This window comes from Henckelia pumila, chromosome 1 (genome assembly GCF_033568475.1).
Source record: "Henckelia pumila isolate YLH828 chromosome 1, ASM3356847v2, whole genome shotgun sequence".
Taxonomy (NCBI): domain Eukaryota; kingdom Viridiplantae; phylum Streptophyta; class Magnoliopsida; order Lamiales; family Gesneriaceae; genus Henckelia; species Henckelia pumila.
Window position 1 is genome coordinate 155,303,879 of NC_133120.1, and position 72,089 is coordinate 155,375,967.

The 72,089-nt window shown below is 32.3% G+C and overlaps 3 protein-coding genes across 3 annotated transcripts; 2 read left to right on the top strand and 1 right to left on the bottom strand.

Annotated features, from left to right (window-relative positions):
• Positions 1-12,256: 12,256 nt before the first annotated feature.
• Positions 12,257-16,078, top strand: LOC140874271 (uncharacterized). Its single transcript, XM_073277546.1, has 4 exons — positions 12,257-12,299; positions 12,789-13,193; positions 14,704-14,744; positions 14,833-16,078. The coding sequence occupies exons 1-4, from the start codon at positions 12,257-12,259 to the stop codon at positions 15,703-15,705; spliced, it is 1,362 nt and encodes a 453-aa protein (XP_073133647.1). The 3' UTR covers positions 15,706-16,078.
• A 14,136-nt stretch (positions 16,079-30,214) lies between these two features.
• On the top strand, positions 30,215-31,982 carry LOC140876056 (transcription factor MYB105-like). The gene is made up of 3 exons (XM_073279911.1): positions 30,215-30,888; positions 30,959-31,342; positions 31,529-31,982. The coding sequence occupies exons 1-3, from the start codon at positions 30,609-30,611 to the stop codon at positions 31,744-31,746; spliced, it is 882 nt and encodes a 293-aa protein (XP_073136012.1). The 5' UTR covers positions 30,215-30,608; the 3' UTR covers positions 31,747-31,982.
• Positions 31,983-66,667: 34,685 nt separating this feature from the next.
• LOC140874273 (uncharacterized) lies at positions 66,668-70,870 on the bottom strand. The gene is made up of 8 exons (XM_073277548.1): positions 70,269-70,870; positions 70,037-70,095; positions 69,569-69,922; positions 69,312-69,509; positions 68,757-69,032; positions 68,148-68,654; positions 67,546-67,652; positions 66,668-67,102 (listed from the first exon to the last, which is right to left on the bottom strand). Exons 1-8 carry the CDS (start codon positions 70,868-70,870, stop codon positions 66,668-66,670), a joined length of 2,538 nt encoding a protein of 845 aa, XP_073133649.1.
• Between the last annotated feature and the right edge of the window lie 1,219 nt (positions 70,871-72,089).

The window sequence follows — 72,089 nt, forward strand, 5'->3', positions numbered from 1 at the left end:
TTAAATAAAATAAAATAACTTAAAACTCATTTAAAATTCTTTTAACAAATCATGAATAAATTTATGAATTTTCTGGATATTACAATATATATCAACTACAGTTCAATTTCAATATCTCTATTAAGAATCTACTTGCAGTGATCTATGTAAAACAATGTTCTTCTAAAGGATCTGTTAAAATTATACACTCTCCCGAGTTATATAAATAATTAACAGTATAATTTCTATTGGTCTTATTCAAAATCCTCTCTGTCGAGTTCCAGATTTCAAATATATATTACAATTCAATTAGTGATCAAGTAATTGAAAAGACATTCAATTCTAGAAACATAATTAATCTAGAGAAACTCAATTAAATAAAATCAAAAATTCATAAAAGTGTCTACACCAGGTTCCATCCGACTCTAGACTCTAAAAATTTAGTTCATAATAATATTTAAATAAACACAAAACATGTTTATAAATCCCAACATCAAATCAATAAATATATAATTCAAAGGAAGAAAACTAATCTGTAGTCAGTCTTCTGTGTCCAGTTGATCGACGTCCGTCTTTGTTGATTGATGTTCTTCTCTCCAAAATCACGTTCAAGCTCTCCAAATTATTTCTGATGTGTGTGGTGGCTGATGATCCCTGTTTCTATCAGAAAAATCCCTTTTATATGGCCTCCAAATCGTCCAAGAAAAAGCCCACGAAAATACCCGAGTTTTCTTGTATAATAAAATTCTCGACTTCAGATTTTCCGTCGCGCGGGCGTGCTACTCAACCAGCGCGGGCGCTCCTCTAGATCAAATTTGAGCATTTTTCCCCATTCGTTCAAGTCTTGATTTCCACTTTTTCTCCAATCTTTTGGCTTATTTTCATTTGAACTTATCAACTCCATTATTTCCTGCAAACACAAAAACAACAACAAATTCACGCAATATTTCCCAATAAACCACAAAAGTCAAGTAAACTCATATACAAATTAAGTGCACAAAATGCACTTATCAGTCCCAGAGGGGGTCAATAAAAATTTTGCTTGATTCATATTATGCTTCAGAACTACCTTCCTCAAATAGTTCTTCTGACTCGAATGAATCTCCTGCCTTTTTCTGTTTCTCATTATGTCCATGCCCAAGATTCTCTTTGTTTCTCTTAAATCTTTCATCTCAAACTCTGAGTTGATCTGTTGTTCAAGGATAATATCTCTGCTCTACTTTTACTTGCAATTAAAATATCATCCACGTAAATCAGTAGGTGCAAGATAACCTTCTCTTCAGCCTTCTTCAGATAGACACATCTGTCATATTGGCTTCTCACAAAACCAATATCAATCATGAACTCATCAAACCTCTTGTTCCACTGTCTCGGACTCTGCTTAAGCCCATACAATGATTTCCTCAGTAAGAAGATCTTATTCTGTGTTTTCTAATGTATGTAGCCCTTTGGTTGTTCCATATAGATAGTTTCTTCAAGGTCACCATGTAGGAAAACAGTTTTCACATCAAGCTGCTCAAGCTCCAAATCGAGCTGGTTCACCAGTGCTAACATAATCCGGATGGAACAATGCTTCACTACTGAAGAATAGACTTCATTAAAATCTATCCCTTCTACCTAACCAAAACCCTTTGCAACCAATCTGGCTTTATAATTGATCTGGTCTGTACCAGGAGTTTTTTTCCTTCTTTTTATAGATCCACTTGCATCTCAATGTCTTCTGATGCTTCGGTCTGTCTACTAACGTCCATTTTTTTTTTTTCAAGTGAGTTCATCTCTTCATTCATAGCTTATATCCACTTGTCTTTGTGTTTACTTGCCATAGCTTAAGCATATGTATTCGGCTCTGAGTACTCCGCCTCTTGAGCTACTGTAAGTGCATTCCAAGCCAGATCGGCTTCACCAAACCTCTTTGGAGCTCTGATCTCTCTTCTGGTTCTGTCTCTTACAAGATTATAGGTACTCTTTGGATCACTTTCTTTCACATTCTCATCTTGCATATCTTCTGACTCAATATCTGGCCCAGAAGACTCCACCTCAACCGATAATTTGAGATTTTCACTGATCTGACTGTCCTTTCCATATGTATTCATTTTATATCCCAGTTTGGTTTCATCAAACTTTACATATTTAGCGTTGAAACACTTTGAACCTCTTGATTCCAGGTTCCAAACCTTGTACCCTTTCACACCATTCGGATACCCAATGAATATGCATCTAACTATCCTTGTTTCCAACTTGTTCTGTTTCAGATGAGCATATGCAAGACATCCAAATACTCTCAAGTTTGAGTAGTCTGCAAGTGTCCCACTCCACTTTTCCATTGAAGTATTGAATCCAATTGTACTGGATGAGCACCTATTGACCAAATAGCATGCAATAGATAATGCTTCTCCCCAAAAGGACTTAGGAAGAGAAGCATTGATCAACATACATCTGACCCTTTCTAGAAGATTTCTATTCATTCTCTCTGCTAGGCCATTTTGATGTGGTGTTCCTGCCTCTGTTCTGTGTTTGGTAATATCTTTATCCTTACATAGCTTAATAAACTTATCTGATAAGTATTCTAGCCCATTATCTGTTCTCAGGTGTTTAACTTTTCGATCACTCTTGTTCTCAATTGCAAGCAGTCATTCTCTGAATTTGTCATAAGCTTCATCCTTAGTCTTTAAGATGAATATCCATACTCTCCTTGAGTAATCATCTATCAAAGACATGAAGTATCTGCCTCTATCATGAGTTTCTATCCGAGAAGGACCCCATAGATCTGAATGAATGTAGGCTAATGGTTGTTCAGTTGTGTGACTTCTTTGACCAAATGATACTTTTTTTGATTTCCCAAGAGCACAACTATCACACAACTCCAGTGATTCGATCTTGTCTCCACCCAACAGACCCTGTTTAGACAGCTTATATAATCCCTTCTCACTTACATGTCCAAGCCTCAGATGTCATAGCTTGGTTCTGTCTTGCTGTTCCTGAATACTTGATGTACTTCCTGTGACTATCTCACCTTGTAGTACATATAGAAGGTTCTTTTTTACTGCCTTCATAATAACCAGAGACCCTTTAGACACTGAGAGACTTCCTGCTCCTGATTTAAATGAGTATCCCTGAGCATCGGGTGTTTTCAATTATATCAAGTTTCTCTTCAATTCGGGCACATATCTCACATTAGTGAGTACTCTATCAATCCCATCATGAATCCTTATTTCTGATGTTCCCTTAGCCCTTTATCCTACATGATTGATTGTTTCCCAACAGTACCATGCCCTGATCAGATTCTTCCAACTTTTCAAACCAGTACCTTATAGGAAACATGTGAAAGGAGAACCCTGAATCCAATATTCATTCGTGGTTTAAATCACCTTTACAAACCACCAATACTTCTGCTGAGTCATATCCATCTGAAGTTATGGCCACAGTACCACCATCTTTGGGTTTTTCTTGCTGCTTCCCTTTCCTTTCTGGACAATCTCTCCTAAGATGTCCAACCTTATGACATGCAAAGCAATTTAGATTCCCCAAATTTATGTTCTAGTATCTTCCTTGACTCTTCGATCTGGATTTTGGCCTAAATTTCCCATTGGATGTCCTCTTATCACTTCTGCCCCTTACCATAAGACCCTCTCCATGTGATTTAGTGTTTGTGTTAGACTTTCTCTGAAGTTTTTTGGATTGAATAGCAGACATAACTTCTTCCAACGTTATCGTCTGTTCTCTTCCATAGAGAAATGAATACCTAAAGTTTTCATAGGTTTTAGGGAATGCATTCAGAAGTATCAAAGCCCGATCTTCATTATCAAACTTTACTTCTATATTCTTCAAGTCATCCAATATCTTGGTGAATTCTTCGATCTGGTCTTCGAGATTCATATCATCCTTTATCACAAAGTAATACAACCTCTGTTTCATGTACAGACGGTTAGCCAGGGATTTCGTCATGTATAAATTCTCAAGCTTAAGCCACACAGCCGCTGCAGATTCTTCTTTTGCCACCTCTCGAAGAGGTCTATCACCCAGACAGAGAATTATCGCGCTGTGTGCTTTCTCGAATAATTCATCTTTGTTCTTGATATCATCAGACATATCCTCCTTCTTCTTGAGGGCTTCCACCAATCCTTGTTGTATCAGGATCGCTCGCATCTTGATTCTCCAGAGCGAAAAATCGTTCTTGCCAGTAAAATTCTCAATATCAAATTTCATTGATCACACCATCTTTGCTTAGTTTCCCACAGACGACGCCACTTGTTAGGAATCAATAAGAACAAATTCGATATTGTCCAGAGATTTACCAGAAAAACACACACACAGCAACTCAAGAACACAATCCCAGATAAAACACACAACACAGATAAAAAACACCAACTCACACAAAAACGATTAAACGACACAAGTATTTACGTGGTTCGGCAAGGAATTGCCTACATCCACGGGAGAGCAAAACAACTACTTTTATTAATCACGAACAAGAGAAAAAACCAAGCTCAAACCAGAGCTTATTACAATATAGACCAGAAAACTCTAACGTTAGATACAGACTCAATTCAAGCTTTAAATCCTTGAATCTTCACGTCACAATCTACGCCCCAGTTCTCTCTATCTCTCTCTCTCTGAATTCTCTCTTCTCTTTTCTCTCGAATATTTTATGGAGATTGAAAAATCTGTTATGTTCGTTATTCCATCACGGCTGGCTTTCATCTGCGTATATAAGAAAATACACCGAATTTCTTCTTGGGTTTTAGGTCAACAACTTACTACGGCCCAATATTAAAGTCAACATGGTCCAACCCGATAAGTCCCCCCACATCAGTCTAATCTGATCTCATACATTGATCTGCCTTCAAGCTTCACTCCAGTTTTACGGACAATTCATCTGACTTCTAACCAAGTCCCAGTACTCGAGCAATTGATCCGCCTGAACTCATACGAAGAACTCATTTGCCCATAGACTTTGATCTGATCCTAGTATTCGATCTGACCATGAACTCATCTGATCACTAAGCTCATCTGATCTCTACTCTTTGATCCGATCTTTCCCAGTCAAGCTGATAGAAGCACACTTCAACAAATGTGAAATTTTTGAAACGCATCAATTTGTATACTCATACTCTAGTACAGAGCGTTTTCTTTGTCATGTCCTCGGATTTTTTTAAAAAAACTTAGACACCGTATTCCACGGAACATGACTCAGGTTGGATATATTTGGCGAGATCGGTCGTTGAGCTGGTCGATGTGGCAGTTTCAGGGGTGACTTGTGTCTCGCATGTGTTTATTCAGGTTGTTATCCGAGATTCGATTTGGTTGTATAATATTTGGTATTTACAGGTTTCTTTCAATTGTGTTGTATTAACTATGTTTTAGTTTCCGCTATTGATATGTTTCTGTTCTATTAACTTAATTGCATGCTATTAAAAATTGTTCAATAGGTGATTCGAATCGGGTCCCTACAAGTTGTGAGGCTGAGGATTTTTTTTTGGTAGTTTATGAGAATGAGGAATTGCAATAACCACAACAATGTAAAAATTAAACATACAAAAACAAAATTGTTGAAAAATATATTATTATTATGTAGAATATTGAATATTGAATGTTGAATGTTGAATATTGAGTTGTAAAATGTGGAAAATTAGTGTGTGATGATGTAGATGATGATGTATTAATTTTTGGACTAATCTCAAACGTGGATCTATAAATAGGTCTTCATTTGTGATGAAAACACAATTGAGTTGAGAGAAAAATATTATAAAGTGTAGAGTTTGATATATTTTGAGTTTTGAAGTTTTTAATTTTTACCATATATTTTTATTTTTTCACAACACGTTATCAGCACGAAGCTCTAAAAGTCCTCCATATTTTTCCAAGCTTCAAAACACAAGAAAAAGGTAACAAAATATTTATTTTATTGTTTATTTATTTGTTGTGTATATATTTAATATATAATATCATGTTATTATCATAAATGATCAAAAAAAAATTAGTTTTTAAAAAAACTTGTTATAAATCCTGGGAGGATGTTAAGACGACATCCAACACTCCCAGTAAGGGATACGATAAGTATAAAAGCCTCTAAGGTTTTTAAACAATAACGTGATATGATATATATTTATTATGTGTGTATACTAACTATATCAATATATAATTTCATGTTATTATATAAGAGGTTGTCTAGGACACTGACCTTATAATAACATGATATGATATATATTTTATTGTGTATATTTAATTATGATTATCATTATATGCATCACATGATTATCACAAATTTTTATTCAACACATACTCGATTTTTTCTTACCCCAACGGTAACAAACGGCTAGTTTTTGCCCTATAAATATGTTCACTCAAACTCATTTTCAATCACACCAAATTCATTCTTTCTCTCAAAATAATTTCTCCTCGATTTTTCGAAGATGAAGATGATGGCATTTCTAAGGCTATTTTTCATAACGATTATGATCATCATGCTCACGAGTCTTGTACTCACCGGCGATTTTTCACCACATACTTTTTCTCTATTTGTACACGCACTTGTAATCTTCGTTCTTTCATTATTTTGTATTGTCATATTAATGGAAATTAACTAATAAAATGCATTGTTATTTTTCTAGTACTACCATGTCAAATTTGGCAAAGATTGAATTCGTTGCGCTCGATATCACTGGAAAGAATTATATGCCATGGACTCTCGATGTAGAGATGCATCTTGAGTCATTGGATCTAAGTGATACCATCAAAGAAAATAATATATCATCCTCACAAGAAAAGGCAAAGTCTATGATTTTCTTACGTAGACATCTTGATGAAGGATTGAAATGTGAATATCTCACAGAAAAAGACCCAATGATTTTATGAAAAGGGTTGAAAGAAATATTTGAGCATATAAGGGAAGTGATACTTTCGACTGCCCATGATGAATGGAATACGTTGAGATTCCAAGACTTTAAAAAAGTCAGTGATTATAATTCTGCGATGTATCGAATAGTCTCGCAATTAAAATTCTGTGGACTTGAAGTCACAGAGATGGAAATGCTTGAGAAAATATTTTCCACTTTTCACGGATCGAATATAACTCTACAACAACAGTATCGAGTGCGTAGATTTTCGAGATATTCTGAACTCATCACATGTCTTATTGTAGCGGAAAAGAACAACGAATTGTTAGTAAGAAATCATCAATCCCGACCCACTGGTTCAACAACATTTCCATAAGCAAATGTCGTAATTAAAAATAAAAACCAAAATCAAAGGCATAGACAAGATTTTGGTCGTAGACGGGGTCGAAGAAGTGGGCGTGGACGTGGACGTAAAAATTATCGCGGTCGTGGTCGTGGCCGTGGATATGAAAATAATCGAGATAGTTATTTCAATAACTCATCTCAAAAGAACGTCACGAACCACCCACCAAAAAGGCAGCATGAAAATACGAGTGAAAATGAAAATCACTCAAAAAGATCTGAGAGTGTTTGTTATAGATGTGGCACTCCAAGACATTGGTCACATATTTGTCGAACCCCTGAGCACCTATGTAAGCTTTATAAAGAATCGACAAAGGGAAAAGGAAAAAAGACCAATTTTGTTGAAAATAGTGACCATTTAATTGGTTCAACTAGTTTCAATGCTGCAGATTTTTTGAATGATTTCGAAGACATTGATTAAAAGATTGGTGGGACTAGATTGTAAGAAATTTGTATTTTTCATGCATTCTTGTATTATAAAGCATGTTATATTTTGCATTTGTACTTAATTTTTCTTTATTGAATTTTTGTGAAGTTTGATATGGAAAATGCTATGAGCAAACATGGAAATAATATCATGGAAATTTGCATACCGGATAGTGGTACAACGCACACTATTCTACGAGATGAAAGATATTTCTTGGAAATAAAACCAACAAAAACAATGGTGAATACCATATCAAGTCTTGTAGACTTGATTGAAGGTTGTGGTAAAGCACAATTTTTGTTACCAAATGGTACAAAATTTCTCATAAATGATGCTTTATATTCAGCACAATCGAAAAGAAACGTTTTGAGTTTTAATGACATATATTCTCATGGATATGATACTGAGACGATAACTGATGAAAATCAGAAATATATGTGTCTTATCACATATAAATCAGGAAAGAAATATGTGGTTGAAAAATTATCAATGCTCCCTACTGGATTGCATTATACACATATAAGGTCAATCGAATCAAATATGGTGGTTAATAGTTCTTCAATATTAACCAATTGGCATGATCGATTGGGATATCCTGGTTCAATAATGATGCGAAGAATTATGGAAAATACACATGGTCATCCATTGAAAGACCAGAAGATCTTTCAGAATAATAAGTTTCAATGTAAAGCATGTTCTCTTGGAAAACTTATTATAAGACCATCGCCAGCTAAAATCCAAACATAATCACCCATATTTCTTGAACGTATTCAGGGTGATATTTGTGGGCCAATTCATCCACCATGTGGACCATTTCGATATTTTATGGTATTGATCGATGCCTCCAGCAGATGGTCACATGTATGCTTATTGTCAACTCGGAATGTGGCATTTGCAAGATTAATGGCTCAAATAATAAAATTGCGGAATCAATTTCCCGATTGTACAATCAAGAAAATAAGACTTGATAATGCTGGAGAATTTACTTCCCAAACTTTTAATGATTATTGTATGTCAATGGAAATTACTGTTGAACATCATGTTGCTCATGTTCATACACAGAATGGATTAGCTGAATCATTGATTAAATGTCTACAACTGATTGCTAGACCAATGATTATGAGAACAAAACTCCCTATTTCTATATGGGGACATGCAATTTTACATGTTGCGGCATTAATTCACATCAGACCAAATGCATATCATAAATTCTTCCCATTGCAGCTTGAATTTGGTAAAGAACCAAATATTTCTCATTTTTGGATGTATGGTGTATGTGCCTATTGCACCACCTCAACGATCAAAAAATAGGTCATCAAAGAAAAATCGATATTTATATCGGTTATGATAGCCCATCAATCATTCGATATCTTGAGTCTCAGACAGGCGATGTGTTTACAGCACGCTTTGCTGATTGTCATTTTAATGAAGAAATCTTTCCAATGTTAAGGGAAGAAAAGAAACACATCGAAAAAGAAATCACATTGTATGTACCATCATTGTTATATTTGGATCCAAGGACCAAACAATGTGAGAAAGATGTACAGCAAATTGTGCACTTGCAAAGAATTGAAAATCAAATGCGAGATGCATTTGCAGATACAAAAGGGGTAAAAAATCATATATACATGTTGTAAATGCCCCTGCTCGAATTGAAATTCCAAAGAAACAAATTGAAGGCACTCATGATGTCATAAAACGATTGAAGCGTGGAAGGTCAGTCGGTTCCAAGGATAAAAATCCTCGGAAAAGAAAAGGCATAGAGAAACATGATGATCATAAAATAGAAAATGGTGTTCCAGAAGAAACACCTGATGATGAAAATGTTCTGTCAGAACCACAAACTGACGAGAATCGTGAAATCTCTATCAATTATATTAATACTTAAAAAATATGGAACCGAAAAGACAAAAGATATTGATGAGATATTTTCTTATAATGTGGCTTGTGACATCATAAATGAAAATGAGGATCATGAACCAAAATCTTTTGGTGAATGTAAAACTCGTCATGATTGGGCCAAATAGAAAGATGTCATCCAGGTTGAATTGGATTCGCTAAATAAACGTAATGTTTTTGGACTTATAGTCCTCACACCTGAAGGTGTAAACCCTGTTGGATACAAATGAGTTTTTATTCGAAAGTGAAATGAGAAAAATGAAATAGTCAGATATAAAGCTAGACTTGTTGCACAAGGTTTTTTTCAAAGGCCTGGAATTGATTATGAAGAAACGTATTCTCCTGTTATGGATGCAATTACGTTTCGATATTTGATTAGTTTGGCAGTGTCTGAAAATTTGGAAATGTGTCTTATAGATGTTGTTACAGCTTACTTATACGGATCACTTGATAGTGATATATACATGAAAATCCCTGAAGGATTTAAGATGTCTGAAGCACAAAGTTCAAAACCCAGATAATTTTATTCTGTAAAATTGCAAAGATCATTATATGGGTTAAAGCAATCCGGCCGAATGTGGTATAATCGGCTAAGTGAGCACTTGATGAAAAAGGGATATGTAAATGATCCAATATGCCCTTGTGTTTTCATCAAGAAAACAACATCCGAATGTGTAATTATTGCTGTATATGTTGATGATTTAAACATCATTGGAACGAATAAAGAAATTCAAGAAGTTATGATGTACTTGAAGGAAGAATTCGAAATGAAGGATCTTGGAAAAACCAAATATTGTCTGGGTTTGCAAATCGAACAAAAAGAATGTGGAATTTTTTTTCATCAGGCAAATTATACAGAAAAGATCCTTAAAAGTTTTAATATGGATAAATCAAATCCATTAAGTACTCCAATGGTTGTAAGATCATTAAACATAGAAAATGATCCATTCCGCCCATGTGAAGATGATGAAGTTATTCTTGGTCCAGAAGCACCATATCTAAGTGTCATTGGCGCCCTTATGTATCTTGCAAATTGCACTAGACCTGATATATATTTTGCTGTAAATTTATTGGCAAGATTCAGTTCATATCCAACAAAGAGGCACTGGAACGGAATTAAACATATATTCCGTTATCTACGAGGAACGACAGATTTGGAACTTTTGTACTCAAAAGACACCAATCAAAGTATCATTGGTTATGCTGATGCTGGATATTTATCTGATCCACATAAGGCACGTTCCCAAACCGGATATGTATTTACTCGTGGAGGCACCGCAATTTCTTGGCGTTCACAGAAACAAACACTCGTAACAACTTCATCAAATCACGCCGAGATTATTGCATTACATGAAGCAAGTCGTGAATGTGTATGGTTAAAGTCAATGATCAAACATATTCAAATATCGTGTGGATTGACAGTAGACAAGAAGCTTGTGACACTATATGAAGATAATGCTGCATGTATTGCTCAAATGAAAGAAGGATACATCAAAAGTGACAGAACCAAACATATCCCCCCAAAATTCTTTGTCTACACTCAAGAGCTTGAGAAGAATAAAGATATTGATATCTGTTACATTCAATCAAGTGAGAACTCATCAGATCTCTTCACAAAGACTTCCCACGACGATATTCAGAAAGCATATATACAACATTGTGATGCGCAATCTACGGAATATGTGAAGAATCACTTATGTTAACATGAGGGGGAGTTTACATGGCTGCACTCTTTTTTCCTTACTATGGTTTTTATCCACTGGATTTTTCCTAGTAAGGTATTTAACGAGGCAGTATAAAACACGTAATGAAGACAGTCATCATATCACGATCATCATCACAAGGGGGAGTGTTGAAAAATATATTATTATTATTATGTTGAATATTGAATATTGAATGTTGAATATTGAGTTGTAAAATGTTGAAAATTAGTGTGTGATGATGTAGATGATGATGTATTAATTTTTGGACTAATCTCAAATGTGGATCTATAAATAGGTTTTCATTTGTGATGAAAAACACAATTGAGTTGAGAGAAAAATATTATAAAATGTAAAGTTTGATATATTTTGAGTTTTGAAATTTTTACTTTTTACCATATATTTTTACTTTTTCACAACAAAAAAGACATTGTTTACATGAAATATTTTCAAATTATTAAAGGAGAGGATCTAAAAGTAAAATAATAGAAAGAAAAGGGGCACAAATATAAACTATAATAAAGTCAGGGGCAGATTGCAATAGTGGCTGTGGCGCCTCTCCCCGTTAAATTAGGGTTCTTATACTTCGTTCTCACACGCAGAAATCAGAATGACTCTCTTCGGACATACTTTTTGTCTTTACATAAATTGTAAGTTCACTGAAACGCATATACTTCAAACAAATATTGTTGGTTGTGTAAAGTTCAGTTCTTTGTCTGGGTGCTACTTTTTTTTTTTTTTTTTTCATTTTAATAGTTAATTTCTATTTATGGTTGCAGTTGTTTTGTGATTGGGTTATTTAGTTATTTTAGAAAGTTGGAATTGTTGAGGGTCTGTTTCAGTTACGAGCTCCAATGATTGGAAATTATTAAGTGCTCTTTATTTTTTTTGAAGTAAAAGAATATTGTTGTTGGTGATTATCTTTTGTTTTAGGATTTTTATTCTTTATATGAAGTCCCTCGCACCTAACTCATGTGCTTCTTTCAAGTTTTATTCTTTTCGATTTGTTTATCATGGTGGTGTTTCTTGGTGTTATATTTACAGAGGAAATGCGAGGTATGAGTTTGAAATATGCATCTTTAGCAGAAATTTTTGAAGGGCTTCTGGTTTAAATTATCGAGTGCAAAATTTTCAGTGCAGCGGATGATTTAATGTTCTTAGTTTTTTTTTTTTTTTTTATGTTTTTGGTCAAAATGGGTTGATGGATTTCATCTGTGCATCTAATTTTTGTGTTGCAGAAGGTTGATACTAGCATCATACTTTTGAAAGAGCTTGAAACCTTCAGTTTGTCTCCTTTGTCATTGCTATCTAGCTGCTGCATCTTTATATATATCTAAGCTCTATCCAGAGGTCAAAAGTCGTTAAGACTGGGGGGCTACCAGTGGTAATTTTTGCAGAATTTGGTGTGACCACTTGATGCAGTTTTTAATATTGGGTGACCTTCTTCCAGAAGAAGTAAATCATACCCCTCATGTCCTTTGAACTTTGGAAAGTTTTGGGATCAGTGGTAGGAAGTGTTGCTGGTTCTTGAATATTTCTAGTGAGTGTTGTCAAAGATAGCTAAAACGGGGTCGCTTTGTTGTGTGGCTGCAAGGCCACATGGATCCAATGCAACAAGCAGAGACTGGTCTGTTGGGCCCCATGAGCCGTACTGGAGAACTAACACAAGCTTTTCACCACCACCGTCCAGATGGGATTTTAGATTTCAGGCCGAAGCTCATTCATTTGGTTCCCACGATGGTATTCAGTTGTATGGGTCTTCTGCATCGTCAAACAGCCGAGGTAGTCGAAGCTGGGTGAGAGGGAACAATCTAGCAAATCATCAGTTTTTGGTATCTGATGGAATTGGTCCATTTTATAGTAGTCCATCTGACATTTCTCCTGCGCAGCAATGGACTCCTCCAGCAATACAAGAAATCAGCACGGATGATTATGGTACTTCGAGAGGAGGTATGTATACAAGTCAATTTTTTCATCTTGACCCACCTGCAGTTTATGTTCTCTTCTCCTAAAAGAATTGATTAAGAGCTCAATACATGATGGTGAAGTATTATGCTGCAAGACTAAAACCAGTGCAAGTGGTTTTTTAAGCAGGCTCAGAAAACATTTTGGCCATTGTACAAATTATTTGGTGTATGGAATGGGATGGGGTCACATTTTCCTTCGTCTAATTTATACGACACACCCATCTTCACTCAACTCCCACCACAACTTACATGCACCCTCTTTTCTCTTAATCAGAGAACAAAGACGTCTATCTATCTATTCATAATTTCAGTCAATCAGCCTGTTCGGGAAATGCTTTTCCTGAGCTTGTGAATTTGCCTTGCTTTCCAGATTGGAAAGTCTGACACTAGCAATCAAGAAGAATTTCAGCAACCTTCAGTTTGGGTAGCCTTGTGTCTCATTGAAAACTCAATAGCTCCCCTGTTATGTCTTGTTTTGAGCTTGTGTTACAGCCACCATCTATCAAAACCACAAACTAATAGTCATTTTAAAACTTGTGTGTTTCACTGGTAGTATGTATTGTTTCCAGTCATCACAAGTAAGCACTGATGCTCTGTTGCGACCCTGTAATGATTCAACAGAGAAGTAACGAAGGAGACAAGCAAACAAAAAGGAAATCAACATAATAGAGTTTCTAATATATTGATATGCTATAATTTTTCCAGAGTTGCCTCTGTACAAGGAATTTCAATTCCTTCAATTTCCTAGCAAAAGCTAGTTAAACAAGATAAAACAGAATAATCGACCCTTCAACTCTAGCCTACTCGTGTCTTTTATAATCCCTCTTTGCCCTTCCCCAGGTCACTATTTCTAGAACCAACTTATGGACTAAAAAATCACTGGGACCCAATTTATTTAGGCCCATTACAATACTTATTCTTGAATCTTGACTAATCAAATCGCTAAACTTGGGCTCCTAACATGCTCTTTCCATCAGGAGGAGAAAAGGAGAAGCAAATGTTCCCGAAGTGTAGTTTTGCAGTGCATTCTCTCTCTAGAACAACTCGTTGACATATACATTTTTTTGTTTCGGAAATTGTTGCCATGACACTAAAATCAAGTTTGGATGCTTAGTTAAAATTATTCTCGATATTGCTTTTATGCATTGTTTTGCTTTACGCTCCCTTGACAGGGGTGCTTAAATTTCCATTTCAAGGCAATTTTCTTTAGCTTGTCTCTATTTTAGTATTGCTGAGAGCTTACATCCTTTAACTGCAATAGGAGCTTTGCCGTCCAGTGACTTTTTTAATTTTTTTAATTAGATGGAATGAGAGCCTCGCTTTTTATGGTTATATGTGATGTAGGATAATTGCTCTTGGCTACTCTTAAAACCCATAATAGTGCTTTATTATGCTCTGATTGAGATTACGCTGAATCTCATTCACATTACAGGCTTTTTACTTCTTAACGATTACAGGATGATAATAGTTTGTATTTTGTCTTACTTTGCCAGATGTAGTTCTGAGGCCGTTGTCCTTTTCACCAACCATGGAGGTATACCTAGTTGTGCCTATGTTCAAACTTCTCTTGTTATTTATGCCAGATGTGACCTTTTGATGAAAAGATAAAATTACATTTACAGGGAACATCGGTAGCTAGGGATAGTGGAGGTTCGACTTCATCTCGATCGGACAGTAGTTGTGATTATGAGTCCATGGTCAAGTCACATTCCTCTCATCGGAACTTTGCCAATCGCCGGTGCTTTACACCAAAAGCAATTCACCCTTTGTCGTTTCCATCAGAAACAATACCAACTCGACAAATTTCTAATATAGCCCCTACTGGCATTTCAGAACCCGGTGCTGTCACTCCGCGAAGAGGCAGACAACATTTGAGCAGTGCTAGTGGTAGTGTCGACCTCTCTGAAATATCTGAGCCATTTGAATATGACCCTTCCAACACTTCTCGTAGCCCTGCAGATCGTTTCAAATGTGGATTGTGCGAGAGGTTCCTTTCACAAAGATCACCTTGGGGTTCCGGAAGGATAGTCAAAAGTGGAGACATGCCAGTTGCTGGAATCCTTTCTTGTCGTCACGTGTTCCACGCCGAGTGTTTGGAGCAAACAACACCAAAAGGACATAAAAACGACCCCCCATGTCCCATATGTGCGAAAATTGAAGAAGAAAATTTAACCGACCAGCCAATCTTTTCCAAATTGAGAGGTAGTTTCCCTCGGCTCAAACCTTTCAGCGAAGATGGTCCATCAAGGCCGTGGGGCTGTGCTCAAGCTGGAGATTGTGTCGAAGGGGCGTTGCACAACCCTACTCGGAACACATTGCTGTCTCTTAATCGGAACCGGTTTAAGAAGAATTACTCCTTAAAGATCAATCCTGACCGAGAATTCCCAGGGAAAGCAAGGAAAACTGGCTCTTTTTCTTCACAGTTATTTATCGGATCTGTCGAACGAGGATCCATTGATGCCTCGAATACGACAGGTAAATCGAGTTTGAACTGATGCCAAGGTTCTGTCGGATGATGTTTCGAGGATGAGGATCTTGCCTGGTGTTTAGTAAACTTCGTATCGCGTACGAGCTAGAAAATTTGATTGTGTTTTGCACTTATCCATTGTTGTTTGGGCTTCATTGTAAAGTTCTTATGTCGTCTCAGGATTGATCCTCTTGTCCATCTGCATCTGAATTCTCATCAATGTAACCCTGTGATACTAATATTTTATGCATCCAACTCCCCGAGCTTGCGGGTTTTACTTATATATAAGTATGTCTCATTTGAGGCGGTCTCACGATTCATATTTACAATAAAAAGTTTTCATAGGTCTAATCGAATGAGAGATATCTCACAAGAACTTGACTTGTTAGACTGTTTCATAGGAATTTTTGTATAAGTTCGTCGTATCAAATGTGTTGCTTGTATGATTTACTTTATAAATAATTAATTCAAGTTTTTAAACTATTTCACAAATGGATATTTACCATATTTGGCATGTCTGTATTTCTGTTCCATAAATTCAATTTGTTTTTTTTTTTAATTGTAACCCGTGTTTAGTGTTTGCCACGAACTCTCACCGCTTCTTTTTGATGGGTCGTGTTTAATTATAATTTTATAAAATTAAAATAAATGGCACTGATTAATATTCAATATTCTTGATAAACAATTGAATCGAAACCATTCTTTGTACTGCTTCTAAGATCAAGCAGTTACATATATACCAAAAGTTATGGATTTTGATTAAGCGTCAAACATTTGATGTGAGAGCATGTCATTATATAAAAATAATGGTTTGTTTTTTTAAAAAGAGAGTTATAACTTTCGGTACCACAACATTAACTTGATCTTACTTTGTAGGACAAAGATTCAGATTGTTTAATTAATTCAATGTACTAAAATAATTTAAAGGCCGTACACGAATACACGATATAGGTAAAATATATATAAATTTCATTCATGTATATATATATATATATATATATATATATATATGTGTGTGTGTGTGTGTGTGTGTGTGTATATATATATATATATGCATATAGGTAAAATATATATCTATATCTATATTTCTATATTATATATTAAGTAAGAGCAAACGGTCTCTTGGTTACGTTTCACACGCAAAAGTATACTATATAAAATATAATTTTTTTTGGTTACGTTTCACACGCAATGCGTGTGCGATGCCGCAAGTATATATTATGGTGTGAAATTTTTAGTCTTGTATTTTACTTTGAATCAATTATAGACCTGTGACTATGATTCAATTTGGATACAAAAGTTGTAACTTAAAATAAAAGTAGTTTTGACATTTGGATAAATGTTGAAAATTGCTATTATTTAAATTTTTAAACAGAAGTAGAAGAAAACACATCATACCTAAATACATACGAGACTAAAAATCGATGTCTCCCCTCTTATTTATATATATACTAGTATTTCGATGCACGCGTTGCGTGCTTATACATTTCGTTTTTTTAACGAAAAAAATAAATAATAAATTGTAAAATTAAAAAATAATAAAAATATAACGTTTTTCTAAACAAATATTCACAAAAAATATATATATCTTATAAAGTGAGTGTCATTTTTGTAAATAAAATAATATCAAATGGCACAAAGTGAACTTTAATGGCTAAAAAAGGGAAAACCGTATAAAATGACTATTTTGCCCAATAATTTTGGTTTTATTGAAAATTAAGTTAGGAGATAATGGTAATTTCAAATCAAATTTCACCAATTAATTGAAAGTTTGTTAATTAGAGGGTCTCTACTTTAATAATGTAGTAAGATAAGTTGAGTCAAAGATGATTTTAAAGTAATTCAGACAAATATTATTATTATTATTAGTATTAGTATTATCTATCTATACCAATTATAAAAGTGTGAATCAATGTCAAAGTTTTTTCATTGTGTATTTTCAACTTTGTCTTTGGTTTGTACACACTTGATAAATTTTGTGAGGATGTTTTTGTAAAATCAATTATTATGATAAGATCAAAATTGACAAAGTGTGTTCATATTAGATAAGGATTTAGTTTCCAAAAAGATTGAAATACCAAATATTTTGGTTTTTATTTACTTGTAGATAAAGTGAACAAATTATTTTCACAATTTTTTTAAAAAAATTCCACAAAATTTTTAATTAAATATTATTCAGTTTTCTAAAAGATTGTAACATCAAAATATTTTTTTTATTTGTTTGTAGACTGAATGAACAGATTTTTTCAAAAAAAAAAATCTTACGTATTTAAATTTGTGTAAGACCCTATTGAGCTAAATAATTATATCATGATTTCATAAATAGAAGATGATAACATATCATAATGCAGTTGAGAATGATGAAATTATTGTTATTATTGAAAATAAAGATTTTTAGTAAGAAAAAGTACTGTCCGTTCAACAAAAAAAATAAAATAATAACGATACAAAAAAAATCTTATGTATTTAAATTTTTGTAAGGTCTCATTGAGCTAAATAATTATATCATAACTTCATAAATAGAAGAGGAGAACATACCAGAATGCAGTTGTGAATGATGAAATTATTGTTATTATTGCAAGTAAAGATTTTTAGTAATAAAAAGTGTTCGTCTAACAAAAAAATAAAACAATAATGATAAAAAAATACAAATGATTGATGGAGACATCATTACAAGAAGTGCTATTAAAAATGATAAAAATATTGATTTTTTCATAGAGAATAAAAAGCGTATGGTAAATGAAAAAAATAGTGAAAAAAAGAAAAATCCAAAATATAAAAGAAAAAATATTTGCACAATAATTTAAATTAAAGTTTAGAATACATTAAATCGCAAGTGAATTTTATTAGTTATTTATATATCAGTGACTACGGTTTGAGGCAAAATTTTCCACATTGGGCAGTAAATTAGGTAACGCAGAGTTAGCGGTAAATAGACACATACTTATATAATTTCTTTGGATTGCATGGGGGGATTGTACGGATGATTAAAGGGTTTCAAAAATCTGTCCCTCCAATTGCTACAAAGGACAAAACCCTAGCTAATTTCAGTTAGCTAGGGCAGTACTGATGCCACCATATCCTGACACTACTGCTGATTACATTATTAATCAATGCCTTCTTAATTAATTATTTTTCTTAATTAATTTGAATGAATATTAAATAAAGTTCTTGAAAATGACATATGCTCGTGTACCTTGATCTCAACTTAGATTTTACAGTCACTCTATGGATCGTTAACATATGTGTTGGATCGATTCCTCGGGTTTCGGTATTTGTGCTGTTTAAGTATTATAAGAACTATTTTTGCAATTCGACCATGAAAGATAACAAGCCTTGGGTATATATATATATATATATATAATAATAATAATAATAAATAAATAAATAAAATGCGTGAGTAGTGAGAAATAATGGAAGGCGAGGTTGAAGGAAAACATACTATATCAAGCAATACAAGAAAGAGTAATAATATCCTTGACATGTCGAATGATGATTTTGGGACAAGATGTTCTTTATTGTATGTAGTCTACTAGTATAGGCGCATGACCATATCTTAATATATAACATTTCATTAAAACTTTTCAAATTAAAGTAATTAACTTGGTCAGTCTAATAAATAGACAAAAAGAATAAGTCTCATGTGATACATTTGGGTCAATCGTGCTCATAATATTTATAAAAAAATAATCACAAAATTTCTTATGAGATGGTCTCACAGGTAAATTTTGTGAGACAGATCTTTTAATTGAGTCAATCATAATAATGTGCTACTTTTGATGTTAAAAATATTATTTTGTATTGTAAATATGGGTATGATTGACCCGTCTCACATATAAAGATCCATGAGATCGTCTCACAAGAGACCTACTCAAAAACAATATTTTTCATAGGCGATCCAAATAAAATATTCTTCCTACAAAATTGACTTATGAGTAGAGGTGTCAAAATGGGCTAGGTCCGTCGGGTTGGCCCGCCCCGCCATACAAAATAGGTGGGTTGGGTTGACGATTTCTCAACCCGCCTAAAATTGGGTCGGCTCGCCCCGCCTAGTGGTGGGTTGCGGGTTGACCCGCCAAATTACACGTAGGCCCGCTGGTTTGGCCCGCCCCGCTACCTAAAATAGATGAGTTGGGTTGATATTTTCCCAACCCGCATAAAAGGTGGGTCGGCCCGCCCCGCCCCGCTTAATGATGGATTGCGATAGATTGTGGGCCGGTCATCCTGCTGGCCCGTTTTGACATCTCTACTTATGAGACAATTTTCACACGAGTTTTTATGAGACAAAAATGATTCTCTTTTCTATTCCAATAAATTTATTATTTATCACTTTTAACTATCGTATTATATATATATATATATATATATATATTCAATTCAAAAATAATTTAAATCTCAATTTAGATTTTGACATAATATAAATTATCTATGCATGAGAATTCTCTCGTATGTAGATTACTGATTTTTAATTATTGATATTCAAGTAATGCTTCATCGATTAAAAAAAATTCTACTTTAATAAAATAATAAGATGCATCGTGAGTAACATCCTTGTGCGATGTTTCATGAACCGGGGTATCTCAAATTGGGAGACAGTTGGAAACTAGGCTTAGGATACCATGCAAGTGGTCGATGTGATAGATTTACTCCTCAAATTCTTGTCGGAAAATTGAACGAAAGGGACACAAAATTGAGTTGAAAAACTTTTCGAACAGAAGAGGTCGCATTCAAGCATGCAAAAGTGCACGCTCGAGCGCGCCTCGCCGAAGTAAAGAGGGCCGGGCAGATAATCGCGCGCTCGAGCGCGCCTGGCCGTGCTCCAGTGCGTGGTTTTGCACGTTGGAGCGCGAGCCATGCTGCCTGGGATTCCAGGCAGCGGTTTTCCTCCGAATGAATGTATCTTTTCGGGCTATTCTTTTATACATGATGGAATAACTGTTGTGGTAATATATACACTCATTCTAATGTGCATAAGAACAATATCGATATGTGATATAAGCGGTTTTTTACATAAGGTTGCTTCCTTCAACGAAAAGTCGTGTTCTTTAACACAAAATCTTGATTGTTTATATAAACAATCTCCTGTCTGCATTATAGAATATACAACACACAAGATCATACATATATTATCCTGCACAATTTCTCTTCTATTCACTTAAAAGTTTCGCATACAAGAGTTCATATAAATCAAGTAATTGTCGTGCTTCGATTGCTTGATAAACAAAAGTCGTTGTATCTTAGAGACGATTTCTGATACCGGTTTAGCACATTATAACCAGATAATTTCGTCTTGCGAATAGAGAATTATACTCTTGCTTCAACAATCTTTTTCGTTACATCAATCTACATACACTTCCAACAAGAGTTGATATCCTTGATAACAATTCTTGGGTGTCCACCCTCATCAGACTACGGATTTTATATTAAGTCGTATGGTATATGCTTATACTACCACGCACACGCATACGCACACGCACACATTACCATGTATATGAAAGAATGATATTATGTAATTAATAAAAAGCATCGAATATTCATATAACAATACTTTAATATGCTATATAATATATAATTCTATGTTACACTTAGAATATCTATACGTATATGATATGGTAAAATTTTTATGCTCACGGCTCTCCGTATGTACATAACAGGGAAGGGTGATAATGTGGGGGGCCCGCAGGGTTGGAATTCACATAGAAGTACTATAATATATTAAATCATATAATAATTATATAATAGCTAGTACTGTTCTCACATTCTGTAAGCAACAAACACCTGCAAAAATTGAGGGGTTCATTTACCCATCAACTCAATTATACACACACAATGACTTGTTCACATCTTAAAAAACATGGGAATGTGTGGAACTAAATTTACCCACCTTTTTTCACCTCTTATGTTATTTGTTGTAGTAATTCAAATAATATTATCTATCATAGACTAAATAGAGAAATAATTTGAAAAGAAAAGCATATAATATATATTTTTTACAAAAAGTCATGTTATTGTTCTGTCAGGCCCCGATCGATATCGATTTTGAACTTTGATGAACGTTTTTTTTTTGTCAAAAGCAATAATGATTTTTTACTTTTAAACATTCTAATTTATTTTTTTAAAATAAAATATTTAGTATAAATAGTAAGTAGTTCATTTTTTTGAAATGGAAAGTTGTTGATACTTGATTGAATAGCTCACCTGTCGTCCATCGTTGCACGTCACATCGACTATCGAGTAGACGCTTACTTCTATGACAGCATTCTTAGGACAGTTTAATTAGTTGGCCCTATCTTTTCTTGTATATATTATTCATAGAATAATTTTGTTTTATCTAAATTCTCTCCATATATAATTTGTCGAAGTTTTGGCTTTGTTCTACCCAAAAAAAAAATCAAATTTATCAAAGTTCTTACTTTGTGATGTTGTTCGATTGATTTTTGTCGTGAATTGTCAAAGACGATCGAGTAGTTTGAATTTTTTTTTGAATTCAATTGTTATATCATAAATTTTTGTTACTAGTTTTAATAAGTTAGGGGTGAATTTCACATTCGTTACTTGTTTCAAAGATCAGGAAATATTGTTTGGATAATTTTGTTCATTGAATCGAGGTGCGACTAGATCAAAGTTCGTGTCGGACTCACAGATGTATAAGACTGTAAGTATAAGATTGGTTAATTTGATCTACATCTACAATGAAAAACGATAACTTTAACATAAAAAGTAATCCGGTCTTAAATATATATAAGATTACTCACATATCAACCTATATACGAACGTGTCAAATAAGATTTTTTTTTTTGTTATTCAGACCATCGTTTTCCAAATAGATCTGTATCTATTTAAATAATTTAGGTTCTTCTTAACAAGGAAATTGACTGGCAAGGATATTTGTTGAGATCTATATAAATTTTATATATCGCAATCAGAATATCGTAAGTAATCTGCTTAAATTATCATAACAAATATCGAACGAATGGATAATTAATTTAATACCCAAACTGTGTAAAAAAAATATATCGAAAGAACAATATATGTATTAAGTTATTGTAAGGTTCAAATAAATTTGATTTGTGACTCGAATGATGAGTCAGATAGATAGTGACTATGCTTTTATTCAATTTATAAAATGTCTATAACCCGTGGGGGCAAATCCTGGGGAAAAAATTTGATGGGCCGACTTAGGTAATTATTTTAGATTTTATAGTAACAAATCAAAGATTTTTCATTAGTAGAATATGGATATCACCTGCTCCTCTTGCTGAGACGAAAATATATAGTGGATCCCCACCAAGAAAAAGTAATGTAATATAATGTGGTTAAATAAAATAAATCATTTGTATTATCCTTTGTCTTTAAATGATCTCTTTTTTCCCCTTCATGCATGGCATCTGCTTCTTCTAACGAGTTTTTGTCAGGTCGCTGTTTCTTGGCCATTAATTTCTGGTTCCCACACAAATATATATATGTTTTAAATTTTAGTATTGTTATCGATAAATTTACCGTTTTAATTACTAACGGTCTCTTGATTATCGACGTGGCTTCTAACATGTTATCACTTCAATGAAAAATTAATAAAATAAAAAAACATGAAAATTGAAGGATTGAGTACTTAATCTTGAGAAAAAAATAAAAAACGTGTAAGTTACGGGGTAATAGGACATGCGAGTAATTAAGAGCTTAGAGGCAAATAAATTGTGAAGGGTAGTTGTGATAATGAAGATTAAGTTGGTAATATGTATATATAATAAAGTTTGATGGTGACAAGAACACTTGGGGGACTTGGGGAAGCGTGCTTTTAGGACAAAGTTAACTGACTTGCATTGTTTGATATCTAAATTTGATTGTGTGTGTACTGAAAATTGATGATGTTTTCTTGTTCTTATCTCTCTCTGCATTTGGCATCGCTGATTCCATAAATGATACAATCCCATTTTATAATTATTACTTGTTACATAACGTCAATTTGTCCACTTAGTCTCGTGTGTCTCTGTGTATGTATGAAAATGATTTATGTTTGGACATTAACTTTTTAAAATTTGTTTTGGTGAAATAATTTTTAATTTTTTGGTTATTTTGGTTTAATTGAATACATGACAACTTGACATGTCAGCATTTTTCAATGTCACGTCAATAATTAAACCAAAATAATAAAAATTTAAAAGTTATTATATCAAAATCAAACTTTAAAACTTTAATGTCAAAACATAGAACAAGTTAATGGACAAAAAACAATCAATTTTCCTATATATATGTTTATAACTATATATATATATAGACGATATCACATATTTATATTCATGAGAAAGGTTGATCGATCTATATCTTTAGTGAAAAATAATACATCTAACCAATATTTTTATAAACAGGCCAATGATCGAACCAATATACCTTAAAATAATGGTTCAATCGGTTGGATCAGTTCATCAAGAAGGTTGGTTTGAAACACTAGCTATTATGTTATATTAAATGATAAAATAATATGATCTGTTCGAAACACTGTTATATTATATATATTAAATAATAAAATAATATAGTAAATAAAATATCTTATATTTTAAAATTTTAAAATGTGTATATAAATAATGAAAATATATATTTACCAAATTTTGAAATTTAAACAACATACGTATAATCAAAATATCAAATATAATTTTATATATTTGAAAGAAAAAAATAAATCAAAATAAACTCAAATACTAAATAACATTGTTAATAAATTTTAAAATTTAATAACTATAAATATAACCAAAAATTAAATTTTAAATATTAGAAATAATTTTTCCTTCTTTTTAAAAGGATATAAAATATATATATATATATATATTTAAAAAGATGAATTGGTTCATGAACAAATTTCACCAGTTTGATCGCTAAAACGGTATATGGTCATGGTCCGGATCGAATTTTTTAATTGTTATCGATTTACGGTCAAACAGATCGATCTGGTACGATTTTAAAAACAATGCTTTTAACATTAAAAGTAACATTAATTTTTCATCCGTCATGTCGCATTGAAAATTAATCTAACATAATTGATCCATGAGACAGTTTTATAAGAACTTTTGATATACATTTAAAATGTTTTATTTTTCAGCACCGAAAATCTAGAGGTGGCTCCTACGGTCGTGTTCAAGATGTGGCTCCCGTCATGTAGCAACTACTTCGTATTCGTCCTCGCTTTACGAAAATAAATAACCCAAGTTGCTATAGAATTTCATTGTAACCCAATATAAACTCATTTTAAATATTTTATTTTTCCCATGTGGAACAAGGGTATCAAAATTTTTATTTTTAATTTTAAAAAATCATTTTATTGAATGTGGGGGAGATTTTGTACAAATATATCATTCATGCACTTAAATGTATATAACAAATTTTTTATTTTTATTTTGTATTTCACATGGCTCCAAAATAACACAGCATACCGAATCTCGCGGAATCAGTCCTACTTTTATGTTGTGGGTCATTCCTTTATATTATATCGATCTTCATCCTTTTGTTTTTCATGATGTATGTTGATGGGTAAATCAAATTACGGTTTGGCTCATTAAAAAATAGATAATAAATCGAAATATAAATATAAATATATAATATGGTTATTGTTTTCCTTTTAATTATTGTAGAAATCGAGTTAAATATAAGATTACAAAACTGCTTTAAATTTAATCATCCATCACCAAACGACGTTGTATATATAGTTAATATTTCTCATGAATCGATACGATGATATTGATCAATTTAATTTATATGACTCATAAATTGCGAGATAGAATAAAAGCATAAAATTCATGCAGATGAGTAAATATTCGATGTTACATCACCTCGACGAGTTATAATGTGAATATAGTTCGCATAATCGCATGTAATATATCATTATTTGGTTGATATATATCAAGAATAATAGTTAACAAATTTTGGAGAAACTAGAAGTGAAAAAAGTCGATTTAAACCCCTTTTCTTGTGTTTTTAAAAATATGTCAATTAATGAACAAATAATTATTATTATTTTAATTATATAGAAATCCGCATTCGTTATTTTTCTGTATGTATTTGGTGAACTTCCTAATAAATACATATTTGCGAACCATGTCAACCAGTTAAACTATGCTGAAAAACCTGTACTTTACATTAACGTTATCTGAAAACATATTCATAAGAAAAAAACTAATGATCAATCAACTATACAGTCAGTATTCAATATATGCCTCCTCGAGGAAAAAACATTGAAATTTTTTATAAGTTGTCCAAATTTATTTAAAATTTTTTGGTTGTATTAGATTAATATTGCTTTCTTGGGCTTTTATAATCATATTATTGTCAGATGTGTTCAGAAAATATTATTACTATGTACCATGACAATTATTACACTTATATTCACATTTTTATAATTACAAATTTTAATTATTTATTTTCTGGCTCTGTTCCTCAATATAACTAAAGAGAGATTTAATATATAACACACACAATGCATGTGTATAACAAGTTCGATAATAATAATAATAATAATAATAATAATAATAATAATAATAATAATGTAAATATGATCCTTATTCTATCTCAAAATAGATTTTTCTGATTTCCCCCCTTTAACTTTACATTTGATGAAAAATGTAAAATGACATGGGAAACTGCACACGTGCGGACAGGTCGTACGCACGTGCGATTGTAAGACAGTGTGATGAGGTGGTCGGTTTTGTACAACCAAATATAATTTAATCAAAATTATATATATATATGTGGTGAAAATGATAGTGAAATGGATGTACGTACATATGTCGATCAATTCAATAGAAAAATCCAAAAATTTTCACGTCCTTTGCCTGAAAGCAGACACACGTTTGGCCCTTGGGTGCCCCTAGTATAGCCCCCTTAATTTGTCCTCTTATATATATTTAATCGTAATAATATATAATAAAGATAACTAATATATTTATATATATATATATATATATATATATATATATAGAAATGATACCCTGCACACCTGTGGGTGCCTGCCAACGTGGCGCACCCATAACCACACAAATTTTTTTTACAAAAAATGGCTGACCAATCATGAACCGCCACGTAAGCGGTGTCCATGTTACCCTGCACCCCTAGGGTGCAGGGTATCAAAATTATATATATATATATATATTTATTATTCAAATATCCATACATACTCATATGACCAATAAGATAAAACTTTCATAAGACAATTAATTTTATGAAACGGATATCGGACGCAATACAATTTATTAAAAAATATTATTTTTTCTGTCTAAAGTATTACTTTTAATTATAAATATTGATTGGATCGATCCGTATTTTTTCTGTCTAAAGTATTACTTTTAATTATAAATATTGATTGGATCGATCCGTTTTACGGATATATAAATTCGTAAGATCGTGCGAAAATTGACAAACAATAGGACAAATACGTCATTTCCTGAATAAAAATTATAATTTTAACGTGGTGATGACCTACATAGAGATATATAAACAACGTTTTAAAACCTGCATCCGATAGAATGGCACCTCTCAACTTTCAACCTAGAAGCAATAGTTTTTTGCCTTGCGAAATTCCACCAAGGTCCAAATGACTTACCATCAAGATATTATTATGCAAATATTTTATCGTTATGTTATGTTTATTTGCCGGCACATATTAATTGATTATGCTCGAAAATTCGAAAGATGCAAGTATATTGATGCAAGAATATGTAGATTGTAGAATGTCAATGATGCAAACTCGGGTATTCACAGAAATTGAAGAAGAGTAATGATGACTTCAAAGACTGACTGATCTCGATTAAACTTATATGATTTTCACTCCATATTATCCTAATTAATCACCCTCATGCTCTTCTCATTATAATTTAAACACATGTCCTCACGTGTTTGCAGGTATATGAGCATAGGGTGAGACTATGCTCCAGGGGTCTTGTCTATGCTATTTCATTCGGACATTACTCGAATGGGGATTCAAGGGTTCAATTTTTTTTTGCAATTGAGATGTTCACGTGAACATCTCAAATGCAAAAAATTTGGGCCCTTGAATGCAACACATGGACACTACCCATGTGCTAATATAGACAGACCCGCTCTTAGGTTGACCTATATATACCTTAGTTAACTCATACAAATTTTCATGGAATATTACCACAATACGTTGATAATCCTAAGATTAGAAATCAACTGATCATTCTCAACTCCACCAGCTTCAACACTCGTTTCTAATTAACCGATCCCCAACTCCACAGTCGACCTCTCTGCTCAGCTATCCATCTTGTTCGACAAGTTATTCTCATTTTAATGTATCCACACATTTTGTATTGGTGGGGCACGAAGAATATTCGAGGCATTACCGGCCATTTATTATTTAAATTTTATAATAGCTAGTGTGAAATCAATTCTGTATCTTTGACACCAAATCAATATTTAATTTGCTATCTTTATGAATTCAGGTAGAAATCAATCCGTAAAAATAAATAGGAATTAAATCCCGAATTTGAAAATACAATATTAAAACTACATAATCTGTCAAATCAATTTAATGCAAATAATATTCTCTCCACAGTTTTTTGACTAAAATTTTTGGAGTTGATTGGAAATATTAAAGAAAATATATAGTACCATTTCTGCCATTCTTCCTTCTCATCTGCCAATATTAAATGGAAACGTCTGATATTGGGCATTTGGATGTTGTCCTTTAAATTTGACTGCTTCCAAATCTTGCTGCTTGATTTCCCTTCAATTATTTTCGCAGCAAATATTCTAATTAGTTACGGAAACCTATATTTATTAATTGTTCAATATTTTTAAAATTTTGTTTTTATCTGTTTTAATAAAAAAATTTTGTCGAAGGAGTATTATTAGAAGGAGAGTATTTAATTTTAATCCAAATTAATCATAAGTAGAGAAAATTACACATTTTAGTTTTATGAATTACATGCTGAGTTAGTTATAAACTTATAACATGTAATTTGTGTGGTACGAACCACGGGGGTTGCAAAGTATTCGACTCCATGCTTTGATGATATAATATGCAACATCTTGCGTGACCATTTGTAAGGTCTACATTTGTTTGTGTTTGTTTTTGTTTTCGTTTTTTGTGATTGTGCTTTTTTGTATTAAAAATTTTCGATCTTAATCTTATATCTTTCAATTTATGTCAATTTTGCTCATTTTTTTCGTAAAAATATTGGCGTAACACTATATTCCAATCAACACAACATGAAAAAATACTTAAAATTTTAATTCAATTTTATGGTGTTGTTGACATAACATTAAAAAATGCTAGATAACACTTGAAAATTTGAAATGATAACGTAACTATCAGAAAAATTGTCGACGTCACTGAGATCACATCAACAATCTTGCGAAAAAACTACAAACAAAGTTACATGACTAAGATCCGACTTAGCGAGTTAGAGGACACAAATAGAAAACAACGATAGCCTGAAATACTAAAAATTTAAAATTACTAGTTACAGAAAAAATTCCTACAAGAAATTTTGTTTTTTGTTTTTTTTTTGTTAAAAAATATTATGCTTGTTAGATGGGAATATTGGTGCATTCTACAAAATTAAGGTTTCTTTTACAAGTTAATGTTTAATTGTATCTATTGCTACTAAATAAATCAACCCAACATTTAAGAACAAGAATCCAAATACTTTAAATAATTTATTTGAAATAATAATTTAATTTAACATGCAAAAATTTTAAATTGATTGTACATGACATTTATCTCTCAAATAAATGCCTGAACGTCCCCGTAAAAATGATAGTCACATTTACTCTAATCTAACTTGCTGTCTCCCTTTCATACAACAATATATTTTTTTTAAAAAAATATTCATAGCTGAGATTTACATAAATAATATTAGAGAATCTTTTAGAAAACAAGAGAAATTCCATAGGTTTACATCTTTTTCACTGCATTGCTGAGGAAATTAACGTTAGCAATGTCCATCATGCATGGAAGCATTTTTTTTCTTAATCATGTCAACTGATGAAAATGAGTCTAAAATCCAAGAAAAAAAAAAAAGAAAGCAAATTAGTAAGCGAAATCATAAATTCACATACAACCATACAAAAATAAAAACACCTATTAAAAAATATATAAAAAAAATCGCAAGTTCATTAATAAAAGCATTTTGATAAAAGTATTTTTCAAATTTTTGATTTTTATCGTTGTGTTCCATTTTAAAAAATCATCTAATAAAACGTCTCAATTGTTCTTAAAAACCAATAATTCGAGAACACTTTTTAAAAAATATTGTCCAAACAAATATTTTATAAAGTTTTTTTTTCACTTACGAAACACAGAAAACAATTTTAAAACAGAGATCCAAACGAAACCATAATTTTTTTTTTTAAAAAAATAACCACATATAGGTAATTAGACAATTTTAATATATTTTTTTTATATACAATGTATATATAATAAAATAATTGGACAAAAAAATTTAATGTAGGTGAGCTTGGACACACACAGTTCCCTCTTTGCCAATGGCGATCCAAGTAAAAAGGTTTCTGTTACAAATACTTTCTTCTGTTCCCAACTTTCCACATTCCCACAGAGGAAATCCCATTACTTCATTTTCATTTTGCCTTTCTTCTCAATATCCCACAATCTGCCAAACCTCTCCCTTCTTCCCAAAATCTTTTACTTTCCCTTTTTTCTCTTCTCATTATCTCATCATCTATGGTGATGGATGACTCCGTAACAGTATTATAGCAGCACATAAGTTAAAAAACTCAAACTCAAACAAATATATATATATTAAACAAAACAAAACAAAAACAAAAAGAATAATTAATATTCTATATATATATTCTCATGAGTACTCTTGTTCTTCCTCCTCTGCTAAAGGTAAACTATTAGCTAGCTAGCATCAATCATATCTCCCATGGTGGGAATGGTGTTTGCAGACATTATATATATATATGGCTTCTCCAATATGTGATTCTTTCGATCTGAACACCACCTTGATTCATGAAGAAGAAGAAGAAGATGAAGAAGAAGAATCCAACATGCATGCATTGAGCACTACTACTACTACTACTACTACTACTACAACTACAAACAGTAATGCAGGCCAATCGAAGCACTCATGTGCTAGAGGACATTGGAGGCCTGCGGAAGATACAAAGCTTAAAGAACTTGTGGCGTTGTACGGCCCCCAGAACTGGAATCTTATTGCGGACAAGTTGGAAGGAAGATCAGGTACTACTGCATATATATATGTTCTTTCATTTCATTGATTCTCTTAATTGGTATATATGTTTTTTTATAGGGAAAAGCTGCAGATTGAGGTGGTTTAACCAGTTGGATCCGAGGATTAACAGAAGGGCTTTCACGGAAGAGGAAGAAGATAGATTAATGGGTGCCCACAGATTGTATGGCAACAAGTGGGCGATGATTGCAAGGCTTTTTCCAGGAAGAACAGACAATGCGGTCAAGAATCATTGGCATGTTGTGATGGCCAGGAAATACAGGGAGCAATCCACTGCTTATAATCGGAGGAGGAAAATGGGCCACTTCGTTTTCAACAAACCTCACCCTAATTCCTTCCCACCTACTTATAATGATTACGGCGGCGGAGGAACTCCTAGAAACAAAGGGTTTTGGGGGGCGGCGGCGGCGGCGGCGGCGGAGACATCTCATGGTTTCTTTCCTGGTACTGGGCATATATTCTCATTACATTTTCTGATCAGGCCTTATTTAAGTATAGGCTTAATATATAATTATCTTGGTTACGTGATACTAATCACGTTAACTCTGTTGAAAAGGATCAAAATCGGAGAATGACGGAATCGGTTATTATATTCACATTTTATTAATTAATTACTTGTTTAATTTACAGGGCAATATGGGACAAATCATGAGATGATGAAGATGAATATTTTCAACCCATATCATCACCACACCCAATTATTTACCGCAATCCAACGTACGGATTACGATTACTCCGGCGATGATTTCAGACCATCGTCCCAAGAAATCTCGGCCGTCGAGTCAGCTGAAGAAGGAATTGAACCGAAATTCATAGACTTTCTTGGAGTGGGAGCCTTGTCATCATGACACGTGAAAGAAATCGAAAGAGTGAAAGTTGGGTGTTTATTTTATTTTGCTTTTTCGTGTCATTATTGGTTAATAATAAATAAATATGCCAAATTCAGTATGTTAAGTTTCTTGCTAATGTGCCTGCCATTTTGTTTTTTGAGTTTCTGGGGTGGAAATAATTATGAGTGTGGAGATTCTTGGAGTTGGATGACATAGAAATGGACATTTTGATTACATTTTTTTCTTACTTTACATGGAAATTGTCCCGAAATGTGTAACAATAAAGTCCTGTCACTTTATTGTCTTACATTTTAGATCATTTAATATGTTTCATCGTTTGGAGTATTGTGAAATATGTAAAACAATTTAAAAATCCAAAGGCTCTCCAAAAAAACTACGTTAAAATGTACGTGTCGCATCTCTCTCTCTATATATATATATATATATATGGATTTGGAGAAATTAGTCGATTAAATTCATGTCTACAATCTATAAAATAGAAATTTCAAAGATAGTTTATAGTAAATTATATAAGTATATATATATAATCTTATTTTAATATTGATATTACTTTGTTATTTTATTTTTTCAACATGTTAATATTTTAATATTACAAAAACTATATTCTGAAATAACTTTTCATACATTAAAAAGTATGCAATGATGACATATAATCAAATTAATTCATTTATTTATATAAAATGATATTATTTATTACCAATAACTTTTTTACAAGAATTCATTACAAATATTATGCTCAACTTTTACTCGTTAAAGGAGATAATTAATTATTAACTATTTTTTCTTAATTATTCAAAAGAATTATGCATTAATTTTGTGATACTGTAATCTAACTTGTGTATTTTTTTTGGATAAACTAATTTTAATATTAATGAATTATTCTAAATTATTTTATGTAAAAATGTCAAATAATATTTATTTCAATTATTTTTCATAATATGATGTTCTTTTTGGTAATTGTAACAATAAAAGATATTATAATATCAAATACATAATTTTGTTAAGTTACTTAAAATAAGTTTACTCAAATACTTTAACAATTTATTTTTGAAATAATACCATTAATTTTTAAAGAAACTTGCAAGATATATGGGTTTACGAACGGTTTTTTGATAAGTTTAATAAAAAAATTCTATAAATTAATACCAAGTAATGGTTGATAACGGCGTTTTTTTTTGTTGAATTTAAAGAATTTTTAGATCAGTAGAACGAGGAAAGTGTTATTTTTTAGGTTTTTAAATTTAATTGAGATTTTTTTCGTGATTTTTATTGGATAAAAAGTTTATATCAATTCATATTTAAAATCCAATTTTAAAGTTGTAACTAATGAACAAACTGATGTTTTATTGTATTTAAAGCGATCAAAACATCGGTTGGCCTTTTCCCCACTTTTAAGTTTTAACTAACTAAAATTAAAATAAAGAATTAAGTAATCGATCAACTAAACTGTTAATTAATAAGATATTCCTTTTAGGATGACATTATGTTTCGGGTTTCAATAAAATCAAATATTTGCTAGAAATCGCATATCCCGAAAAAATAGCTGAGTTATTGAGTGTGCGAATCGTGGGGTCAAAGTCTCAAATTCGAATATCACAAAAGTCTTCTCTGCTCGAGCCTGTATGCAGTCTTATGAAAATTTAATTGGTTTGTGTGGTTTGCAGGCTAGCTACTACGTACACATATTCCGGTTCATCAATTGCATTCTCGAAAGGTAGTGGCCACGGATTCCTCGATCATTATAATTATATGTATATATGTATATATATATATATAAGTTGAAAGAAAAACATGATTTTGTGATGGTCCACCAAAAATTGGCAGAGATTCTGGCCCTTGTTGAACCGAAAAACCTTTAATGTAACGCATGACCAAAGATAACTGTTTTAACAATCTTTGCTTAACTCAACAAAATCTTCACTTGGGACAATTCATGCCTCCCACATGGCCTCATCACTATTAAGCAACTGCATGTCATCCAGACAACAAACACCCTCTACTTAACTAATTGCATACATTAATTCCGTGTGTCTTCCTTATATATATATATATGTTCAGGGACGAAGCTATAATTTTGATTTAGATGACGATATACTATAATTAATAAATCAACATTTTTTAAAATCTTCTAATCATAAAACATCATAAAATAATTATCTTACAATTGTTCTTTTCGAGTCTTCATGATCAGCTATTAGAAATATATCTTTCTCCATATACACAATGAGACAATCATTCATCCAATCATCACTCAATCGATTGTGCAGTCTTTCTTTCACAATTCTCAGAACAGAAAACACCCGATTACGTTCCTAACATACAATGAAATAGAAACAAAATCTATGCCGCCTGTGCAACAAAATGATCAAGAATAAAACAACAGATTCATAATTTTTCAATTAATTTCAACCCATCATTTCAACAAAATAATCAAGAATGAAATAATCACAAAGTAAAAATAAAACAATTATAACATATTTACATTCAACCTATATGTTGAGCTAGTTGATTTTAACTAGTTTGATATTTGATTTGAATCTAATATCAAATTTCGAATAATTAAACTGAAAGAGTAAATTAACTATGAAATTTTCATATATATCATAAACAAAAAAATATTAAAAATCAGAAATAATTGAAAAAAATTATTTGTCTTGTTTCATGGTTTTGACACAATCAATGTCTTGATACTGCCAAATTGATGTCTGAATCCTTGCATAAAAGTAAAATACTGAACTAATTAAGAAAAAAAATTGGCTTGAGTAATAATGGGCTTCAAAATTTTTTTTTTGTTTTTTGTTTTTTTAGTTTGGACCAATCCTATATAAATACTTAATTTTTTGAGCCGAGTGTGAGCTGCTGCCCGTGCTGCCCACACTGGGCCCATAGTATAAGAGAGCTCATGTATATGTTTAATTATATATGTCACGTCAAGTAGATCAAACAGATTTCATCGGCACCGCTTGGTGTATGCAGATGATATATAATACATTGAATATTGATTATTCATTTTTGTTTTATTCAATGCTTGAATCAAGTTTTATACAAGATTCGTGTGATCGATGCACCATTATATTATAATCATATCATGCATATTTCATTATTCAATTCACGAGCCAATGGAATTTTTCCATGTTATATGTGCAAATTAATTAAAGTGCAAGACCGGGATCATATGTGTATATCGCATAAGCATATACATAAGAATATGGATGGGATCGTATGTTGTTCGTGACCAGGGCCGATCCTGAGAAAAATCATGAGGTCTAGGGCGAAAAAAAATACGAGCTCTGTCTCATTCACTTCAACGCTCAAAAATATATATATATATATATATATATTATTATTATTATTATAATAATAATAATCAAAGTAAATCATATTATGTAATTGTAAAGCTAGTTAATAGAAATAATTTTTACATAATTTCTTATAACTTATTAAAAAACCAATTTTATATAAAATACACCTTACTTGTAATTTTTATAAAAGAAAAGTCATTAATTATATATGAAATATCCTCAAATAATTTAATATTTATTGACTCATTGTGATACTCAAATAAAATTTTGATAATTTTAACTTGGAAAATTAAAGCTTCTTTTTAGGCCACAATTTTATTACAAATTCTCTTAGTTTAATTTAAAATTAAACATAATTCAAAATGTATAAATAGAATAAGATCAGAAATAAATAACAATTACTTATTTATGAGAGGTGGACACTACAAAGAATTGATAATGAATATTAAATTTGATAAACCTAGCATGGATTGAAAGAATGAAGTGACTAAATTATGGTTGTTACGTGCTTGTCATGGATATCTATTTCCAAGTATTTTATTTTTTCTTTAATTAGCTAAAAATATATGGATATTATAATAATTTCTAAAAAATAATTGATGTCCTCTAACAAAATGGGGCCCTGGACGGTCGTCCGGCTCGCCCTCCATAAGGGCCGCCCCTATCCGTGACTTGAGACGCGGAATATTTGAATTAAATTTGAACTTATGTATACCATGTACTCTTTCGGATGCATGGATACTAGCCAGACAAACTACAAGAAAGTTTTCTATATCATCGAGGTGGAATATCAAACTTTACTTATAAAAAGGTTAGTGTTATTCAAATGTTTATGGTGTGATCCGACGCCAAGGATTGTCACGAAATTACATACATTCTAACTATAAGTTAGTTACGTTGAATCCCATGCAAATAGAAGATTCAATAATTTGAACCTTTCATTTTTGCGGTACAAGTGGATTAGGTATTCTACGCAAAACATACAGCGATAAGATCAAGAGGAGTAGAGAACCCAGTGAATGGTTAGCAACTTGTATAATGAAAGCTCCATCAACTATAGAAATGCCAACTTCTCTGACGCCAATATATAGTAACCGAATTCTGTTTTTGCGTGATTAAAAGGCTAAACATGTTTTTGCGGGATCATCTGCGCATATATCGACATAAGCCTATACGTATGAGTATAGCTCGGATTGTACATCCGCGACTTAATTGCGTGACATATATTCGAGTAAGAGAGTTGAACTTGTGTATATATGCTGTGTACTCTTTCAGAAAGATACTAGAGATTACTAAGAAGTTTTCTATATATATCTCGTAGACGGCATACAACATATTGATTTAGCGGCAATGAGATCAATTGTTTTAAAGGTTAATCTAACGATGAATATTTATCAATATATGTGAAGCAGTGAATCTCATATTCATTATTAAATATTGACACTTACATTCTACCCTAAGATACTACGTACCCTAAGGGCTGGTAGCTTGCAATTTCCCATTGAAACGTCATCAATTTATATCGACTCTAAGGATTTAAAAAAATGGATTAATTAAAGATGGATAGTTGTTGTTGAAAATACCAAGGAAATTTACGATCGAGGAGGCTTGTCGACAATCTTCGAGATTTGAAAAATCGTACTTGTACTGCAAACAAAATACTCATATTATTCTGATTTGATAAAATCATACTTGTACTGCAAAGTATATGAATAAGAATTTAGTAAACTCTTTTAATTTATCTTTTTAGCCTAAGATTGGCAAAAAATAAAAATAAAAAAAGTATATAATTCAGATATTAATTTAGTGATTATAATGGATTGTGTGGATCATATCGAGGATATTTTTTTTTTTTTTTTTTTTTTTTCTGTTTCACGTTTGGAATCAAAGCTCGGGAACACACAGATAATGAGATAATTATGCACTAAAATTTCTCGAACATGCATTGTGTACCTGTATCGTCTTTCTTTTTGCAAAGTTTATTTTTGAATTATTTGAATTTTTATATGAAAATTGGGACTATCATAGAATAGATGCAATAATGTAATTATTTTTTAAAAAATTGTCAACTAACCGATTGTTAAAATTGCTGAAGGCGTAATTTAATTAATATTTATAAAATTGTAAGAGGTAAAATGATAATGACTTAAATTACAAGGGGTAACTGTTAAAAATGTCAAGGGAAAAATGGAAATTTTCCAAATGATTTCTGATTAGGGATGATATTGCAAAAAAAAAAAAAAAATACCAGCCTATCAAATTTGCCTCTATTATTCTCAAGTTTAATATAATAAGTAGTGATTGGCACACGCGAATCGTGTGTTATGTGATTTTTATTTTTGAAAAAGCTATATAAGGGTTTTCTAGTTAGATTAATGGGAGAAGATGAATTCTCCTCTTCCTTAGTGTTAGTATTTTTTTTCCATCTTTTTTGTTGATATTTCCATCACTTTAGTTAAAATGGGATGACTATAAAAGAGATCACACCGACGGACCAATGTGGTTAATATACATTAATTGTTGGAGTTTAATTAATAGTTTGTGTGTGTATATAGCTTTTTAAAGTAAATCTCTAATGAAACGGGTTGACCCGATCTATAATTATAATGAAAAGTAATACTTAATTTTAACTAGCGATAAGTGTGTGCATAAAAAAACCGCTGCTCGTGAAAAAAATGAGAATGAAACTTTTTTTCTTGAAAAAATTAAAATCAAGTTTATCAATTTAGGAAAATAAAATCGGTAACTGCATAAAACTTATAAGCAAAGTGATGACATGTTAAAAAAGTTGAAAGTGGAAAGCTAAAGGTATTTTTGGAACAAAAAAAACCTTCATCAAAAACAGTTTTTAAAAGAGACTCTTCCTTTATTAATAGTATAGATATAAACAATATTTTTTCATGAGTCAGATCGGATTGGTGATTCATCTCACAAAAATTGACCAGTATTTCGATTTCTTAAGAGTTTTTGTGTTTTTTTTTAAACAGTATTCTAGTTTAGAATCGCTAAATTTGTGTTTTTCTAAACAGTATTCTAGTTTAGAGTCTCTCTAGCGATGCAAATTTTTATTCTAATTTTCCCAAATATAACACAGTTTCTTTTAATTTTCATTATTTGAATTCCATTTTAAAGGATTAGTAAAAAATTCTCAACTTATTTAAAAAATATTTATATTTTATCCTCAATTTTGCACATAATGTAGCTACGTGCATGGAGTAATGTTATCAAATAAAATTTGAGAATAGATATCTTGTAAGACAATCTCATGAATTTCTATCCGTGAAATAGATGGACGTGATACATATATGTAAAGAAAAATAATATTTTTGATATAAAATAATATTTTTGCATGAGTTGGGTCGGAACAGAAATGCATATCACAAAATTGATGAATGATATGATTTTATAAGAGTTTTTTGTGTAATTTGAGTGCCATCAAATTAAAACAATAACTGGGATTTGAATCAAACTCAAACTATTAAACATGCTCGAATACAACTAAATTTCGATATTTTTAAATTCCAATGAAACAGCATTCAAGAAACTTAGAAAAGTTAGCGAACATGCATTATTCATTATCCTGATCACAACCATGCATATGATAATTGAAAGTCAGTCATTTGAGACTTTTTACAACAAAAAATAATAAAAATAAAAATTTGCATAGTTAAACTGACGTATTAGAATGATGTAATCATGTTATATTTCCTATTCAAAAGATAGAATTAATCAAAAGTTTGAAAGAAAAAAAAAAAGAAAAATATATAATTAAAAGAAGTGCAAATTATGAAGAAATTAAGAACCGCCGTAGCTAGTCTGAAGTCGAACGTCAAATGCCATAATGATATGATCCAACTCATGTCGGCCAAAAATACCAGCGCACATATAAAAAATAAATAAAGCTTGAGTTATTGTTTATTACTATTTTTTAATATTACAAAGTGAGACTGGACAATATTATATTGTAATCATCAAAAGAACAATGAAATTGATAGATATAATCACGAAGCTACAAAACAATATTATATTAAGCAAGGAAGATCATATTTAAAAATAATAATAATTAAACATGGAAGAAAATTGTTTTTATGTACCTTGCTAGCTAGTATGAGACTGAAAATTTCTGAAAATTTCATGGAGCAATCGTGTTAATCAATTTATAGTATATATCTCATTTTTTATTTGAATGATTGTTAACGTGCTCATTAAGGTTTTGACGAACCAGTCCAACAAAATAATGATTATATGTTAGTGTTAACTAATGTGATAACTTATTATTCCAATCAGAGAACTCAACCCTTAGCACGTCTGAATTCAACACAGATAAAACCAATAAACCAGACACAAGACTCTAACAATTAACCCTGAATCAGATCAATCACACTTCACAGAACACACTAAAGACTTTGAATAAACCACAATGCACAAGAAATCAATACAGTACAGATTACGTGGTTCGATCATCAATTATCTACATCCACGAACGAACATCCCACCACTTTATTGATCCTCAATCAGAAAATATAGATTACAGAGTTTAATCTCCAAGACAAAGTACAATTCAAGCTACTTCTTAATATAAACAACACTTGTTTCCTATACTTCTTGATTCTTCTGCTTCCTCTGATTTCTGATTCGATCGACTTCAAGAATTAGAGCTGGAAAGTGTTTTTATTGATGTGACTCTAACTTCCCCTTTTATTCCTTCGGTTCTTTCCTCCCATATTTTAACCGACTAACTCCTTTCAATTAGGATCAATTAATATTAGGCCCTTTTAGATTAAGCCCAAGATACAAGATGGCCAGTCCAGTATATTGAGCCCAAGCTAGAAAGGTACAACTGAATTTATAGGCTTTTTAGTTTAAGACACATTCTCACAATCTCCACCTTGTCTTCAACTAGGCTAGGTGTTCGTCTTTCCTGATCTTATCCTCACTGATCCTCACTCACACTTATCAAGTTAAGACATTTCTTGAACTTGAGAAGTGGTAGTGACTTTGTTAAGGCATCTGCTGGATTCTCCTCTGTTGCAATCTTCTTTAACACCACATCTCCTTTAGATACAATATCTCTCACAAAATGGAGTTTGATATCCACATGCTTGGACCGTTCATGAAACACTTGATGCTTGGCTAGATGTATAGCACTCTGGTTGTCACAGAAAACTTCAATTGGTCCTTGATCATAACCAAGTTCTGAAGCTAATCCCCTCAACCATATAGCTTCCTTGATAGCCTCTGTTGCAGCAATGAACTTGACTTAGTGGTGGAAAGTGCAACTACTGGTTGCAAGGTGGCTTTCCATATAACTGTTGTCCCAAATGCAGTGAATACAAAACCAGTTAAGGACTTCCTGGTATCCAAATTTCCAGCAAAATCCGAGTCTACATATCCCACTATAGGATTTGACTCTTTTCCTTGTCCTTTGAAAACTAATCCCAGACTTGATGATCCCCTTAAATACCTGAATACCCACCTTAGTGCCTTCCAATGTTCAATTCCAGGGTTTGACATGAACCTGGAAATCATGCTTATAGCATAAGCAAGATCTGGTCTGCTACAGACCATAACATACATTATGCTACCAACACTGCTTGCATAAGGTATGTGCTCCATCTCCTTCTTCTCTTCTTCAGTTTTAGGTGACTGTTCAGATGATAGTTTTATTTGTTGTGCTAGAGGTGTGCCAACTTCCTTAGAAGCATTCATGTTAAATCTCAGCAGTACCTTTTCCAGATATGCTGATTGAGTCAAGTTAAGAGTCCTTGACTGTCTTTCTCTCTTGATATCCCTGCCTAAGATTTTTGTGGCTTTCCCTAGATCTTTCATCTCGAATTCAGAACTTAATTTGTCCTTCAACCATTGGATTTTGGATATATCTTTGCTAGCTATTAGAATATCATCCACATAAAGCAAAAATATAACCTTCACTTGAGTACCTTGCTTCATGACATAAACACAACTGTCATATCCGCTTCTTTCCAGTTTTAGCTTCATCATAAACTTATAAAACCTTCTATTCCATTGTCGAGGGCTTTGTTTCAAGCCATAAAGAGATTTTTCTAACAAACATACTAGATTTTCATCTCCTGTCTTTATGTATCCTTCCGGCTTCTCCATATAGATGGTCTCCTCAGACTCACCGTACAAGAATGCAGTCTTTACATCAAGCTGTTCTACCTCCCAATCCAGTTGAGTGATTAAGGAAAGCACCAGTCTAATGGAGCAGTGTTTGACAACAGGTGAGTATATCTCATTATAATTGATCCCTTCTATTTGAGCATAGCCCTTGGCCACAAGTCTTGCCTTGTAATTTATCTTGTTTTCATTTGATAAGGCTTTCTTTAACTTGTATAACCATTTACATCCCAAAACTCTCTGTTTATGGGGTCTGGGTATAAGTTTCCATGTCTTATTCTTTAGAAGTGAGCTGATTTCATCATCCATTGCATCCAGCCATTGTCCTTTGAATTTTCACTACCTCCTTATAACTTGATGGTTCATCTTTCTCTACCTGCTCTGCTATTGTTAGTGCATACCAAGTTAGGTCAGCATACCCAAATCTTTGTGGAGGTCTTGTTTCCCTCCTTGCTCTGTCTCTGGCTAGTTCATAGGTACTTAGATATCTTTCACTTGGCAAATCTTCTGTCTGTTGTACTGTTTCAGAGAATTCCTTAGTTTCTTTCAACGAATTCTCCTTTATAAGCTCTACCTCAGCCTGAGATTTCTTATGTGCTCCATCTTTCTGGATGCTTTCTTCCTTGTTTACAAAGTATCCTAATCTTGTTTCATCAAAGGTGACATCTCTGGTATTAAAACACCTTGTACCAGTAGGTTCTATATTCCATACTTTATAACCTTTGACTCCTTCAGGGTAACCTATGAACACACACCTCAGTGCCCTTGGTTCTAATTTATCTTTCTTGACATGTGCATATGCCAAGCAACCAAATATCTCGAGCTTTGAGTAATCAGATGGAGTCCCACTCCATAATTCCATAGGAGTCTTGAAGCCTATTGCACTAGATGGGCTTCTGTGTATCAAGTAACATGCTGTAGAAAGTGCCTCACCCCAGAAAGACTTTGGCAGACTTGCATATAATAGCATACATCTTATTCTTTCAAGCAATTTTCAATTCATTCTTTCTGCCAAACCGTTTTGCTGTGGAGTTCTTGGATTTGTTCTGTGCCTTGTGATTCCTTTAGACTTACAGTATTGAGCAAATTCCTCAGAGCAGTATTCCAAGCCATTATCATTCCTCAAGTTCTTCACTTTCATGTCTATCTTTGTTTCTGTTATTTGTACCCAGTCTTTGAACTTCCCAAGAGCTTCATCCTTTGTATTAAGTAAATAAATCCAAAGTCTCCTTGTAAAGTCATCAATGATGGACATGAAATATCTACCTCCTTCATTTGTTTCTGTCTTTGATGGACCCCAAAGATCAGAATGTACATACTGAAGTGGTTTAGCTGATGTATGAGCTGCCTGCTGGAACTTTTCCCTTTTTGCTTTTCCTAACACACAATGCTCACACAGATCCAGATCAGTGATTGTATCCCCACAGAGTAGATTTTGCTTGGATAATTCGTGTAGTCCACTTTCACTTAGGTGTCCCATCCTTAGATGCCACAACCTTGTATTGTCCACTTTCTCTTGTACTACTGAGACACCACCTATCACAGTACTTCCCAGTAGTGTATATAAGGAATTTTTCTTCACAGCTTTCATTACCACAAGGGAGCCTTTCAATACTTTGAGTGTTCCATTTTCTGATTTGAAGACATAACCCAGTGAATCCAAAGTGCCAAGGGATATCAAATTCCTCTTTAGTTCAGGTACTAGTCTAACATCATGCAAGATTTTATCTGTTCCATCATGTAGTATCAGTCTTACACTTCCAATGCCTTTGATCCTGCAAGCCTTGTTATTTCCCAGTAACACCACCCCTTATTTGGATTCTTCAATGCTCTCAAACCATGACTTATTTGGACACATATGTAATGAACATCCTGAGTCTAAGATCCATTCATTATTAGGATCCTTCCCAGTTATATTAAGGGCCTCAGCTGATTCATATCCCTCTTCTGCCACAGCAACTTCTCCTTCACTTTTGGCTTTAAATTTTCTGTCAGGACAATCCCGTTTAAAGTGTCCTTCCTTATGGCAATGGAAACATTTATATCTTGTCTGACTCTTTGATCTTGGTCTAAAATCCTTAGTTTTCCTTGTTCTCTTCTCTGGTCTTCCTCGTGTTACAAGACTCTCTCCTTTAGACTCGATGACACTCTTTAATTTCTTATGTAATTCCTTAGATTGAATGGCCGATTGTACCTCTTCCAATGTTATTGATTGTTTCCTTCCATACAAAATTGCGTCTCTAAAATTTTCAAATGACTTCGGGAGAGAATTCAATAATATCAGAACTCAATTTTCATCATCAAGTTTTATATCAAGATTTTCCAGATCATCAAGAATTTTGATGAACTCATCTATTTGATCATCCAACTCCTTTTCTTGATGTATCTTGAAGGAATAGAGTCTCTGTTTCATATATAACCTGTTAGCCAGGGATTTAGTCATATAGAGGGACTCCAACTTATTCCAAACAGCAGCTGGTGATGTCTCCTTGGCCACTTCACGAAGTGGTTTATCTCCAAGACACAATACAATGGTGTTGTGTGCCTTATTCATCAGAATCTCTCTATCTTTGACAGATTTTTCATCCCCCAGCCTTTATTCTTTCCCTTCCAGGGCATCAATCAAACCTTGTTGAATCAGTATTTCTCTCATTTTGATTCTCCATAAAGTAAAATCGTTCTTCCTAGTGAATTTCTCTAAATCGAACTTCACTGATCCCATTTTTCTAATACTATTCCCACGGACGGCGCCACTTGTTAACTAATGTGATCACTTATTATTCCAATCAGAGAACTCAACCCTTAGCACATATGAATCAAACACAGATCAAGCCAATAAACCAGACACAAGACTCTAACAATTAACCCTGAATCAGATCAATCAAACTTCGCAGAACACATTAAAGACTTTGAATAAACCACAATGCACAAGAAATCAAGACAGTACAGATTACGTGGTACGATCATCAATGATCTACATCCACGAACGAACAACCCACCACTTTATTGATCCTCAATAAAAAAATACAGATTACAGAGTTTAATCTCCAAGACAAAGTACAATCCAATCTACTTCTTAATATAAACAACACTTATTTCCTATACTTCTTGATTCTTCTGCTTCCTCTGATTTTTTATTCGATCGACTTCAAGAATTAGAGCTGGAAAGTGTTTTTATTGAATGTAACTCTAACTTCCCCCTTTTATTCCTTCGGTTCTTTCCTTCCATATTTTAACCGACTAACTCCTTTCAGTTAGGATCAATTAATATTAGACCCTTTTAGATTAAGCCCAAGATACAAGATGACCAGTCCAGTATATTGAGACCAAGCTAGAAAGGTACGACTGAATTTATAGGCTTTTTAGTTTAAGACATATTCTCACAATTAGAATACAAGGAATAATTTTTTGGATTAAAATAAATAATTATATCCCTAATTCGAGATCTTGTTATTAGATATGAGTTTGAGTTCGAGGATTTTTCAAATATCGAACAGATTGAAGACAATTTATATCTATCCACCAACTCTTAATGATGGTGACGATGATTAGAGAAACTCCAACGCTGCACCAAAATGGTAAAAGGAGCAACGTTTTCTCTTCAATTGGAGGCTCTATTCTCTGTGTCAAAATAGCGCCCCCTCTTTTTTTGCATCAAATTTGGGGTGCAAAGTTTTAATTTTTTTAATTATTTAAATAATTTTTACTTTTTTATAATTATAAATAATAATTTAATATTTATTTTATTGTTTTAATAATTAAATATTAGAACAAAATTTTTTATTATAAATATTCATTTAATATAATCAATAAATATTTAATTATTAATTTAATAAAATATTTATTAATTAAAATAAATATTAAATAATTAAAGAATGATTTATAAATAAAACAATTGTGTAATACAAATGTAAATAATTAAAATAAAAATGAAAATTGGACTACAAATACCAAATTGGAATACATAATTGAAATATACCTGTTAGGATCGAAATGAGACAGCTATAATACAACTTCAATGAGCAGTTCACTTATGTAACTTCTTATATGAGAGCAGTTGTTGTTAAACAACTAACTCTATTCCTTCTCATGTGTTAATGTTACCCGACCAACAAATATTTGTGCGGAAAGAGGCCAAATAACAGATAGAACAATAATAAAGATGGCTTGACAGAAAAGTAAATAACATCTAGATGTTTATGGATATTCGGAGACAAAATTCCTACGTCACCCCTTCTTCCACGAGGAAAGGATCTACTAGAAGACTTTGACTTATACAACGTCTTGTATACAACTCACTCCAATCGTAGAACTTACCCTTTGCCTAGATCTAAACTCCTAGAACACAATCAAGTTAAGACACCTCGTTCTAACACAAAATACAATAATGAATGAAGTCATAGACTCAAACAATAGATCAACTCCTTATGCACAAATAGACAGTTGAGAGTTGATTCTTGCCCTTGATGATCCTTTAGATGATCTGATGAATGAGTGGCTTGTATAGGTGGTCTTTTTGAGAAAATAAGATATGTAGATTCAAAGTGCTTGGACAGATAGATTTCGTATGTTCTTATTTGTGTGTATCTTCACTAACTCGTGTATATCTCTGTGTATCTCTCTCTCTATGTTATGTCTTCTTCATTCATATATATATGCATCTTTGCAACGTTCGTCTTAGTCATAAATACATGTCTCATTTGCCTCTAAATCTTCAATAAGTCTTTATGAGGACTTTAATGATGTTACACATTCTTCAATGAAATTGTCTGGATCTTGCAATGGTCTTTATATTTGAAATATGTCTTGAATCATTAGGATAATATATACTCCAATTTATCTAATTAATTTGTATCCTTAGCAGTCGTGATTCTTGGACTAGATATGTGAACAGTCTTCTTCAATCGATCTTGAACTGTCTCACTGTAATGTCTGACTGGAGTGCATACATTTGGACTGCTTTCATCTCGACTTCTTATGTGTCTTGACTGCTTGCATCTCGATTGGACTATTTGAACTGCTTGATCTTGAACTGTTTGTCTCGACTGCTTGTGAAATATTCTTTATGTTTTGTTAAATACCAAAACTTTATCCCAACAATTTCCCTCCTTTTTGGTATTTGACTAAAAATAAGCAGTTCTTTATGCCTTAGAAATATTTTCTTAGATATATATATATATATATATATATATATATTATGTCTCTTCGATATCTGTAAATTCATTAAAAGTATCAATATAACTCTTCATATACTCTTAATCTGTCTATAAATAGACACGGTTTGCACAACTCTGATCATTATTAGCGAGTTCATAAGATATAAAGTTTATCATAAAAGATATTCTCATAGAATGTGAAGCAATCATTGCTGAGAAAATATTATCTCTTAGAGCAAAGTTAAGAATGTTTCAGGTTCACAAAGTCACGTCTTATTCATCAGCTATAGCAGAAAGACTGACCAGAATTGAAACTAAATTTAAGCTACGGCTTAAAATTTCTAGATTTGAAGATATTTTTACTCCAATCTTTTAACCTATATGAAAGAGCTTCAAACCCTAAAATTTTTTTCTCTCTTATGATTTTCAGATACATCCAAAGGCAAACTGGCCACTAGGATATATTTTTGGAAAGTTGCTGTAGAGTCATAAATATATATTGTAAAGAATGATCTTTTAATAATAAATAAATTATTTCTGTATTTTGCTATTATTTTCTTAAATGCGTGTTATAACGTTTTCAACTGTTTCTCTCGAAAACCTCCTTTCAATAAAGACAATTCACGCTTTTCAATATGACTCATCGATCTATTGAAAATCTATCAGAAAAGTTAACATCTATAACTTTTCATATTCTATAATCAGATCTATAAATTGGTCCATATTTCATGTCCGAACATATCAACAAGTTCTTTAGCATAAAATTCATGAAATAAATTATCAAAGAATATGAAGCCATTGTTGATCAGAAGAAAAGTTCTCTTGAAGCCAAAATTGACATGATGAAGACGCATGAGATTACACCATATCCACCACCCACGGCCGATCGACTGGCGAAGTATATGCAAAGGATTGGTATTTCCAGTTTTGAAGACATCTTCTCTAAAGAAGGTGTTTTTCATTTGAATCTTTTAAAGAAGCTTCAAGTATTGGAGAAAATCACCAATTCTCTCAGTTATCAACAATCAGCATCAGAGGAACTGATCACCTATATGTCATATTGGATGATTGCTGTTGAGTGGGAAATTTATTTTTGTAATAATTAATTTTATTTTATGAAATAAAATAAATTATTTGACTTTCGTATGATTTCAATTTATTTATTTCAAGGCACAATATTAAACATTGAACGTATAATTAAATAGATATAATAATAAGAAAGCTTAGTCTTGTTTTTGACGTGTCGAAGGATGCTTCGAGAAGCATTTCATCCAGCAATCTTCTTATAATAATCTGAAATTTCCCTTATCTGCAATTCTCCCTAAATTTGATAATTCCTCTTTTGTTCCTGCAAACGTTTGTCACAAACTGCTCTATTGTACCCAAATTTACGTGGGATTAGTCCTTTGGGAACCCAAACTTGAATCAACCTAACAAGTCAATTATTTGTATCCCATAAAATTCGTGTTTTGTGTCATGTGTGTTTGTGAGATGAATAATATGCATCAACTTTAGAATGATGTTCATAAGAAGAATGATATGATCTACTATGAGGTTTTTCATTATGAACATGCCTATATCTTCTTTGAACTGGTCTTTCATGAAAATTTGCCTTTTGCTTTTCAGTTATTCTTGCTTGACTAAAATTCCAGCCTTGTTCATTTCATTTTTGTGGAACATAAACAATTCCATATTTCCAAATATTGTTCCATTCTTCCACTGTTTCTTCTTTAGGTAAGAGAGTTGCAGGTTTAACAAAATGTATATATTTTCCCTTACACATTCAATTTAGGTCTAGTATCAACTTTTGAAGTGCTTGCATCTTCTTTAAACCCTAAACCAGTCCAATCCGTTCCTGGTCTTTGCAGTTCATGAATTGAATTGAACATAGTTGAATATTTATTCCAGGTTTGAATCAACTCAGATAATTTTAAATTCTCTGATCTTAACTTCTATTTCTCAACCTATGGATAATTAATTTCAGTTCTAAGCTTAACAATTCCTGCCTTTAATTTAGATTTATTTGGCAGTTCAAATTGATTTTCCATAATATCTTCAAATGCTAAGCATAATTTTTTGGTATTCATTAGCCATATCATGCAATGCATTAGCTAACTCTTCTTGAGTAAAATCAGTAGAGTTAAAAATCAGTACTTTTTCACTTGTAGATGGAGGAATAATCACATGTTCACTAGTAGATGGATGATATTCATGAGCCATGAAACAACTATCTACCACTTCATTTGAACTTGAAGAACAACATAATTCTTCAACATATTTCGTTGAAGAAATCTAAGCTTTTTCAGTCTTTTCATTGCTGACATGCTTAATAAATTTCTGCCACATATTCTTAGCAGTTGAACATGTTTCCGTGGTTTTGATTGAGCAATTATCCATGGCAGAGTTCCAGAAACTCTTAGCAATATCTCCAAAAGCAGCCATATGAACTTGTTCAGAAACGAGAAAGAAAATCGCTCTGATACCACTTGTTAGGATCGAAATGAGACTGCTATAATACAACTTCAATGAGCGCGCAGTTCACTTATGTAACTTCTTATATGAGAGCAGTTGCTGTTAAACAACTAACTCTATTCTTTCCCGTGTGTCAATGTTAATCGGTCAAAAAATATATTTGCGAAAAGAGGACAAATAACAGATAGAACAATAATAAAGATGGCTTGGCAGAAAAGTAAATAACACCGAGATTTTTATGGATGTTCGGAGACAAAACTCCTACGTCATCCCTTCTTCCACGAGGAAAGGATCCACTAGAATATTTTGACTTATACAATATCTTGTATACAACCCACTTCAATCGTAGGACTTACAGATCAAAACTCCTAGAACACAATCAAGTTAAGACACCTCGTCATAACACCAAAATACAGTAATGAATGAATCTGTATACTCAAACAATAGATCAACTCCTTATACACAAATAGGCATTTGAGAGTTGACTCTTGCCCTTGATGATCATTTAGATGATCTGATGAATGAATGACTTGTATATGTGGGCTTTTTGAGAAAATAAGATCTGTAGATTCAAAGTGCTCGGAGAGATAGATTTCGTATGTTCTTATTTGTGTGTATCTTCACTAACTCATGTATACATCTGTGTATCTCTATCTCTCTCTCTCTCTATGTTATGTCTTCTTCATTCATATAATATGCATCTTTACAACGTTCATCTTAGTCATAAATGCATGTCTCTTTTGCCTCTAGATCTTCAATAAGTATTTATGAGGACTTTAATGATGTTGCACGTTCTTCAATGAAACCGGATCTTGCAACGGTCTTTATATTTGAAATATGGCTTGAATAAGTAGGATAATATATACTCCAATTTATTTGATTAATTTGTATCCTTAGTAGTCTTGATTCTTGGACTGAATATGTGAACAGTCTTCTTCAACTGGTCTTGAACTATTTCACTGTAATGTCTGACTGGACTGCATACATTTGGAATCCTTGCATCTCGACTGCTTGTATCTCGACTGGACTATTTGAGCTGCTTGGTCTTGAACTGTTTGTCTCGACTGCTTGTGAAATATTTCTTTATGTTTTGTCAAATATCAAAACTTTATCCCAACAACACCTAATTGAAATACAAATTCAAATCAAAATACATAATTAAAATACAAATACATAATTGAAATACATGATTGAAATATACATGCAAATTGAAACACATAATTCAAAATACAAATACAAAGACAACAATTGATAGAAAAATACATTTAAAAGATAATCAATAATATGGTGGTAAATTAGATCCAGATCTTCCAATATCACCCAAATATTTTCCAAACATGTCACGGTCTTGTTTTTCAAATGTTTTTTTTTCTTTTTTGAATAATTTTTGCTCGTTCCGTTCGAACAATTTCACGCATTTTTGGATCGCCAATTGTGCTCAAATCCATATACAAATCTCTATTATCCTCTTGAAGGGAAGTCAATGCCAATTCTTTTTGTCGAGTTTCAATTTTATTTTTCTGATTTTTTAATTTTAATTTATTATTTTGCAGTTCAAGAATTTTAAAATCATAATTTTGTTCAATTTCAGTGGATCCCTTTTCTAGTACATCAATAAGTTTGCGATGCCCTTGTTTCATCGTAGATAATAATTCTGAAATGTTGTCATCTATTTCTTTCTTTAATTTTTCTTTTTAACTCCAAGAGATCGATCGGATGAAGTGCCGCCTACATTTTCATCACTGCTTAAATTAATTGAAAATGAGTTTATTCCACGAGAACTTGATAATAGAGTCTCTGGTGTCTGAGTTTCTGACTATGACTAATCCAAGTTTGTGACATGAATTTGAGGTACTAAACTCGATGATGGATGTCACTAGGTAATTTTTCAAGATCTTTCAAAATTGTCTATACATGATCAAATTTGGATCCTTTTTTGTAATTATGATCTTGCATGAACAAATATTTTGCTCTGTTCAACTTCATTGAAATACCCAACTCGCATAAGATTTTAAATTAGTAAACAAAAAAATCTAAAAATAATACTCATAATATCATCGTCAGATGCACCACTTGGTTTGAGAATTTTGATTTGGCGAATACATCCCCTAAATCTTCAAACTTGATGGAGTATAGCTTTCATGCGACACTTCAATGATCGTTTATTACGTCCTTGTAGGGTGTTTGGTTTGCTGCTGTTGTAAGTTTCTTCAATACGAGTCTAGAACTGATATTTGGATTGATTGATACCTATGATAGGATTTTGTGTTACGTCAAGATACACATGACATAGAATCCTATATTCTTCAATGATGTAAGAAGCAGTTTTAGCATTGGATGCTATTGGCTTGCTTGGAAGAGATGATAATGTTGAAGTTTGAAGGTATGATGATAATGAGCATGCTATTACATATTTATAGCAAAAAGACAATAAGATTCAATATTATCGAACGATCAAGATTACATGTAATATGATCCAACGGTCTTTTTATAGATAAGATGGAATCTAATCCAACGGTTGTGATATAGATAAGAAATCTATACCAATGGTCACGATCTAAATCTGAATATAATCCATCCAACGATTGTGATGTAGATAAGAAATCTATACCAATGGTCACGATCTAGATCTGATTATAATCCATCCAACGGTTTTGATGTAGATAAGAAATATATACCAAATCTCATGTATCGTCCTCTAGCTCATCTTCCTTGTCCGACAAAGAATATGAAACATAGAACGATTGGATGAATGTTGTTGAGAATTTTACAAACAAAAGAAAATAAATTTTAAATGTTATAAGTCAAGAGCAAGAGTTGATTGCTGCGTATATCGTCCAACGAGATCAAAGAGCCATCCATAGAGGTTCGATTCTAGGTCACGTAGTCATCCATCGTGATCGGGAAATCGTCGATCGTAATCTGTTCGATTATTACTTTGCTGAAAATCCAACATATAATGAAGCAATGTTTTGAAAACGATTCCGAATGTCTCAAAATTTGTTCCTTAGTATCGTTGATGGGGTAAAGAATCATGATTCTTATTTCATGCAACAAAATGATGGTGTGGGGCGGCTCGGTCTATATGCAAAAAACAACAGTCGCATTGCGAATGCTAGCATATGCTTTAACCGCGTATACCACTGATTAATATATCAAAATTGGAGAATCTACTGCAATTGAGTGTATGCAACGGTTTTGTCGGGCTATAGTGGAAGTTTTTGCAGAACGATACTTGAAATCACCTACTTCCGATGATGTTGCCAGACTACTCTTTATAGGTGAACAACGAGGATTCCCAGGGATGTTGGGAAGTCTCGACTGTATGCACTGGAAGTGAAAAAATTACCCGAAGGCTTGGGCAGGCCAATATGCTGGTCGTAGTGGTTCTCCAAAAATCATTTTAGAAGCAGTAGCTGATTATGATATTTGGATATGGCATGCATATTTTGGTATGCCCATATCCAATAATGATATAAATGTGTTGGACATGTTCGATTTATTCTCCAAACTTGCACAAATATTGCTCCTACTGCTCATTATACAATTGGAGGAAAAGAATATGATATGAGATATTAATTACTTAGCTGATGGTATATTGGTATTTATCCGAAATGATCAACTATTGTGCAAATCATTCATGATCCACGCGGTTTGAAAAAGAAATATTTTGCAATGAAGCAAGAATCCTGCAGAAAAAATATTGAGCGTGCATTTGACGTTCTATAATCATGATTTGCAATTGTGGCATCCCCAGCACGTGGTTGGAAAAAACGTCATTTACATGACATAATGACATCATGTATCATAATGCACAACATGATTATTGAAAACGAACGTGACCTCAGTGCACCCATTCAAAATGCGAGGCAAACACCAGCTCCGGACGTAGAAATGATTGTCGATGAGCATATAAAATTTCAAGAATTTCTCGGTCGATATAAAAAATAAAAGACAAAGATGCTCACTCCGCACTACAGAATGCTTTAATTGATCATTTGTGGGATGAATATAGTTGTTCAAATGTTTGAAGTTGTACTCGTACTGTATCCGTTTTATGTTTGAAGTTGTATCTGTTTTATATTCGTATTATGTTTGAAGTTGTATTCGTATTTATCAATTTTAAAAATTTTCGTATTACCTATAATTTAATTTATGTAATAATAACTAAATAAATTTTAATAATTTTCGTATATTATTTACATTTATTAATAATAAAATATTATTTATATATAAAAAATTTAATTATATTGTTAAATTTGTAAAAAGATATTAAATAAATGATAAGAATTAATATATGTAAAATAAAAAAAATATTTTGAGAATATTCTTTTTGGTGTAAGATTTGATGTAAATGGGTTGGAGATTTGGTATCAAAAATTAACCACTAGTCGACCCAAAAAATTTTTGGTTAGGATCGAGGGTTTTTGGGTTCGGGTTTACCCAAAAGCTAACCTAAAAAAATTAATCGGGTTTGGGCGGGTTGACCCGAGATGACTCGAAACTTTTTTTTATTATTATTGTTATATTTATATAACATTAAGAAATATTTGTTACCTTTTTATATGTTGTATGTTTGAAAAATATTATTGTATAATTTTTTTGAGGAAAAAATAGATTGTAAATTGAAATAATAGATTTCCGACAGTTAATGTTTATTTTGGACAATTTTGATTTTTTAAATATTTTTTTATTTTTTGTAGTAAGTATATTTTAAATTTTTTACGAATATATTTTCAAATTTAAATTATATATAATCTTAGATTTTGTTATTATGTGATTATTTTGTTAAAAAATAAAAAAATAAAATCGAATTGATCGGGTTATCCGGGTTCGGGTTCAGATTCACCATTTTTCAGCTGATTCGGGTTCGGGTGGAGAAGTTTTTAAATAATATTTTCGTCAATCCGACACAAACTGTAGTGACCCATACCGTGATCACCTACTTAATCAGAACTAAGCATATAATAATCTTAATAAAAACATAATCAGAATTAAACTGCGGAAACTGATAAAGTTATACAATCCCAAGAGAAAAAATCTACAAACTTAATTATTACAACCAAATCGAATACAAGATTCTCAGTACCAACATCCTCGGAACGATAAACAACATAGTACTAGTAAAGATAAACTTCTTACTCTAACAACCTCGACACCTAGGATCTCCCAGCATCTCCTGCGCTATCCAACCCGAGACCTGTCCCATCTAATAGGATGTCCAATAATCATAGAAATAAAGGACATGAGCGAACTATGCTCAGTACAAGAGTATGGGTATACAATACTATATGTGCATGAATGCAAGTGTATAGTTTACCAAAACTCGAGGTCAAGAATCTCTAGTTCAAGAACAGACTCGGGCCTTAGATATGTAGCACTCTGTGCCGTTGTACTAGGAGGTGGCTCATGCTACTACTTAAATTATAATTCACCCAAGTGTAGGTTGTCTGCAAGTAATATACTCGTGAGTACGAGATCGATCCACAGAGAGGATGTTGTAAGTTTAAATTTAGCAATGATATATTATAGATGAAAATATTATTATAAAATTTAAAGTACAAATTATAAAATTGTCAAGGTTTCAAAGGTTTATTGTTGGTTTATTTAATATTTCTTAACAAAAATAAATAAAAGAAACTAATATAACATAAAAGAACAATTAAATATGTAAACAAGTATATCATATAATATAGTTCCCACTATATAAATATCAGATTAACCGATATTTAATAAATGGTACCCATAATATATATATATAAATGCATAAATATAAATTGACATTAAAGTAAATGTTAGTTGCAAAAAGTATAAAATATATGACTTTTTATGTTAGATGCGAGAAAGTAAATGTTAGTTGCGGAAAGTAAATGTTAGTTGCGGAAAAAGTAAACGTTAGTTGCGCGCGAAAAAGTAAATGTTAGTTCAAATCACAATATATTATTTAGAACAACCGGCTGAGTCACGCTGTCATCTAAATAATATATATGACTTTATTATAAATTGATACATATATTTATAGTATATAATTATTGTAGTATTTATTGTATCATATTAGACAACAAATCAAGGTAACCACATTCAAGGTATCAAGTATTTGATGTAAATAGATAACAATAAATCATCCAAATTATACCTGCAAATAAAGATCAATTAGTAAAACAAAATAAAAATAAAAAAGAGAAGAATATACAAAATATAAACAATCTTACTTGACCAACACTGAAACCTTGTCACCTTGAAATAAAAGGGTTTAGCTTGCCATGAACATAAGACTCAAGAGTAAGGATAAATGAAATTTCATACTTGAACTTGAGAAATATGCACACTAAAACTTTTATTCTCATATACACACAATATTTATTTTAAAAATGAGAAATTTCTCCACACTCTTGCACACTTCAAAGCTTATAAAACACATCTATTTATAGGTCAAACGAGAGCAAGAGTCCAAAAATCAATAAAGGTGAAATAGTAAAGTTGGTAGTTGCTTTTCTCCTTGAATGTCAATACCATAGCCCAACTTTAATTGACATGTTTGATGCCTTAAATCACCGATTCAGCCTTTGCACTCAACATAGAACACGTAGAAAATTTTGTGTAGATGTGTTTGGACATATGATTCACCTTTTTTTGGATAAAAGGTTAATTATTTATGATATTTTTACTCCGAGCTGGTCATAGTAAAAATAAATTTGTCTACATTTTGATATTTGATCATTTTGATCATCTTAATGAGGTTTTTGGAATTTCTTGTATTCTACAAAGTTGAAGATGTCTTTTTTGTGATTCTACAGGATCTAAGATTAGTCTAATATGACCTCGGTAGGTTGAGTAATTTTATTTTTACCAAACCTGCGCAAATCGTAAAATACAACATTTTTAGTAAAACATTTAAATATAAACACATAACACTAAAATAATACAACTTCATAATTTTAATGAAACTTTAATTTTAAAACACAACTTTTAACATATAAATAATTACAAATTTTAAGTTTCATCACACCCCCAAACCGGCTTATTACTAGTCCCTTAGTAATAAAATATCATAAAATCACAAGTTAGATTTTTATTCCTTATTATATATTCAAATTTGCAAACTTTGAAATTTTAAAACACACTTGTAAGGAGATTATATGTTTATTTATAAATCTTGTTATCCACTAATATATTAATATATAATTGGATGAGTTATACATATATATTTCACACAATATCAAAATATTAAATATATATAATTTTTTGTATATAAATATTTTCTAAAAACTTTGAGAATAATATAATTAAAATGATAATAGAAATCATTTTCATAACATGTATATCATCAGGAATATTAATGTAAAAGTCTCAACTCCATATTCTCTAGGGTTATGATATTTTATATATAGCTGTTTTTCACTCATGGAGTTGGAAGAAAATTATACACTCATTGAAAATGGCTAATATGTAAAGCAGACAATCAAAAATCCTAATATTGAAAATAAGATAGGATAATTACAAAGAATAAACCCATTTTTTTATCTCTCTCTTTTTTTTTCTTTTTTTTGCACTTGGCTGCAAATTTTTTTTTACATAACCAAATACCTCCAATAAACTTTGAAAATGTAACATTTTTTTTCCAAAGTTTATTTATTTGTTTATTTTTTTATGAGGTAAATCTATTACATTGATAATTATAGTAATGATCATACTTATCATTACGATCATACTTCATACAAATTTACAGCCAAATTTTTTTGCATAGATTTTTTCTTTCTTTTTTTTTCAAAATGAGTTTAATCTAGTAATCAACCATTTCATAATAATCAATAAAAGATTATAAGTTGTTTTCTCAATTCTCACCTCTCACTTACAAAATTTATGTGAGTATATATGCACTTTTACAAATTAATTCCTTCAATTATATATGTTATTATTCATTCAGTCAATATCATTTTAACTATATACTCATAAAAGTTTTAGAAAATATGTTATTTGAAAACACACAATTATATAACTTATATCCCATCAATTATATATTTTCTATTAAATTGATAAAAAAAAAAATAAATAAACAAATATACAAAAAGACTTCATTTTCTTAGTAGTTTGCAATTTTAATATATACGGAATATTAAAATCTAATCTATTGTGATAATACGATAAATAAAAACTAATGCATCTCAGGAGTTTTTGACTCCTTACCCTGCCATTGAAAAAGAAAAATAAATATTATTATAAAAATATTTTTTTAAAATTTTTTTAAATAAACCCTCCCCCAAACCTGAATATGACATTGTTTTTTATTTTTTTTAAAAAATACGAATAAAGAGTAAATGATGAAAGAGATATCAACTGGGATTTATTGAAGATGAGAAACAAACACAAATCATTTCGCGACATATTGAATCAATGATCCAGTTTTCTTTTCTTATTGGTTGGTTGAGAGCAATTGATCTTTGTTATAGGCGAATCAGGTTGATGAACAAAAGTTTGGAGATCATTAATTAATTGGTCTTCATTTGAAGCAGATATGAGCATCCTTCGTGAATTTTCTGAAATGAAATTTTGTTCCACAGCTACATCAAGAAAAATCAACAAACCATCATAATAGTTATCGATATTCAATAAGCCAACATATTTATTATGGATATTAAGTTGTGCCCAAGAAACAACATGAAAAAATTTCTTCTAAAGTACCAAAACCACCAGGTAAGGCAATAAAAGCATCAGAATTATCTATCTTTTTATTTATTCTCTCGTACATTATTGAAAATTTCAACTCTTCCCCAACCGTAACACCTGTAATATTTCCTTCAGCTAAAGCTGTAGGAATTATATTCAAAACCTGACTACCTTCAAGATGAGCTGCTGTTGAAATAGATCTCATTAACCCAATATTGCCTCCTCCGTATACCAAGTGAATTTTTCTCTCTGCTAACTTTTTTCCAAGATTAATTGCTGCATCAACAAATATTTCATTCTTTCCAGTATGAGAACCACAAAAGACAAGATTTAAGAAGTTCATTTTGCACGTATCCACTGGAATGCATCTCAAGAGACATTGGAAGTGGATCCAATGGTTCTTTAGTCAGCTCATTCCTAATGAATAATATTTTATCTTTTCTGTTTGTGGATGTCATTCCAACATTCCTACAACGTTCGTGACAAGTCTACCTAGCACATTTGTAACATCCACCTAATTTTTTAGCTCTACATTTTTTAGCATAAGTACTTTTTCCAAATCCAGACATTTGTTTAATAATGATCTTACTTTCTTCCCCATCAAGTCGAACCTTTGCTTCAATAATAAAGCGAATATCATCAGGAATATTATACAACATAAGTAAACGTAATCTCTCGCATCTAGCTTTATAAATATTTTTTAACTTATTATTAGCTATACCACGAAAATATTTACGAAGATTAAAAATACAAACATCCATATATATATATATATATATATATATATATATATATATATAGTTTTGCTATGCTGCCCACCAACCGTGCCAAACCCTATGCCCACCATGTATAAAACACTCAACTATTGCACATGGTGGGTACAGAGGTTGACACGGTTGGTGGGCAGCATAGCAAAACTCTCTCTCTCTCTCTCTATATATATATATATATATATATAAGTAATCACGGAGTACCGTTATCCACCACTTAACCGGGAAGTGAACTCAATTCAGCAAAAATAAAATGAAAATATAAGTAACAATTAATTTGGATCGTATAAAGACATAAACTCATCATTAAGAATTTCATTTTCTAAATATGGTTTAAGTCTTTGCCCATTAACTTTAAACACATTATTATTTTTAGGATTTTCAACATCAACATCACCATGAGGATAGACAAATTTAACAATAAATGGTTCAGACCATCGCGATCTAAATTTTTTTGGAAACAAATGCAAGCGAGAATTATACAGTAAAACTTTTTGTCTGATTTCAAAAGATTTTCTCATAATATTTTTATCATGAAAGACTTTTGTTTTATCTTTATAAATCTTTTCATTTTCATATGCATCATTTCTTAATTCTTCTAGTTCATTTAATTGTAATTTTTTTAATTTAGATGCATCATCTAAATTAGTATTAAGTGTTTTAATTGCCCAATAAGCTTTATGTTCAATTTCAACGGGTAGATGACAATGCTTACCAAAAACTAATCTATATGGTGACATCCCAAATGATGTTTAAATGCAGTTCTATATACCCATAATGCATCACTTAATCTTAAAGACCAATCTTTTCGATTTGGATTGACTGTTTTTTTTCCAAAATTTGTTTTTTTTTTTTTTTGCAAGTTCAACCTGACAATTTGTTTGAGGGTGATATGGAGTAGAAACTTTATGTGTAATACCATATTTTCTTAACAACGAAAAAAATGATTTATTTATAAAATGACTTCTCCCATCACTGATTATAGCTCTAGGTATTCCAAATCGACTAAAAATACTTTCTTTCAAAAATTTTATCACAACTTTATGATCATTAGTTCTACATGCAATTGCTTCAATCCATTTTGAAACATAATCGATAGCAACTAAAATATAATTAAATCCAAAAGATAATGGAAATGGACCCATAAAATCTATTTTCCAACTGTCAAATACTTCAATATTCATGATTGGATTTAAAGGCATCATGTTTCGTTTTGAAATTGAACCCATTTTTTGACAATTTTCACAAGATTTGCAAAATGAATGCGTATCTTTGAATAAAGAAGGCCAATAAAATCCCCATTGAAAGATTTTTGCAGTTGTTTTCTTTGACGAAAAATTACCTCCACATGTCTCAGAATGACAAAATTTAATGACACTACTTACCTCATTGTCGGGTATGCATCGTTGAAAATTTTGATCAGGACAATACTTAAACAAATAAGGATAATCCCAATAATTTTTTTTTACTTCTTTCAAGAATTTATTTTTATCTTGTGAACTCCAATGAGAAGACATTTTATTTGTTACAAGAAAGTTTACAATATTAGCAAACCAAGGCATAGTTGTAGCATAAAATAGTTGATCATCCGGAAAATTTTGATTTATTGGTATTTCGTTTTGAGATGATTCATAAATTATTCTTGATAAATGATCGACTACTATATTTTTTTTTTATTTTTTATCTTTTATTATAAGATCAAATTCTTGTAACAAAAAAATCCATCGTATTAATCTCGGCTTAGCATTTTGTTTATTTGAATATTTTATGGCATAATGATCAGTATAAACAATAGTAGTAGAACCATTTAAATGAGATAGAAATTTATCTAATGCAAACACTACTGAAAGTAATTCTTTTTCAATTGTTGAATAATTGATTTGAGCACTATTTAAGGTTCTACTTGCATAGTAGATCACATAAGATTTACCTTATTTTCTTTGTCCTAACACGGCTTCTATTGCATAATCACTTGCATCACACACTAATTCAAATGGTAAAGACCAATCAGGAGGTTGTAAAATAGGAGATGTAGTTAAAAGATTAATTATCTTTTTAAAATCAATTTCACATTGTTGAGTCCATTGAAATTGTGCATCCTTTGTTAAAAGATTTGAAATTGGTTTCGATATTATGCTAAATTTTTTTATAAATCTTCTATAAAATCCCGCATGACCCAAAAATGATCGAAATTCTTTGATCGTGTTTGGTGATGGTAAATTAGCAATAACATCAAATTTAGCTTTATCAACTTCAATTCCTTTTTTAGATATGACATTTCCTAACATAATTCCGAATTTAACCATGTAGTGACATTTTTTCTAATTTAAAACAAGATTTTTTCTTCACATCTTTTTAAAACTTCTTCCAAATTTTTAAAATAATTTTCAAATGAGTCTTCAAAACAGTTATATCATCCATAAAAACTTCCACAAATTATTCAATCATGTCACTAAAAATACTTAGCATGCATCTTTGAAAAGTAGTCGAAGTATTACATAAACCAAATGTCATTATTTTAAATGAAAAAGTCCTAAAAGGACAAGTGAAAGTAGTTTTTTCTTGATCTTCTAATGATATTGGTATTTGATAATATCTCGAATACCCATCAAGAAAACAATTATAAGAATTACCGGCCACTTTCTCTAAAATTTGATCTAAAAATGGTAACGGAAAGTGATTTTATCTAGTTGCATCATTTAATTTTTCATAATCAATGCACATACGCCAACTAGATGGAATCTTAGCTTGTAATAATTCCCCCTTTTCATTTTTTATAACAGTGATGCCTGATGTTTTTGGTACTACTTGTATTGGACTTACCCATTTACTATCCGAGATTGGATAAATAATTCCGGCATCTAATAGTTTTAAAACTTCATTTTTAACAACTTCTTTATGTGTGGATTTAATCTTCTTTGAGATTGTTGATATGTTTTAGCATTTTCTTCCAAGTGAATTCTATGCGTACGGATTAAAGGATTTATACCTTTTATATCTTGCAAAGTCCATCCAATTGCATTTTTATGTTTTTTAAGTAATATTATTAAATCTTCTTCTTGTTTTGGTAAGAGACTAGAAGATATTATAATATGATATGTTTGATTTTCACCAAGAAAAACATATTTTAGTTCTATTGGTAAAGGTTTTAATTCAAGTTTTGGATGATCATCTTCTTTTACTTCTTCAAGTTCATTAATTTCTTCAAATAAATTTGATTTAAAAATATTTTTTGAATCAAAACTTTCCACTAAACAAACTTTAGATTTTTTATTTAAGTTTTCTTGGTGTATATTTTCTTCCACGATTGTTTCTATTGCATTATCATCTTCATCTTCATTAATACTTGGCTGTTTACATAAATTGAACACATTAAGTTTTAAAGTCATATTTTTAAAAGACAATTTTATTATTCCATTTCGACAATTAATTAAAGCATTTGAAGTTGCTAGAAATGGGCGGCGTCCTAATATTACTGGAATTTCATTATGTACTTCTATTGGTTGTGTATCCAAGACAATAAAATTCAAAGGATATATGAATTTATCGACTTGAACTAACACATCTTCTACGATACCTCTAGGTATTTTGATTGACCTATTGGCTAGTAAAAGAGTAACAGATGTAGGTTTTAAATCTCCCAACTTAAGCTTTTCATAAACTGAATAATGAAGTAAATTCACACTTGCTTCCAAATCTAACAAAGCTTTTTTAATTTTATTTTTTCCAATAATACATGAAATCGTTGGACAACCATGATCTTTATATTTTAAAGCAGAATTATTTTGAATAATAGAACTTACTTGTTCAGTTAAGATTGTTTTCTTCTTTACATGCAATTGTCTTTTCACAGTACATAAATCTTTTAAAAATTTTGCATAAGAAGGTACTTGCTTAATAGCATCTAATAATGGAATATTTATTTTTACTTGTTTAAAAACTTCATAAATATCAGAATCATTTTTTTTGTTTTTTTATTATTTACTAATGCATGAGGAAAAGGAAGAGGTTTATTTGACTCGCTCATTATTTTAGATAATTTATCATCAAATTTCTTATTTTTAGGACTCATAACATCATCTTTCTCAAAAGTATCAGGATTTGAATTCTTACTCTTTGAGTTTAATTGATCTTTGTTTTCATCACTATATGGATCATTAATTATTTTACCACTTCTAAGTGTAATAACAGATTTTACTTGATCAAATTTATCTTGATTTTGATTTTTAGGATTAGGTTGCGGTTGTGATGGAAATTTTTCTTTTTCAATAATATTAAGTGCAGATGCAAATTTTGCAAGAGTTTCTTTCAAATCATTCATAGATTGAATGTTTTAAATATTGATAGACTCTTGCTTTTGAATGTAAGCATGAATTTAATCTTCAAAATGTTTTCTTGGAGGTGGGATATAAGGAGCATAACCTTGATGATTTTGGTTATTTTGAATTTTTTTTTCCTGAAGGTTGTGCATTATTATTGTTCCTCCAACTAAAATTAGGATGATTTCTCCAACCAGGATTATATGTTTGTGAAAAGGGATCTTATGTTGATTTTTTAAAATTGTTAACATAATTGGATTGTTAATGGAGACATTCTTTAAATGAAGGCAAAGTTGGACAATTTTTTGTAAGATGATCATGTGTGTCACATATATGACAAACAATTTCTTGAACACTTTTTAATTGATCATTTTTTTCATTTCTAATGACTCGATTTTTCTTGCTAAAGATGCAAGTTTAGCTTGAATATCTACATCATCTTTAAGATGATAAATAACAACCCCATTTGTTGAATTATTGGTTTTACTTGGTGGTTCAATTGAGCCTATATTATCCCAATTTTGAACATTTTCTGCTAATGACTCCAAAGATTCCATAGCTTCATTTGGGTTTTTTATCTTCAAAAGTTTCATTACACATAAATTCTATCATTTGCCTATCTTTAGGTATTAAACATTCATAAAAGTGAGAAACTATCCTCCATATTTCAAAACCATGATGTGGGCATTTATTAAGTAGCTCTTTATATCTATCTCAACATTGATAAAATGTTTTCCCTTGTTTTTGAGAAAAAGTTGTAATTTGTCTTTTAAAAGAGTTTGTTCTATGGGAAGGAAAAAACTTTTTAAGAAATTGTTGTTGCATTTATTCTCATGATCTTATTGAACTTGATCTCAAATTTTGCAACCATGTTTTAGATTTATCTTTTAAAGAAAAAGGGAAAATCTTTAATCAAACAATATCCATGCTACAATTTTGATCATTATAAGTGTTGCAAACCTCCTCAAATTCCCTTAAATGCAAATATGGATTTTCAAAATCTAAGCCATGAAAATATGGTAAAATTTGAATGATTTGTGGCTTAAAATTGAAATTAGACGCTTCAGGAGGAAAAACTAAACAAGATGGTGTACTAGTTCTTATTGGATTCATATGGTGCCTAAGTCTTCTTGGTTGTTCGTGTTCTTGATTATTATTATTATTATTATTATTATTATTATTATTATTATTATTATTATTATTATCTTGATTATTAGAATTATCCTTCATGTTTAAAATATTTTCAGATACTCGAATAAGTATACCACTTTGTTTACGACTCCAAACAATCATACAATGAAAAACAACATAATATTTACATAAATAACATAATTAACAAAACTTAAACTTAAATTATACCTCCCCGGCAACGGCGCCAAAAACTTGCTACTACTTAAATTGTAATTCACCCAAGTGTACGTTGTTTGCAAGTAATATACTCGTGAGTACGAGATCGATCCACAAAGAGGATGTTGTAAGTTTAAATTTAGCAATATATTATAGATGGAAAGATTATTATAAAATTTAAAGTACAAATTATAAAATTGTCAATGTTTCAAAGGTTCATTGTTGGTTTATTTAAGATTTCTTAACAAAAGTAAATAAAAGAAACTAATATAACATAAAAAAACAATTAAATATTTAAACAAGTATATCATATAATATAGTTTCCACTATATAAATATCAGATTAACCGATATTTAATACATGGTACCCATAATATATATATAAATGCATAAATATAAATTGACATTAAAGTAAATGTTACATCAAATCACAATATTTCATTTAGAACAAACGGCAGAGCCACACTATCATCTAAATAAAGTATATGACTTTTTATGTTAGATGCGCGAAAGTAAATGTAAGTTGCGGGAAAGTAAATGTTAGTTGCGGAAAATAAATGTTAGTTGCGGAAAAAGTAAACGTTAGTTGCGTGCAAAAAAGTAAATGTTAGTTCAAATCACAATATATTATTTAGAACAACCGGCTGAGCCACGCTATCGTCTAAATAATATATATGACTTTATTATAAATTGATACATATATTTATAGTATATAATTATTGTAGTATTTATTGTATCATATTAAACAACAAATCAAGGTAACCACATTCAAGGTACCAAGTATTTGATATAAATAGATAACAATAAATCATCCAAATTACACCTACAAATAAAGATCAATTAGTAAAACAAAATAAAATAAAAAAGAGAATAATATACAAAATATAAACAATCTTACTTGACCAACACTGAAACCTTGTCACCTTGACATAAAAGAATTTAGCTTGCCATGAACATAAGACTCAAGAGTAAGGATAAAGGAAATTTCATACTTGAACTTGAGAAATATACACACTAAAACTTTTATTCTCACACACAAAATATTTATTTTACAAATGAGAAATTTTTCCACACTCTTGCACAATTCAAATCTTACAAAACACATCTATTTATAGGCCAAATGATAGCAAGAGTCCAAAACTCATTAAATGTGAAATAGTAAAGTTGGTGGTTGCTTGTCTCTTTGAATGTCAATACCATAGTCCAACTTTAATTGGCATGTTTGATGTCTTGAATCACCGATTCAGCCTTTGCACTCAACATAGAACACATAAGAAATTTTGTATAGATATGTTTGGACATATGATTCACCTTTTTTGGATAAAAGGTAAATTATTTATGATATTTTTACTCCAAGCTGGTCATAGTAAAAGTAAATTTGTCTCCATTTTGATGTTTGATCATCTTAATGAGGTTTTTGGAATTTTGTGTCTTCAATAAAGTTGAAGATGCATCTTTTTCTGATTCTACAGGATTTAATATTACTCTAATACGACCTCTGTAGCTTGAGTAATTTTATTTTTACCAAACCTGCGCAAACTGTAAAATACAAAATTTTTAGTAAAATATTTAAATATAAACACAACACTAAAATAATACTACTTCATAATTTTAATGAAACTTTAATTTTAAAACACAAATTTTAACATATAAATAATTACAAATTTTAAGTTTCATCAGCTCACATACCCGACAGTGGATATAGGTGACCTGATCACGAATCTACGTGCCCAACCATCTACTAACAGGATAGGGTGGAAACCATACTACAAGATATTACAAGGATACAAGCTCAAGATGATCATGAATGAAGCATAATAACATGAAATAATATATTAAAATAAATTCATGTCATATAAATAATGCAATACATAATACATGCATACTCAGTCAGGGTATCTCGAACCGTACTTTCGTACCTTAATTCTACTTTGCAAACTACACCAGCTCTATTGTCCAAGCCTATAATCACAAGGTTACTAGATCACTAAATAATATCTAAAAGTCTTAGCTAAGATAATAGATACTCCCAAACTATATATTGGATCTAGGGTATACCTTCATCCGATGTCAGCCCTTTGATGTTGAATGTCCCGTAAATTAGACACAACTCCGCTACGACTCCTGGACGCCTCGCCAAGGACCCGCCCTTTGCCAAAGATGGCTGGAAAGCCCCCAAACCACCCAAGAACCGAGAGAGAGAATTGTGAATTAGCAAAGAAAATGGTCTCTCGAATGGCCTATTTATAGATAGAGTTCGGAAGCTCCGAACTCCCTTTCGGAAGCTCCAAACTCGCATGCCAGCCACGTTGCAGAAATGCAACGATCGAAAGCTCCGAACTCCTCTTCGGAAGCTCCGATCTCCTGCGTGTCTGAACTCCTTAACACTTCGATAATGTGCATGGCCTAACTATGTTCGGAAGCTCCGATCACATTCGGACATTCCGATCTCGAACGTAGCCTCCAAACCTTGAACTATGCTTCCGAAGTGTTTGGACCCTCCGAACTTGGGTTCGGACCTTCCAAACTTTCCTTAAATAAAAATCATAATTTTCTCCAATTTAATCCAAATTAAATCCTTAATCCATACTTAATAAATTTAATCATGTAAAATGGGACTGAGTTACTACATTTTCCCTACGTAAGATAATTTCATCCTCGAAATCAAATCTTAAGTAAAAAAGATTAAACACTGGTTCAAAAATCCCTTTATTACAACTAAAAATTGTACAAATTGCATTACTGAAATCAAAAGTACAATAAAGAAAACTTAGTATGTTCCAAACGCATGCGGCTCTCTATCTTCCAAGTGGCTTCCTCCGTGCCTCTGTACTGCCACTGAACTAGAACGAGAGAAATGAACTTGTTCCATAACACCTTGTCCTTATAATCTAGGACATACAGCGGTCTCTCAACATATGTCAAGTCAGTATCCAACTGTACCTCTGACAACTGTAAAACATGAGACTCATCTTCCACATACCGTCGCAACAGTGACACATTGAACACATCATGGATAATAGACAGATACGATAGCAGTGCTAGTTTGTAAGCTAAATCTCCAATACTTTCCAAGATCTCGAAAGAATCAATGAATCTTGGAGACATCTTTCCCTTCAGACCGAATCTCAAAATCCTGCGGAACGGCGAAACTCGCAAGAATACCTTCTTGCCCACCTCAAACTGCAAAGGTTTATGCTTGGTATTACATAACTAGCCTGATTATCCTGTGCAGTTCTAATACGCTTCTTGATCTGGTCAACTATATCTGTAGACTGTTGTACTAACTCTGGTCCATTTACCTGTCATTCCCCAACTTCTTCCCAAAACAATGGAGTACGACAATGCCGCCCACACAATGCCTCAAAAGGTGCTATCCCAATACTACGGTGGTAGCTGTTGTTGTACGCAAATTCAATAAATGGAAAATGATCTTGTCAGGTTGGACCAAAATCCATAGTACAGGCTCACAACATATCCTCAAGAGTACGGAAAATGTGTTCCGTCTGCCTATCTGTCTCCGGGTGATATGTGGTACTCAAACTAAGTGTAGTGCCCAGAGCACGCTGAAAACTCCCCCAGAATCTGGAAGTAAATCTAGGGTCTCTATCGCTGACAATGCTAACTGGTACACCATAGAATCGAACAATCTCCTGAATGTACAAACGAGCAATCCGGTAAACCATGTAATCTCTATTATAAAGAAGGAAATGTGCTAACTTGGTGAGTCTATCTACCACAACCCAGATACCATCACAGTTCCACGAAGACATCGGCAAATGAGTCACAAAATCCGTCGTGATAAACTCCCATTTTCACTCCAAAATCGGTAAGCTATGCAATAATCCTTCGGGTCGTCAATGCTCAGCCTTAACCTACTGACACACCATGTACTTAGACACATACTGATACACAATCTGCTTTATTCCTTTCCACCAAAATCGAGTCCGCAAGTCCGTGTACATCTTGTTGCTCCCCGGATGAATACTCATTTTGGTACGATGCACTTGAGATAAAAGCTTCCCCCTCAGAGTATCATCCTTCGGTACCACAATACGACCAGATAAACACAGAAACCCATCTGACTGGTAGTGGAATTCAAACTTACTATCACTATTGGCCAATCAAGCCAACCTCTGAATATTCGGATCAGAGATCTGAGCATATCGAATCTGAGAATACAAGGCTGGCTCAGATATAATTTCAAACATCTGAATTTTTTCCATACCATTCTTGTGCTTAAAGGTATATCCTAAAGAACAACAATCCTGAATCACACTGGAGATAAGACAAGTCTGAAGTGCAGACACCCACACTTTACGACTCAAAGCATCCGCGGTCAAGTTAGCAGCACCTGAATGATATTTGATTTCACAATTATAATCCTTCAGAAAATCCATCCAATGTATCGGCTTCATGTTCAACTCTACCTGAGTAAAAAAATACTTGAGACTCTTGTAATCAGTGCAGATTTCAAACTTTTCGCCATAAAGATAGTGGCGCCAAATCTTCAGTGTAAAGATAATAGCTGCTAGTTCAAGATCATGCACCGGATAATTACCCTCGTGAACTTTAAATTGTCTAGAAGTGTACACAATCACATGTCTATTCTGAGTCAGAACACAACCCAAACCATGCAAAGAAGCATCGGTATACATGACGTACCCTCCAGAACCAGACGGTAATGCCAACACTAGCGCAGAAGTCAACCGTTGACGAAGTTCACAAAAATTCTCTTCACACTCATAAGACCACTCAAAGGTCACACCCTTACGAGTAAGCTGTGTCAGGGGTCAAGCTAGCTGCGAGAAATTCGCGATGAAGCAACGATAATAACCTGCCAGACCAAGGAAATTACGAATCTCGGCAACTGACATCGGACGCGTCCAGTTCAACACAGCTTCAATCTTGCTCGGATTAACTAAAACTCTCTGAATGGATATGATATGGCCAAGAAACACCACACGATCTATCCAAAACTCACACATACTCAGTTTCGCATAGAGATGCTTCTCCCAAAGAGTCTGCAAGACAAGCCTCGTATGATATGCATGCTCATCCACACTATGCGAGTACGCCAAAATATCATCAATAAATACCACCACAAACTTGTCTAAGTACTAAAGGAAAACACGGTTCATTAAATCCATGAATATAGCCGGCGCATTAGTCAAACCAAACGACATCACCAAGAACTCATAATGTCCGTATCTCGTCCGGAACGCAGTCTTGGCTATATCATGATCTCTCACTCGCATCTGATGATAACCCGATCTCAAATCAATCTTGGAGTATACTGAAGTACCCTGCAACTGATTGAATAAGTCATCAATACGAGGCAAATGATACTTATTCTTGATGGTTACGCGATTCAACTGACAATAATCGATACACAGTCGCATGGACCCATCATTCTTCTTCACAAAGAGAACAAGAGCTCCACAAAGAGATACACTAGGCCGAATATATCTCTTATCCACGAGATCCTGCAAATGATTCTTCAACTCACGCATCTCTGACGGAGCCAGACGATACGACGTACTTGGCATCAGATCAATGCCAAACTCAACTTCTCGAACAAGAGGGAAACCTAGAATCTCATCAGGAAAAACATCAGGAATTCATTAACAAGAAGCAAACTCCCTATACCAACACTCCCAACGGATAGATAAATGGCATAGATGAGGTAGCCTTTCCCGCCAGACTCCAGATCTCGACAAACTCTCAAAGCAGATACCAATGGCATCTGGGGTCGTGATCCCTCACCATAGAAAAACCAGCTATCACAACCGACCGAGTGAAACTGTACCAGTATCTGGTAATCCACTGAATCTCGATACATGGTCAACATATCAATTCCCAAAATGCAATCTAAATCCTCCATTGTTAATACCATCAGATTCTCTGTTAGAACATTACCCTCAAACTCTAAGGGACAACCAAGAACTAGGTGTTTAGACAACGCTGACTGACCAGTCGGGGTCAAAACAGATAGCACTATGTCTAGAGCAATATAAGGTATCTTGTGACGCTTTACAAAACATGCGGATATGAAAAAATGAGATGCATCAGTATCAATAAGTACAAAATCAGGTATACCTCATAAAAGAAACATACCTGCAATAACCCTCTCATTATCCTCCACTTTCTGGTCATGGTTCAGCGCAAACACTTGACTAGAAGCACGCGGTCACAGATTAGATCCTCCTTCTGATTCCCTGATGGCCTCTACTGAACGGTAGTCTGATAACCAGAGCCTGAACCACTTGCTCCCCCAGCCTGTGGACAATCCTTCTTAAGATGACCAATCTCTCCTCAACAAAAACAAGCTCTTGAAGCTTTGCGGCACCTGTCCGTCGAATGATTCTTACCACAGTGGTCACACTTGCCTTTCTTTCCAAAATGAATCACACCACCAGATCCAGAGGATGAAATAGAAGAAGCAGAATTCTTAAAGGACTGAGCACGAGGACCCAAAGAACTCGCGGTTCGAGAAGACTGAAATGACTTAGCTAGATTCACACTAATCTCTACTTGCCAACACCGGTTCACAAAGCTCTCATAGGAAGTGGGATCATCACACACCGTGAGTCGGTCAAAAATCTCCTGGTTCAGCCCCTGTAGGAAATGATCGTATTTTGCCTCAGCACTGGTGCCAATATGGGGAAAATACGGAAGGAAATCAATAAATTTCTGCTGGTACTCGTCCAAAAATAAAGATCCCTGCTTCAAATTAAGCAACTCAATAGCCTTCGCCTGGCAAAGAGCTGGAGGAAAATACAGGTATCGGAATAATCTACAGAAATCTGGCCACCAAACATGTCCCTGCTCCTGAAGCACTGGTGCTGATGCTGACTTCCACCACTTACAAGCGCGTCCCTTCAACAAAAAAGTGGTAGCCTCCATCTTCTGATCCTCGGAGAAATCGAAGGCATAGAAAAAACTCTCCATACGCTCAAGCCAATCCTCTGCCGCCTTAGGTGTCTAGCCTCCCAACAAAGGCTTCGGGCCTATCTGCACGAATCTATGAAGCTTGAAACGACGCCTGCCCTCTCGATGATGGTGATGTGCACGGGACGTCTAGGAGCATCACCATCTCCCCAGCGGCCAATACTACCCTGACTCTCCTCGTCTCTAACGGCCATCTGAAAATACAACGCTCATCAAAACCCAAACTGCCAAAAGTAATTCCCAAAATTATCTTAAGCATGCTCTGATACCATAAATGTAGTGACCCACACTGTGATCACCTACTTAATCAGAGCTAAGCATTAAATAATCTTAATAATAACATAATCAGAGTTAAACTACGGAAACTAATAAAGTTATACAATCTCAAGAGAATAAATCTGCAAACTTAATTATTACAACCAAATCAAATACAAGATTTTGAAAGAGTGGGTGCCCGGTGAGCCAACTTGTGGCTAAGGGCTTTTATGACTCTATGTATAAACAATATTTTTTTTAATATAATTTACACTTTTATAATGGCATTTACTTTATCTTTTATCATATTATTATGTTGTGACATACTATAAGATGTTTAGATGAAGACCTTGAATATACTATAGTGTATGTAAGATGTGGTGGCACATGGGGATGGCTATCATGAAACACATCTTATAGTCACTGTATATTCTAAACAGTTCCTAGTCGATTGAGCCGCCCGTTAATAAGGATAAGGATCGCTCAAGATTGAGACTAGCATTTGCGATGCCGAGTACCACGTTTCATTGGTATGGAACATAGAGATGTTCAAAGCATGCAAATGGATATTCATACGATGAATGATCGAACTACCCTATCCAGACTTTCCAAGTGGTTATCACTTATCGAGTGGATAAAGTCCGCGGTTTTGGTTGTACACCATTAGTCCTTACTACTTGAAACATCATTGAGACTCTATATGCTAGTACTGTACTTTGACTCGTTTACCGACTCTATTGGGGTCATCAGGTGTCGGGATTGGGTACAGTTACGACACATATAGGAGTCGATGCTTTGTTGTCAAGGATTCACCACATACTTGCAAGTGTGGATATCCTATGCAATCTGAGGAGATATTAGTGTGACGAATCTCTGGCCAGAGTACATGATGTGTTTTAAGAAATGGTTTCTTAGTAGCACATGCGATGTCACTATTTGATCTTCAAGATGCATTGCATAGTTA

What these genes read in the sequence shown, in the direction of transcription:
- LOC140874271 (XM_073277546.1), top strand. Translation starts at nt 12,257, where the DNA reads ATGGTGGTGTTTCTTGGTGTTATATTTACAGAGGAAATGCGAG. An exon ending in ATTTACAGAGGAAATGCGAG is followed by an intron (nt 12,300 to 12,788) that starts GTATGAGTTTGA and finishes ATTTCTAGTGAG; the next exon opens with TGTTGTCAAAGATAGCTAAA. An exon ending in TTATGGTACTTCGAGAGGAG is followed by an intron (nt 13,194 to 14,703) that starts GTATGTATACAA and finishes TTACTTTGCCAG; the next exon opens with ATGTAGTTCTGAGGCCGTTG.
- LOC140876056 (XM_073279911.1), top strand. Translation starts at nt 30,609, where the DNA reads ATGGCTTCTCCAATATGTGATTCTTTCGATCTGAACACCACCTTGATT. An exon ending in CAAGTTGGAAGGAAGATCAG is followed by an intron (nt 30,889 to 30,958) that starts GTACTACTGCAT and finishes GTTTTTTTATAG; the next exon opens with GGAAAAGCTGCAGATTGAGG. An exon ending in ATCTCATGGTTTCTTTCCTG is followed by an intron (nt 31,343 to 31,528) that starts GTACTGGGCATA and finishes TTTAATTTACAG; the next exon opens with GGCAATATGGGACAAATCAT.
- LOC140874273 (XM_073277548.1), bottom strand. Translation starts at nt 70,870, where the DNA reads ATGGAGAGTTTTTTCTATGCCTTCGATTTCTCCGAGGATCAGAAGATG. An exon ending in TAATGAGAGGGTTATTGCAG is followed by an intron (nt 69,923 to 70,036) that starts GTATGTTTCTTT and finishes ATATTGCTCTAG; the next exon opens with ACATAGTGCTATCTGTTTTG. An exon ending in TAATTTCCTTGGTCTGGCAG is followed by an intron (nt 68,655 to 68,756) that starts GTTATTATCGTT and finishes ATGAGTGTGAAG; the next exon opens with AGAATTTTTGTGAACTTCGT.